This window comes from Orcinus orca, chromosome 13 (genome assembly GCF_937001465.1).
Source record: "Orcinus orca chromosome 13, mOrcOrc1.1, whole genome shotgun sequence".
NCBI classification, from domain to species: Eukaryota; Metazoa; Chordata; class Mammalia; order Artiodactyla; family Delphinidae; genus Orcinus; species Orcinus orca.
Genome location: NC_064571.1, coordinates 53,037,664 through 53,109,585, shown reverse-complemented (window position 1 = coordinate 53,109,585; position 71,922 = coordinate 53,037,664). Strand labels below are relative to the sequence as shown.

Sequence of the window (71,922 nt, the reverse complement as noted above, 5' to 3'; positions counted from 1 at the left end):
AAAGGGATCTCTGTTCCTAGAGCACCACAACACAGATGAGGAAGATGACATGACTCCATCCGTCCTGAATACAGAGGTGAAAGACCAGGGGAGGGGAGAAATGCTCTGCGTTTTCTCCGCTATTCCTTCCCTTCTAGGCTTCCTGAATTTGACAGTCTCCATTTTATTACCAATGGAGGGAAAAATGACAACTAGGATTTCTTTTGAATCTTGGCAACAGAGCTCAGGCTTTTATTAGCATGCAATAAAAATGGCATTGACCTCAGGAACAATCAAATTAAATCCTGGTTGGCTTGGAGTTTAACATCTTAGCCTTTGGAAGTTCACTTACCAAGTGATTTACTTCCTTAGCTCCTTTAACCCAATATACTCAGCAGCTGACCTTCCAGTGGTTGCCATTTATCTTACCTCAGTGATACAGATCACGGACAGACCTGAACATGGGTCTCAGAAATGATTCATAAAGATTAAACATGTTTTAGACATGCACACCATGGAGCAGTGAGAGGCAGCTTGGGGGATAAGAGTGCTGGGGTGGTCTCAGGAGTTTGGGAGGCCAGTCCTGACCGTGCTCTAAACTTCTTAAAGCCTCAGTTTTTCCATCTGTCAAAATGGGAATTGTGTCACATTAGCATGGAGGACTACTCCCTAAAAATAAAATTCCATACTAAAGTATTTAACTTGTCTCCATAAGAACGTACTGAGTACTTTCCATGAAGAGATTGAGATCCCCAGTGGATTATACAATGGAGTCCCTGTTCTCAAGACTCCCTGTCTACTAGGGGAGATAAGACACATATAGAACAGCAGCCAATAAAGGCAGGCAAGAGTAACAGAATGAATTGTAGAGGCAATAAATGCTGTGATCAGTAAAGGAGGCTGCATGGAGGAGGTGAGACTTGATGTGGGCCTTGAAGGTTAGGCAAAATGTAGGTGGACAGACAAGAGTCATATGGATTTAATGTACAGCAAAATCTGCAATACTTAGTTTATTATTACATAAACATTAGTATATTTACAGCCATAGCATATTCAAAATATGAAACTGCTATGTGGGTAGATTACTGTTTGTTTAAAAATATTTGCTACCACCCCTACACTGCCCCTTCCTGGTTCTCTTCCCTATAGGAAGAGTATACCTCCTGCCCCACTGATGTCAGCGTTGAATGTGACTTCATTTCCCAATGGAAGTGATGTACATCATAAAGCTTTGAGAGCCACTGAGTGGTTCCTCATTGTTCTTTTCCTCTCCCAGAAGGTAAACATGCCCCAGAGAGGTTCTGCCTCTATAACCCGAGTCTAAGAATGAAGACATGGAACAGAGTTGAATAATGAACAAGTAATATGAGCGAGAAATCACCCTTTGTGATTGGGATTGCCTGTTACACAGAATAATTTAGTCTAAGCTGACCAACGCAAGCTTCGTGCAGAAAAAGCTGACATCGTCAGTGTAAAATAAAACATGCGCTCCTCCTGCATGTCTCTTATACTCTCAATACTCCATTACAACACTGTTACACTTCTGACACCAGGTGTGTGGGTTTTCTGCACACCAAACTATCCGGATTTGCAGGGGAGGGATAAATTAGGAGTTTGGGATTAACATATACACACTACTATATATTAAATAGATAACCAACAATGACCTACTGCATAGTACAGGGAGCTATACTCCTATAAGGGAAAAGAATCTGAAAAAGAATATTATATATATATTATATATATATATATATATATATATATGCACACACAGACATATATATAAAACTGAATCACTGTGCTGTATACCTGAAACTAATACAACATTGTAAATCAACTATGCTTCAAAAAATGTATACATATATATATATATACATATTTATATAAAAGATTTTAAAAAACCAGTTCTGTGACACCAGCAGGGTATCCTTCAATTTAATTGAATTCTGACACCATTTACCTGGAGATAGTATCAGATCCCACAGGCTAAAGGCTCAGTCCCACAAGATTGTCCCCCATTCCTTTTTCAGATACCAGTTGCAAGTCCAGGTTGTCACTGTGCTTCTGAATGACCAGCTATATAGATCAGAGATTCCCACAACCCCCTCCTCAGGCTTGATTCATTTGCTAGAGAGGTTCACAGAACTCAGGCTCAGGAAAACATTTTACTTACTAGATCACTGGTTTATTATAAAAGGATATAACTCAGGAAGAGACAGATGGAAGAGATACACAGGGTAAGATACATGGGAAAGGATACAGAGCCTCCTTGCTCTCTGGGGGGGCCACTCTATCGAATCTCCACGTGCTCACCAACCTGAAGGGTCTCTGGACCCTGTCCTTTTGGGTCTTAAGGAGTTTTCATTACAGAGGCACGATTGATTAAATTATTGATCATTGGTGATTGAATTCAGTCTCCCCCAGAGGTGGAGGGGGAGCTAAAAGTTGCAACCCTCTAATCACATTGGTTCCCCTGGCAACCAGCCCCCATCATTAGGTTACCTATGGGCTTTCTAAAAGTCACCACATTAACATAAACTCAAAAGTGGTTGAAAGAGGCTTGTTATGAATAACAAAATGCACCTTCATCATTCCAATCACTTAGGAAATTAAGGTTTTTAAGGAGTTCTTAGCCCAGAAAAGGAAGAAGAAGAAAGATATATTTCTTATTATAAATTACAGTATCACGATTAGTTACTTATTGACCACCTACACTGTATGAAGCCCCTCAGGAGGAGCTGGAAATGATAATGATGATTTTTTTTTAAATCAGTAAAAGTATTCATAACTACCCTCAGTATTGAACTTCACAGTTCACAGAACACTAGCGTACATTATCTCAGCCAGACCCGAGGACAGCTGAAGTTCAAAGAGATTAAAGGCTCACCCCAGTTCACACAGCCCAAATGTAGACCAGCCCCAAGCCAAGCTGGATCTTTGGACACCCAATCCTATGCTTTAAAAGCACCTGTGATGGGACTTCCCTGGTGGCACCGTGGTTAAGGCTCTGCGCTCCCAATGCAGGGGCCCCAGGGTCCATCCCTGGTCAGAGAACTAGATTCCACATGCATGCCGCAACTAAGAGGTCTCATGCCACAACTAACGAGCCCGCATGCCACAACTAAGACCCAGTGAAACCAAATAAATATATATTAAAAAAAAAAGTAACAAACCTAGTTTAAAATGAAGAAAATATTTGATTCTAAAAACAAAACATAAAAAAAGCACTTATGATGTACACATTGCTACATTTAAAATAGATAACCAACAAGGACCTACAGTATAGCACAGGGAACTCTGCTCAATATTCTATAATAACTTAAATGGGAAAAGAATTTGAAAAAGAATAGATATATGTATAACCAAATCACTCTGCTGTATACCTGAAACACAACATTGTTTATCAACTATACTCCAATATAAAATAAAAATTAAAATGAAAGAAAAGAAAAGCACCTACGACCCAGTCCCTGGCCTGAGGGAGCTTAGAGCAAAGGTCAGAGTTGAGACCGCCTCACAGGTGCTCCAGCACCACCAGGAAGCTTGGGCTAAAAGCCAGCCTAGCTCTCAGGACAGAGTTGGATCTGTCTCCAGGGGCCCTAGAGCTCAGCCAACAGCTCTGGGGCTACAGGCTCCCCTGGAAGATCTCCTTCCTCTCCAGTCCACTTTACAAGCTAATTCTGAAGGATTTACTTACCTTGGTGAGGGGGTCAAACCACTTCCTTGAAATGGTCTCTGCAACTGCCCCCTCCCTTCAGTCTGATTTATTTTCTGTGATAAGCTCTGGGGTTGGGATGCAAGGAGTGAGGGACTTAACATCAGAGGAAGGCAGAAAATGAAGGAAAGGAGAGAAGGGGGAACAAAGAATAAAGGAAAAAATAAACAAAATGAGCTCCCTACATGTAACCTGGGAGGTTCCTATGGCTCTGAGGAAACAGAGGTCCTCTGCCCTCTTCCACTCCCATACTACACCTTTACCTTTTTGGGGTCCTATATCCTGAGTGAGGTTCCCCAGTTATGAAATGCAGAAGTTGCAGAACCAAACCTGGTAAGTGAGGCCAGCACCCAAGCTGGCTTGATATGAAAGTGTAAGTGCATCTCCCACTGCTTTCGCTCTCCACTCCCGCACCCCACAGCCTCAGGGCTGGGCTTCACCCTGTGGTTTGGTTTGACCAGAGCGGTGACTGGGAACTATTAGGGTACAGCTGTTCCTCTCCTGGCTTCTGGGACCACTGACGGATGAATGCTGGGGATCAGAGTGCCTTCCCCACTCAAATTTGACTCTTACTGGATTGCAGCCTCCTTTGGGCACAGCCTTTCATACATAATGAAAATGAGTTGAGTTCACATACACCCTGTTCTGAGCACTTATTATGTGCCACACACTGTTCTGAGTTCTTTACATGGAATTAACTCAATTAATAATCACCCTTCCTACTATTATCTCCGTATTACAGATGAGAAAACTGAAAAATTCTGGTACTCTCTGTAGTGAAATGATCAAAGGAGGTGTCCTTAAGACTCCTGAAGGAGCGTAGGAGATTGGAAGGACCAAACCTGACCAAGTGTTTGGCGATCTGGGAAATAAAGGGCAAGCTGGCTGGATGTCCTGAGCCAGCCCCTTTTTCTCCAGCGAAAAAGAAATTCACCTGAGGGAGACTTCCCTGATGGTCCAGCAGTTAAGACTCCACGTTTCAATGCAGGGGGTGTGGGTTTGATCCCCGGTCGGGGAGCTAAGATCTCACAGGCCTTGTGGCCAAAAAACCAAAACAGAAGCAATATTGTAACAAATTCAATAAAGACTTAAAAAAAAAATGGTCCACATCAAAAAAATCTTAAAAAAAAAAAAGAAATCGGGCTTCCTTGGTGGCACAGTGGTTGAGGGTCTGCCTGCCTATGCAGGGGACGCGGGTTCGTGTCCTGGTCCGGGAGGATCCCACATGCTGCGGAGCTGCTGGGCCCATGAGCCATGGCCGCTGAGCCTGCGTGTCCGGAGCCTGTGCTCCGCAACGGGAGAGGACACAGCAGTGAGAGACCCGCGTACCGTAAAAAAAAAAAAAAAAAAAAAGAAATCCACCTGAGTGATGGGCTATCCAGAAAGAGTTGAATTAGGAGTTGGGGGACCTAGGACCCAAGTCATGAACCTGTCCCTGATCAACAGAGTGACCTTGAACAAGTCATGTTACCTCTCTGAGCCCAGCTTCCCTACCAGTGAAGTGGGAGTTGGAGTTGGGGGGCCAGCTCACCTCCTTTGATCATCTCACTGCAGATAGTAATGGCCCCAGAATTGGTCAGTGTCCTCATCTGCAGTAGGGGTGGGAGTTATGACCTAAGGTTCAATGACGCCTCTAATTGCTGGCTCTGAGCTCCGCAGAGCAGCTGGCAGTGGCGTTCCTGGGAAATGAGCTGGAGGCTGCTACAGTCTGGCAATTTCCCTGAACAGCTGGTGTGGAGAGCAGGGAGGGCAGGACAACCTCTGAGACTCTGGCCAACTGCAGTGTATATTAAGGGCAACCCAGATGGCCGCTAGCCAACAACCCGTGCTGTGTAATTTGCAAGCCGTACTTTCTCCTTCTGAAGGTCTCTCTCTCCAGGATATGGGGAAGGAAGTCTGTCCCTTTCCACTTCTGCACCTGCGCACCTGAGCAAGGCCTCAGCCCGAGCCTCTATCGTCCCCTGGATCCCATGAGTCTCCTCCTTCCCCAAGGCCAATCTGTGGCCCCTCACGTGGGCTCCAGGACCACCATGCCTCCTTGAACAGGCTTTAGAGTAGGGGGTCGAAAGGAAAAGCACATTCTCCTGCCCCACCTTTGTTCCAAATGTGGATACGGGCTCTTATTTTTTTTTTTTAAGGCTGTAAGGTTAAGAAAACCGCTGAAGGCTTGGGGTTGACAAAAGAGAGTTAAAATTACACGATGAAAACAATTAAGTTGGAGATTGCCTACAGGCTCTCCTAGAGTCCACTGACCCATGGCCTGGGGTGCCCTGCGTGCCTCCCCTCAGCCCCACACTGCCTTCCGGCCACCATCAGACTGCAGAGCTAACCCAACTCTCACGGGCAGGAGGGCCACTGGCCAGATCTCCCCTGCCTGGAGTTCAGGCCCCAACTCTGTTTTCCCCAAGAGAGAAGAGGAAAGCCTCTCTTCCACCACGTGAAATTCTGCCATGAGTGGTGGTTCTGTCTGCCCACTAGAAAGAGAGACTTCTGTATTGGTATGCATAACCATTGCTTTCCTCTTGTCTCAACCTGTCCATGCCGGAATAACGCCAACCTTCCCTCTGCATAATCAAAAAGCCCAGTGTTTTTCCCAAAATAAAAAGCAGTCTATTCCCTTAGGTGGATTTCCTTTTGTCCTCTTGCTAAACAGAAAACAGCTGAGGCTTTGAAATGACTGTGTCCCCTGCTTCAAGCCTTCTAGATTGCAGAGTCTGATATGAGAGCACCCCATCACACAAGTCATAATCAGACATGAGGAACCACATTTGGACCAGTCATGGTTGAAGGCAGAAGGTGCCCCGTAGCCTTCAGAAGCAGGTCCTTCTAAGAGTCAAGGTTTTAAACTAAGCATAGAATTAGAATGGCCTGCAAGTCTGTAGCACATGGCTTCATCAGCCAGCAGGACCAAATTACCCGTGTTTATTTTTTATTTTTTTAAAAAGGCATTGACCTATGAATAAACAGCACTTGACATTGAAAATTGCCACTTAAATACCCAGCTCCTCTTCCCGATTACAGCAGCCTTAGGAGCTCTTCCAAATTGTCACCTAGCATGAATATGACAGCAAACAATGCTTTAAAGGTAAGTAATCTGCTCTATAATTATTTTAGCTGCTGCAACTGCCAACCAGCAGGATCACTTATGAGAAAGGCTGCAGTCCTCCCTTATTAAAGATGCATGAATATACAGTCTCTTGATTGTGGAAATAATCAGCAGACTATCTAATGCAACAAGACTTAGCCACAGAAGAATTAATTCGGGTGAAACTGATTAAGGAAAAGAGGGTAAAAATCTATCTGTGATGATTCAGGCGCCGATTAAACTTAAGCATTAATTCTCACCTTCTTTTCAAATTAAGAGCCTCATCTAAATACTCTGCATTAATATTCCAACATACTCCGCTCTCCCTTAACCAAAGAGAAACACAGGCGTTTCTAATGAAAGCTAAAGATCCTGCTCTTGTTACCCATCGAGCCACTGCATCAAGATTTCAGGAGCCTGGAGCTTTTATTATTTAAATAAAAGACAGCTGGGGACGGGGAGTGACCTCAAATTCTTTGTGGTCTTGAGCACTTAGGACTTTCGTTGGGAGATTCTTTTAAAAGCTAAAGGAAGCATACAACACAACTAATTATATGATAGCTGCCAGAATTCTCTTTGTCTTGCGGTAACCTGCTTTGGTACAGATAAGGGGGCCTTGAAGGGGGTCATATATTCCATCCCTCTCCCTGAGACGGAGCTGTGTCAAACCAGAGACCCGTCCGTAATTATCTGCCGTCTCGTGAGAGGCGGCCGGGCACTGGGGCTCCACAACTCCCTTGGTAACGCGATCAGGCAGCTAATACATTCCCAGATCCTGCGCGCCCTCCCCCTCTTCCCCCAGCAGCCGTTTGAAGGATGTGAGGAGGAGCTTCCCGCATCATTGATTTTTCTCTTTTCACCTTTCTTCCACTAGGAGCCCGCTCCGTGCTTCCTGGCTCTTCCTGTCTAAACCTCCAAACAGTGTTTCGGTTTCACAGGGTCACTGACCTTTCCGCGCTCCTCCAGCGACTTCTATCTTTGCAGCTCTGCTTCCACCTGCCGCCTTGCCTTTGGTCCCATGGGCGTTATGGTTGAGTACATCCTTTGTCCGAGCGGGAACTCGAGGCTGAGAAGCAACCCAGACGGCTCGGAGCAGTCCCTCTGCCTGGGATGCAAGCCCTCAGCACCATCCGGGGGACCCGCTGGTCCAGGTGCTCTGAGATGGAGGGCTCCCGGTTGCCAGCCTTATCGGAGACATGTGGGGAGACAGAAGTAAAGCAATTTCAAGCCCTTTGTTTGGCCTGAATAAGATCTGGTTTTCCTCTTTCGCAGCCCTGGGAGATAGTCATGGTTCCCATTTCACTCAGGAGACAGAGCTGCTTACAGAGGCCTTCAAGCAGAGTCTTCCTCCACCGTGGGGAATCCAGCCAGGTCCCCCCGGGGAGTTTACCAAGCATCACCCTGGGGAGAGGGCGGTCCAGACAGGGAGCAGCCTAAGGGGACCTGGGAGCAGCATGAATGTGGCAGGTTTCCCCTTCCTGGGCCTACAAGGGAGATCCCGTTTACATTTATGATAAAATGTCCACAGTGACCCTCTCCCCACACAGCCCTACTTGCTGGTCTCAACTGCTTCTAGCATAGCTGGGCAGACGTCGGTGGAGGAATCCCAGGTAGGTCACCAAGGAGCTACAGGACTGCTATTACTGAGAGCCTCAGGGAGAAGTCCAGTTACTCAGGGGAGCAGCCATACTATTCGGCAACCGGGCTCCACTGCCCACACCTCCAGGTCCAGGTTCACCACAGGTGACTTTGAACAACAAAGGAGGAAAATGGCAAGGTGGCCAGGCCCTGCCTCCTCTCAGAAAGCTCCTTCACATCTATGTAAATTCCTGGATGCAAATTGTTACGGGGGGGAGGGGCAGAGACCCCCCCCCCCAAAGCAGCCCAGCCCCAAATGCAAATAGTCATGGGGGAGGGGAGGGATGGTCACCCTAACAACATCCATCCACAGAGCTTGGAATCCCAGACTCAATGGAAGTGGCCATGCCCTGCATGAAAACTGCTACAGCCGGAGCCCATCTTCTCCCTCCCCTTTCTCCCCTACAGCCTCTCTTTCACACCGTTCTTCTCCCAAATTTCCTTCAATTCGATTATTAGCAGCCTGGTTCTGAGGACCTACCTGGGACTTTAACCTTGTCCTAGGAACTGAGGAGGATGCAAGAGATAAAGATGGGATCCCTGCCCTCGAGAATTTCACAGGGGCTTCCCTGGTGGCGCAGTGGTTGAGAGTCCGCGTGCCAATTCAGGGTACGCGGGTTCGTGCCCCGGTCCGGGAAGATCCCACATGCCGCGGAGCGGCTGGGCCCATGAGCCATGGCCGCTGAGCCTGCGCGTCCGGAGCCTGTGCTCCGCAACGGGAGAGGCCGCAACAGTGAGAGGCCTGCGTACCGCAAAAAAAAAAAAAAAAAAAGAAGAATTTCACAGGTTGGCAGGAGGATGACGTTAACTCAACCAAAGCAAGTGAAAACCGTAGTAGATAGTGTATCATAAAGTATTAAATCAGGTGCCACCAATTTCACATTGAATGAAATCAGAGAAAGGGAGCAACCCTTGGGACGTGGGCCGGGGTGATCATGGAAGCGGGAGTTGAAGCTGAATTGGCATCACATGGATTGAGGGGAGAGAGGAAGGATTCCAGGGAAGCGTGGGTCTGCGCAAAGGCCCAGGCTGGAGGGGAAAGTAATCCTGGGGAGTAAGAGAGCCAAGCTTTGCAGGCCTTGAATGCCAGCTTTAGAGGTTTGGGTTTTAGCCTAGACTGTTAGATCTCAAACTTTGGTGCACTGCAGTGTTGCCTGCGGTGCTGGTTAAAATAAGTTGCCCTGGCCCTGGCCCTTTATGTATGGGGCATTTTAAACAAGCATCCTAGGTGACTCTGATAGTGGCCCACAGGCGAGGTGGCTGCAGGTCCTCTCCTCGGCATTTCGTCCCTCCTGTGGGTAAAGATGGGCTTTGTTAGCACCATGGAAACCATGAGGCTACAGAGGATTCCCAGCTTCTGTTAGGATGTTGATCCTTGTCTCCTAGGAACCTGGAGGCTGGGGCAGTGGATGATTTTGACTACACAGTAGCCAAAGGGAAAGCAGTCCTGATGAAAAACAAAATAGAAGAGTTACACCTGTAGAACAGTGGAGAAGCTACCTTAGATCCTGGGACCCTGTGGGCCCCCTCTTAAGCTATCCCACTGAGTAAAAAGTGGAGCCAACAAAGAAGTTTGGTGGAGATATTTTTTATTTGATAAAGGTGTTCAGCTCTAGGTTTCTTTCAATAGCCATCACCGCTTATCGTCGTAACACGCATCGGGTCCCAGACCTGCCCTTTAATTCATGGATTTTAGGGTAAGTTACTGGCCCTCCCTATTAAACCTACCTGCTCAGCTTCTCGATTTCTACTGGGAAATTTTCAAACCTAGAGAAAACTTGAAAGGATAATGCGGGAAAACCTATAAATCTTTCGTCTAGACTTACCGAGTGTTAACATTGTCATTTGTTTTTTTTTCTGTCTTTATACAAGTATATAAATATTTATATAAATATGCACATATTTATATACTATATACATACACTTTCTTTTTACAAAAGCATTTAAAATTCACAGATATCCTGACATTTCATCCTAAACACTTAAGAACCATTCCTCCAATAATTCCTCCTATAAGCACAATATCCTTATCACACCTAAGAAATTTAACATTGATACAGTAATATTAGCTTATAGAACATATTTAAATTTCTTTGATTCTCCCAAAATATTCTTTATGGCTTTTTTTAAAAAAAATCCAGGATACAGTCAAGATTCACACAGTATATTTAATTGTCATGTCTCTTTAGTTTCCTTTAATCTAGAATAGTCTCCCTGCCTTTGTTGTTCTTGTTTATGACATTGGCATCTTTAAAGAGTCTTATAAAATGTCCCACAAACTGGATTTGTCTGATTTGATCCAGGCTAAATATTCCGAGGCAAGAATATACTACGAAAGTGAGGCAGTGGCCTTCCCGTGGCATGCCATGGTGTCAGGAGTCACGCCATGGCTGTTTGTCCCATTGGTGATGATGAGAAGTTGGATCACTTAGCGAAGGTGTGCACTGGACATTTTGACACCTGGTTTCATCTAAGCACTGCACAGATCTTATTGATCAGTTCTGCCGGATTATAAAGTGCTTGAGTCTGAGAAGAACTGAGTCTTCTCCTTTGGAAAAGAATGCTTTACAGTTTACCAGACTCTTTCATATAGATTATCCTATTTCCTCTTCAGACACACTGATGGAGAGATTTTTACTCCCATTTACAGGAGCGCAAAATTTCACAGTGCTTGGGAACCCTGACGTGGAATCCCAGACCTACCCTTTAGTTAATGGGTTTTATGGCAAGTTACTTAACCTCTCTTTTAATTCTCTGTTTGCTCAACTCTAAGATGGGGATAATAATACCTTCCTCCCAGAGTTGTTGTGGGGACTAAATGAGGATACCAAAAAGAAAGTGTTCGACATAGGTCTTAGCTCATAAAGAATGCTCAAAAAAATGAAAGTGTTGTATGGATAGAGCTAACCACATCACACACACAAACACTCAACATGCGTGTCTACACAAATACTCGGGGAGGTAAAGGTCTGCCTTGTGGTCACTCGGCTGAGCAAAGAGCAGAGCCTGGGTTCAAGCCCCATCCCCCTGACTCCAAATCCAAATTGTATCCCCATACTCCTCACGCCATCCTGCGGCAATGCGCTAGCCGGCACGGCCACCTAGGAGCCATAGGATCAAAATCATACGAGTAGGGCTTCCCTGGTGGCGCAGTGGTTGAGAGTCCGCCTACCGATGCAGGGGACACGGGTTCGTGCCCCGGTCCGGGAAGATCCCACATGCCGCGGAGTAACTAAGCCCGTGAGCCACGGCCGCTGAGCCTGCGTGTCCGGAGCCTGTGCTCCGCAACGGGAGAGGCCACAACGGTGAGAGGCCCGTGTACCGCAAAAAAACAAAACAAAGCAAAACAAATCATACGAGTAGTGTGTGAAAACTAGACTTGATTTCAAATGTCTTATTCACACCTAATTTCACGATGCATGCAGCCAGGCACTATTGCTCTGATCATCCAGGGTTGGCCAAGGGGCCCCTCACTGATGCCCCTTCTTCTGCCATGTATGGCCTTCAGCTCATCGCTGTGTCACTTGGCAATCTCATAACATCCCCAAACTCACCACATTGAACAGCAGTCACCGTGCTCCCGGATGCAGTGCATTGTGGCTGGAGATCACTGTGTGTTCAACCAAAAAGTTTCCCCTGCCCTGCCCCTGCAGAGCAATTGGTCTAGAGTAGGGGCAAGACTGGAGAATTGTCCTTGGTTAAAGTGGGGAGGCTTTAGGGTTCCAAGCCAGGCAGAGGTCCCTGAAAGTCCCCTATTGTTTTCACTGGAAGTTCCCCTTCCTTCTTTCTACCCCAGCCCCAATCCCAGTCTACAGAGGGGGAAGCCACAGCAGCAGCAAACCATCGTTTTGAGCCAAAGGTCTTTATCCCATATGAACTAGGATGCGTCCAGTTAAGAACTAATCCCACCTGGCTGGGATGGTGAAGTGTGTGTTTGCTGTTGAGATGTGTGTTTGGGGTCCAGGGGAGGGAAAGATCACTTCTAATGAAGATTTCACGGAGATGGTGGGCCTTGGGGAAGAGTGGGTTGGAGCTGGATAGGAAGGAGGAGAAGGAAGAAGGGTCGTCCTTATTTGGGGGGGTGACGCTTGGGGCACAGAGCATCAGTAAAGGCACGGAGGTAGGATAACAAAGGGCCTGGTCTGGGGATCGAGGGCAGGTGCGTGCTGGGCAAGAGTGGGAGACAGGCACTGAGCAGGCGCGAGCCCCTCCCTTTCAGGCGCAGAGCAGACCGTGGCTGTGGAGTGGCTGAATATTTCATTGATGGAAAATTGGATGTGGCTGTAGTACCTGGGATGCAGATTCTGATTTCATGGCCAGTGTACCCAGATGGCTGATTAGGCCATCTCCTAATGGAGGGGGAGACACCGCCACCCTCCTCCCCCAAATTTCCCAGCCCAGGAGGGCACAGATACTGACCTTCCTCCCCAACACCTCCAGACCCACCTTGGCTCCAGTTACTCAACAGACATTATTTAGCACCCATTGTGTGCCAAGCATGATGTTAAGCACAAAGGAGACACAGATGCCTCTGCCCTGGGTGGCAGCTTGGGGACACAGACCCCCTAACAGGTCTCTAACTGTGGGAAGAACAAAGCACTGTAGAGTTCTGGGGGTGATTCAATTCCCTGGGCCTGAGACTTCACAGAGGACTGGCCCCCTGTGCTGATGGGTTCCCTAGACAGACAGGAAGGGAAAGGATGCTAAGCAGCATTTAGCGAGGACTTCATTTTGGCAAAGCACTGTGCTAGGAGTTTGTCCTATACTACAGCCTTCAATCCTCACAATCATGGTAAAAATAGATATGCTAATTCCTAATTGTGTACACAAAAGGCATTTCTGGTGGGAACATGCACAGGAACACATGCGAAAGAACTTGGGAATATGGGGACCATTTAGCAATTTGGAGAGGCGGAAGCATTGGAGGCTTAAGGGGAGGCTGGCAAGAAATGAGCCTAGGAAGGCAGACTGGGGCTTTTCACGTCAGAATAACAAATCTGGACTTTATCCACTTGGCCGTGGAAAGCCTCTGAAGAGTAATGAAGAGGACGGTGCCAAACGTTCCACTAACTCTTTCTGCACTGATGGCCTCCCTGGTCCTGGTCTCCTCTCCAAATCCTAACCACTGCTCCTCATATCAACAGATACTGACTGTACACCTCGACTGTGGGCCAGGCGCTGTGCTGGGTGCTGGGCATGTGGCAGTGAGCAAGACAAGGCCTAATGGAAGAGGGGGCAGTAAAGGGAGACAGACAATAAGACAATACCTAGTAAACAAATACACAAATAAATAAAAGACCATGATAGGTGCTATGACAAAAATAAAACACATAAAGGGGACAGAGAGAGTTGGGGGCGGGGAGGGGAGGCTGCTTTTAGTTGTTTTCTCTCCTGTCCATGGAGCTCCGGTTGTTACGGGGAACAGGGGTCTTAGAACAGGGAACTGGGTGGGGGGTGGTCAATTTCCCCCATCGCAAATTCTCTTCTGAAAGGAAGTTAAGTTCTTAGAGAACCATGGTCCATGCTTCCAACATTCCTGGGCCACTGATGCTGCCTCTCCCCAAGACCCAGGCAAAGAGCAGCGAGAGGCGTGGGCTGGGGCAGCCAGGGCGAGCAGTGCCTGAATCCCAGAGCTGGAAAGGAGGACCGCAGAGACCACACAGAACAGATGGTAGATGTTTGGAACCCATTTCCGGAGATGGGTTTCTTTCCCTTCACCCATGAGCCGCTACAGGATTTCATCTTCTTGGCAGCCAACAGGGTTCTTCTTTCTCTGAACCGACCCCTCTGCTTCAGGGCCCAGTCTTGGCCATTCCTCACAGGCAGGGAGAAGACAGACTTAAACCCAGGCCAGTGGTCCTCAGAGAAACCAAGTCTGTCTGAGTCATCTCTTCACAAGCTCACAAAATCCTGAGCCCTTTCAACATCTCTGATTACCCGCCCTTGGTGGCCAGATCGATGTTTGTCCTGAGAGTGAGGGAGGAGTACGTGGGATACTGGCGGGGGGGTGGGAGGGGGAGCTTATCATGCCCCAGTTTCTGGAACATGGAGCTGGAAAAGCCAGGAGGGCTACGCTGTGGACCTAGAAAGCCCAAGGAGGGGCCCTCAAAAATGAGCCGAATGTCAGAACTGGAACAGACCTGATGGGACGGGGGTCTACATGCCTGAAGGGGATGGCGAGCAGGTCAGACTGGTGGGGCTGGATCCCAAGCAGGGCCATCCCGGAAGGAGATTGGGAAACCAGCAGATGCTAGGCGAGGCTTGGAACAAGAGCCTAGCTCATGACTGCATCAACCTGGAGGGAGGAGGGAACAGGTTGGGGAAGGGAAGGGTGAGGTTGGGCCCTGGACAGCCTGCGGGCCCGAGGCTGTGTCGGGGTCTGGGCTGAAGTTAAGACGTGCTCCTAAATACAGAGACGGAGGCAATCCGTGTTGGCCGTCAGTGTCTTTCATCCCTCAGAATAATCCCGCTGGGTCTGGTCTTATCACAGCATTTTTGCCCTCCTGCAAACATGGAAACAATCTGGGGCCCTGGAAAATAATTTGGTAGCCCCCTCACGTGCTTAGAGGACCTCTTTCCACCTTTCCACTCTCCCTGGGGGATTTCCTAAAGCCCAGCCTTCTGAGAGCTGACAAGAAAGGAGAGCGTTTTCTTGATTCCACAGAGCAGAGCATTACGCCTACCTACCAAAGCTCAAGATGATGCAGAATTTGAGGCCGTGTGTGTGAAAGAGTGCAAATCCATCCTCACAATTTTTCTGAGATTCCATCTCAAGCATCCTTAGGCTGAATAATGAGGAATTCAGCACTCTTCCCTACCCGCTTCTCACTCTCTCTCCACACACACACACACACCCTCCCCCGCACCCATCTCAGAATCTTCTCTTTTTTCTGCCGCAGTCTCTGCTTCCTTCTCCTCCTTCCCACCTCCCATCTCAGCAGGAACACACCAGGACCAGCAGCCTCCCAACCACAGGAACAGGTTTCTCAGAAGGAGTAGTTAATGCAGACCTGACCACAAAGTCAGTGCTGCCCTAAGCCCATGCCTCAGTCTCACCACGTCTAATGTAACCCAAGGAATGACGCAATTGCATCTTGCAGCTTTTACCCAAACAGGGCCTGGGGTTGCCCTGGAGAGCTGGCTCTGCTGCTGTTTTAGGAGCCGACCTCACTTCTTGTGGCAGGAGCCGCTTGGTCCCTTCCCAGGCATCAGCTGCTCCCATGGGCTTGGGAAGGGCACTTATAAAATGGGGATTCAGGCTGCAGAGGGTCCCCAAACTGAATGCACACGTGTGCGTATGTGCATTTTTCCTGGGGACGAAGATCTGTTAGTTCTGTCTGATTCTCAAAGGAATCAGAGACCCTCCAAATGGTTTTACTAGTCTGGGGCAATAGGTAAAACAAGGATTTGAAATTCGCCTCCTCTCATTTCGCTCCCCAGTGCGTGTGAGTTTTATGCAATTCCTCATCTAAAAGGGAAGCCTGAGCCCATGGAAGTCGGGGGTTTAACATCCTGAATATACAGTTCTTTGGATAGTCACCAAAAGAAGATCTGAGCAGGAGACATGAGGTCACCTTCAGGGAGGAGACTCTTGAGCTGTCTGGAGTGAGGGGACGAGGAATGAGGAGGATCGGCGGCCTTGAACCCCACAAGGAGAGGCCAGAGAAACTTTCTGGGATGCAGTCCAGGCTCTGCCTCGAAAATGCAGCTCCAAAAGAGACGCTGTGCAGATTCCAAGCTGCCAAATCCCGGAGGCCCTATTGGACAACCCAACCTCCATCAACCCAGATGGTACTGGGCATCCTGGGCCCTACCCCCCAAGATCAGGAGCCCAAAGTGCAGAGCCACTGCAGAGTCAGACCTGAGAAGCTCAACACCAAGCCCCAGCTTCCCTGACCTCCCACGGGAGGCGTAGAGAGAATGGGAGCCTCCACCCACCCACTCACCAGCCTCTGAATCTCTTTAGTCCTTGGCATTGGTAATTAACAGCCGGGAAGTTATGCATCAACCTCAGCGAGCTAATGTGGCAGGAGCTCCCTCCTGACAGCAGAGCTAATAAGAAATTTGCTAATGCAATTGATCACTTTAAACAGCCATATGTCAGCGGGGATGAGTGCTTCTTTGCAGCAGCTAGTCTAATTGTCAGAGCAGAGCAGCGAGCTGCTCTCCAAAGGGGGTGAGGATGATGTCTTCGCTGAATCAATGGTGCAATGCAGCAGGCAGGGCCTGGGAGGAGGGGGTGTGGTGCTGAGCACGAGGCCCCCAGCTCTTGCGGCTCCCAGGAAGCCAGTCTCTGCAGGCCTGTTCTAAGGACATATTAAGAGCCCTGAGCTGCAGCCCCTGCTGGAAGCTGCACTTGCAGTCTCTCAGTTTATGCCGCAGTATTAAAATAAGAAACAGCTCTGTCTGCAGTGACAGCTGATCTCAGCCTCAGCCCGTGAGTGTCAACACTCCAGACCCCACTCGGGCTTCTGCTGGGGGCAGGGCTGATACCTCTGGCGAATTTGCTTTTTCTCTCCCACACCCGCAGTGACTCCATCCACCAGTTCTGAGTCAGATGCAGGCAAAGAAGATTGAAAATCCACCTCAGGGGACTTCCCTGGTGGCGCAGTGGTTGAGAATCCGCCTGCCAATGCAGGGGACACAGGTTCGAGCCCTGGTCTGGGAAGATCCCACATGCCACAGAGCAACTAAGCCCGTGCACCACAACTACTGAGCTCGCGTGCCGCAACTACCAAAGCCCGCGCACCTAGAGCCCATGCTCCACAACAAGAGAAGCCACCGCAATGAGAAGCCCACGCACCGCAATGAAGAGCAGCCCCCACTCATTGCAGCTAGAGAAAGCCCGGTGCAGCTAGAGAAAGCCCGGTGCAGCAGCAAAGACCCATCGCAGGCAAAAATAAAAATAAATAAATAAATTTATTTATTTTAAAATAAAGAAATCCACCTCAGGCCCACCAAAGTCTGCTCCCAGTTGAGACAAAAGGCAACTTTCTCTGAATACCTGGTGTTTGACAAAAACAAAGTATGTTTTCCAGAAGGGGGAGAAACCTCTGCTGTGGGATTTTGCTCCAACACTCACTCCAAACCATTTGCCCTCCAAGCAAATCCATAGAGAAGCAAGAGAATCAACTGACCTCTGTGGGAATGGAGCTCATGGCTACCAGGAACACTGTTGGAGGGATTAAGGATGTCCACGTGTCTGGATCCCCATTGCTTTCTGGAATAGTCCTCACTCTCAGTTATCTGTGGGAATGAGGGGAGGGTGGGGAGAGGGATGAGGGAGGACAGGCCACCAACATGCAGAGAAATGTCATCCCCAGTCTCGATCAGTTCAGCTTTTCTCTGAACCACATGTTGATCCTGATTGTTCCCCATCCTTTACATTAACGCTTTGAATTTGGGGTGGAGACAAAGAAGACAAAACACAAGGACCCAGGTCATAACCAGTGTGTGTACCACACCCAATAACCCAGAGGAGCCTAGTTCCATGTGTCGGCAGTGCCTGACGCAGCAGGCTGCCTTCCTACTCAAGACCTTCCTTGGCCTGATGACTCCCCTAGCCTCTGGGGTGAGGGCGAGGCCAGGTACCAGGAACTGGTGCAAATTTCTTTATGAGTCTCATCTGTAGGAGAGGAGGTTTTGCAACAAGGCCCCCCAGTGAGTTGAAGCCACCTGTGTGTCTGTGAGCAACCTGAAGGCAGTGGGCAGTGGGCAACTCCTCTGGCTTCCCAGAATGCCCTGTCCAGCACCGGGGCAGAGCAGCCAGGGCGGCTTGGGGTCTGAGCAGCACAGCCTCCAAGCCCTGGTCCAGGGGCTTAGCGGCCAAGGATACAGGAACAAAGAGGACCATCCTCTGGACCCGCTCAAGCTAAGGGTCCCAGGGGCCCCTTTATGTGCCCTTGAAAATGTACTTTAATATCTAAAGTCCTATTCTCTTATTTAAAAAATTATTTTTTTAATTTCTCCTGGTTCTCCTCCCAACTTTATTTTTCCCAAATCAATTTTAATACTATTTTGGCCAAATTTAAAACATTGATTAGAATGACACTGAATTAGATTTATTTAGGGAAAGATTTTCCCTTTTACAAAATTGAGTCTTTCTATTCAAGAGTATGGGCATGTTTTGCCATTTAAATAAAGCCTTGCTATCCAAGGACTTTTAAAAACTCCACATTGGCTCTGTATTACCTCCCTTGAAGGCTCATTGCCAAAGGTCCCATAGACTGTTTCTCACCAAGGCGGTAATGGGTTACTTCATCCTTGGCACTGAGGTGAATTACACTCTAAAGAGAGCTTCCTGGGTGCCTTAACTGAAACCAAAGGCAATGGGACAAACGGCCACCTCAGGGTGTCTTGGCTCTGTGACCTCTAACAGAGATCCCCTCAGTTTGGATCCACTCGACACACAATCTCTACTCCAAGGCCAACAAAACTAAAACACCCCACACTTTCACCTGGTCAATGGTGAGCACCTCTGGGTCCCAGGAAGGAGACCTAAGGGAAAAAAGGCCCCTTCCTTTAAACCCAGGGTTGGTGGTTAACTTGTGAACAGGTGTTAGTACAGACTCTCCCCCCACTCACACTTTTCTTCAGTAACCCCTCTGTAGGGCCAGCTTCACGAGGGCGACCTTGTTGTTGCCCAGGGGCTGGTGGTTAGATGGACCCTGCGCTTGGCTTCAGGCTATCCTGTCACAATCTTGGAATTCTTAATCATTTTGAATAAGGGACCCCACATTTCCATGTTGCACTGGCCCCAGAAGTTACATAACTTGTCCTGCTCCTCTACAACACTTGCAGGCTCAGAGACGGTCAGGACCAGCCCAGATCACACTTGGAGGTGGCTGGCATTCGAGCACAGGCCAGTCCAGGTGCTAAGCTGGGCCCCCGGGGCCAGGCTCTGTGTCCGGTCGCAGGCAAGTCCTCACTCCCACCTGTATATAGGCCTGGCTGATGGACTTTTAAGGGACACATCACAGGGGACTCGATGCTTCCTTCCTGGGCTCCTCCTCCCTGCCCGCCTCCCAGGGTCCGGGCTCTAACAGCCCACTTAGATAATCCTCGGCAAAACTTGCTGGCTGTCATCTGGACTGCTTCAGGCATGGGCCTGCTCAGTAGTTCCAGAGTTTAGACCCCAGGAGCGAGTGAGCAGTCTGCGTTCTCTCTCCAGACTTCTGCCTCTCTCAAGACCTCCTGGGAGTCTGGGTCAGCAGGAGAGAGCACTTCCAGACCATTAGCAGGAGCACATCCGGTCTCCTGGGCCAGAGGAAGCCACCGCAGTGGGAAAGAGAAGGGCCAGGGACATAATCCATGAGGGTTACTCAGCCACCAGTCAGTGCAGCTGGGAAGGAGGATGAGGTGGGGCTCCAGCCTGGAAAGCTCGGGGTCACATGTGCCTGGGAACCCTAGGATCTCCCCTCCTTCAGATCCCTCAGCCAGGAGGATGGAGCTAGCTTGGGCAATGAAGGAGTCAGGGTACCACTGGGAGGGAAGAGGCTCAGGGAACTCCCCATGGACATGCACTTTTGAAGGAAGCCTTTCTTCCTGAGGCCCAACCATGAGGATTCTGGCAGCAAGAGAAGGATTCGATTGTAACCTCCCAAGTGGAGAGGTGGAAGGAAAATGTTTAAGTGTTTATTTAACTCCATCTATCCATTTACACATTCATCCCTTCATTAATTTAGCACTTACGTGAATGCTTATTTAGGGATCAGTTGTGCCAAGTGCTATGAGGACTATCGACTCACACGGTGGAAAGAAGGCAAGAGTACTCTCTGGGGTCCCTTTTATAAGAGCACGAATTCCATTCATGAGGGCTCTATACTCGTGACCTGCTTAATACCTCCCAAAGACCCCACCTCCTAATACCATCACATTGGGGGGTCAGGATGTCAACATATGAATTTGGGGGCAGACACAAACATTTCATAACAGATTATAAGCTCTGTGGGGTGGGGACCATGTCTGTCTTGCTCACTGTTGTATCCTCAGCCCTTGCCCAGAGGGTGGCACATAACTGGGGCTCAATAAATACTTCTGGAATGAATGGATGAGAGATCTGACTGCTATTTGGAAGCTCTATAAGAATTCAGAGAACATCTATGTGGGCTGGAAGAGCTGGTGCTGACTTCATCGATGAGACATAAACACAGAAAAAGTTAAATAACGACACAAGACAACAGTACAATAAAGACGACAAGGCAATATGTGACACACGTCAGGCAAACAGTGCAAATACTGTGTGTTAAAGCAAGGAGAGTGTATCAGCTATGTTTTTGTCAGCAAGTAACAAAAAACCTCAACTCAGACTGTCCTCAACTGCAAGGGGATGTATTACCCTTCATAGCGCAGGTTCAGAGGAAGGGCAGGTTCAGAGGAAGGGCAGGCTCAGAGTGTTGACACCGCAGCTCAAGGAGTCCTTTCCCTCCTGCTCTGCCATCCTCGAGTGGGCTTCATCCTCATGTTGGGTGGCAGGATGTCCACAGCAATTCTAGACATGGAAACATCCTACTGAAGCAGGACAAACTGTCTCTTCCCATGTCTCTTTCCCAGGAGCTTTCCAGAAATTTCTCCCTTCATCTCACTGGCCAGAGCTGGGCCACATGCCCAATCCCAGGCTGACTATTGGTGAGGGGAGTAGGATTCTGTGACGAGCACAGACCAGCCACAATCCACTCTTGGAGCTGGGATGGGATAACTGTCCACTGAGTTTAAATGGAGGAGTAAATATCCCATAGAAATTAGAATCTGTTAGACATGAATAAATGGGAAGATGAATGTCGGCTAAAAATCAACAGTAACCATTGCAGCCCACCCCTTTGTATATCTAACGTCTACTCGCACCATACAAAGAGGTCCCCCTGTGCCGAAATTGTCTAAAAAAGGCTTGATGGAGGAAATAAGATTAAGTTACGTCCTTACAAAAAAAGGTAGGACTTGTACAGGTGGAGAACGGGCAACAAGAAATGCGAACCTGGAGGTGGGAATTAGCCAAGATTGCACCCAGAAAATGCTCCCCCAAGAGACCAAGAGCTCAAGAGCTACTTAAACCCAGGCAATTCTGTGTAATGGAAAGAGCTGGACTTTGGTGGCAGAAAGGCTTAGGTTCACATTTTGGCTCTGCTACTTGAGTTTCTTAAAGTCTTGGAATCTCCATTTGCCCCAGTGACGTAGGACTGGAGGGTCTGCCTCCCTGGAATGTGATCAGGATCACACCAGACTGTTCAGGACAGAATCTTGCACACAGAAAGTGCCCACCACATGTTTTTCTCCTACCTTCTCCTTCCTTGGAAAGGAAGGCTGTTCTAGAGAACACTGAGTTGCCAACACAAACTTCAGCCCTACTGTGAAACAGAGGCACCAGCCTGTGCTCTGATGCCGAGAATTGAAGCATGAGTTTTCACTTCTCACTTTAGTCTTAGATGAATGTTGGGCCTCTTCTCGCCTTCTTTATTTCTAACCCTTGAGCCCTTGTGGTATAAAATTTGACTGCAAAAATCCAGATGAGAAGCAGAGGACCTTATCTAGAGCCACGGAGGCAGAGATGGAAAGAAGGGTCCATCTAAGTGCCTCGGTTAACAAAGGATCTGGCTAAGGGCCTGACTGCCCAAGGAGGTTAGAGCTGTGCTTCAGGACCATTGGGGCCATCACACACCCACGAGAGAATCAGAGAATGTTGTAGATGCTCTTATCAGAGAAATGTACATATGTAAAAAGATTATTGTACATATATTATTACATATTATTGCATATAATTTCCACAGGTTCTGGGACACTCTAAAGTATCTCTTTAAACCCCAGAATGAGAAGTCCTGCATTAGTGAGTTTGTTTGGGATGGTCCAGGCCTGGTTTCTGCAAGCAAATGGGAGAAGAACTGGCTTTGCACCAGTATAACCCCACAGAGTGACCTGCAGCTTCAGGATGGGGACGCCGCTGCCGGCTCCTTTGTTCCTGGCTCCACACTCACACTGGCCTGAGCACAGTCTGGGGGATGGACTGTGCACCCGCCGACCCTTAGGGAGGGTTCGGGTGATGCTGACACTCTTGCTGACTTAAGAGAAACCAGCTCAATGTGTTTTGGATGACGGGTTCTTTGTCCTGAGAGTGATGATTACCTCCCTAAGAGCTCTTAAGAATACAGGGACAAAGAGGCAAAGCCGAAAAGACAAAGACGCAGATAGATCAAAAATGGCACGGAGATTTCAGAACAAAAGCAAAAAACCATCGGGAGAGCTGCCTCGGAACTTGTCATTGTGGCGGCGGGGGAGGGGTAGCTAATCAGAGCCGGGGTCCGGGAAGGGGCAGGTGCGGGGTTTAGGGCTGCGGATCTGGACACCGTGAGCAGCACTTACGTAAGACTGAGAAAACATCGGTTGTCCGGATCAGAGAATGGGGGAGGGGTGCCTTCCGGAGTTTAAGAGGAGGCTGAAGCCGTCCCCGGCCTCCCACCATTGGCGCCGCCTCTGCGGCTCCAGCTCTGCAGCCCCGCGGTCTACAGAGGCCCAAGGACGCCGGCCGCCCTGGCTGAGGGTTAGCTGCTGCGAAGATGGCAGCCGGGCCCCTAAATGGAGCTCCCCAGGAGCCCAACTCGATCGGCTGCCTGCATTATTAATGCATTATGTCATCCTTCCTTGCACTCGCTCTCAGCTGCGGAAATTTTATAGAGCAGTATTATTAATTGAAGCAATTAGTGCAGGGGATATCAGCACAGCTACGTCAGAGGGCTGCGGACGTGCAAGGCCAGGATCTCTCCCTCCCTCTCTTTGTGCCCCGCTCTCCCTCTCTCCCACCTCCTCCCTGTGCCTCCCCAGCCCCTCCTCCCTTGTTTCTACCCGCCCCCACTTTCTTCTCTCCTGCTCTTCCAGTTCTCTCTCAATATCCCTCTGGGGAGACTCAGGGTACCCACCACCCTTCCCAGGCTGCAATCATTCCATCTCCAACCAGCACAGGCAGGCAGACAATGACAGCATCACCGTGGCTGACTCCTGGCCTAGTTGAATTAGGATGGAAGACCATCCCTCATGGTTCTTATCTTGGCTCAGAGCCCCTAGTGGGGGTGGCGGGTGGCAGGTAGAAAAAGGAGGGGCTCACTACCTGTCAGACCCATTCATTCATTCATTCATTCATTCATTTTTCCTCTGTGGGTACCCAGCCTTATAGTAGGTGCTGTGGGAAATAAAGAGGAGATAACAGAGCTTAGGCCCCGGAACTGAGGTTGTAACCAGAGAGACCAGACTGGCCACTGAAACAGAGCAAAATAGGGTGCAGCAGAGGGTCTCAAGGGAGTGATCCCCGACGGGTTGATTGCCCAGCCCCGTGAAACACCCGCTGTGGCCCAGGAAGTGAGAAGTAAGGCCTAGGAAAGCAAAGGAGCCCTGAGAGGTGAGGAAAGCGAGCTACCAGCAGGCTGCAGGAGGGTGGGAGCAGATGCAACTGCAGCGGAAGGAAGGAAGGAAGGAAGGAAGGAAGGTGCAGGCTGAGCAGGTTCAGGGCAGAGCTTGGGAGGGACTCCAAGCTGTGCTCCCTGCCCCCCCCCGCCCCCCCCACCCCATGATACTGAAGCTCTCACCAGCAGAGGCCGAGACCTAGAAGCAACTGGAAAACCTGGCCAGGGGCCAGGACACCAGGATACCAGGGCCCACACCCCAGATCCTTTCATCAGGAATCAGAGACACCTGAGAGGCCACAGGCTCAGGTTCCCTGTAAAATAAACAGATACCAGGATGGAAACATACAGGATGAACATTCACCCTCTGCCCCTCCCCACTCTCCCTGCTCCCCTCCAGGCTCATGGGAACAGGTGCACCTTGTGTTACAGAGAGAGACCTCCTTGGAAATCTGGGGGCAAGTGGTCTGCTTGGATATATTAAGTTTTAGTGGGAGAATGCTCTTAGCTTTTAAACTTGTTTTCTTATGGAAATTTTCAAGCATACACAGTGAGAGAAGAGACTAATGAACCTTCATATTAATATAGCTCAGCTTCAAAAATGATCACCTCATGGTTGGTCTTCTATCCACCTTCCCCCAACTTTTGCGGGGCAAGAGCACGCGCTTTAAGGTAACATGCTCTTGTAAAAAACGGTCTGCTCATTTTTTTTCTTTATTAAAAACAAATGCATGCACACCCCCTCTGACAGATTTTCATATACAGTGCTTATTTAAATGTGAGAAAAGGATCTATCATGGGTTAAACTCTCCCAATGTGCCTGGGCAGGGGTAGGGTGTTAATTGTTTACTCCTCCCAACAGCTGGAGAAGTAGAGATAATTAAACGGTGAGAGGAAGTTCACACACAGTAAATTACAGAGGACCACAGGGTCCAAGACCCCTGCTGCTACCCTCTACTGCCCCCTATCTCCTTACTCTCCAAGGGCACCCCTGGAGAGGCTAAGGCCAAAATGGGGGGAAAAAAAGAAAGATGTTGGGGAGTGAGGATATTGATGGCTACCCCTGTGATCTGACCTCAGTTCCCTGAGCTCTGTTTACTCCTTTTCCTGGCCTGGTGGTGCCCACTCCCCACCTTCCAGGACCCTCGTGCTGACCACTTTTACCCCATACCTCTACTGAGACCTATTCCAAGGAAAGGGGCTCAGATTAGTGAGTGAACTATAGTATCACCTACATCAGGGCTGCCCAACAGACTTTCTATGACGATGGAAATGTTCTATTCTGTGCTGTCCAATATGGCAACCACAAGCTACATGTGGTTGTTAAGCACTTGAAATGTGGCCCTACAGGGAAGGTCTTGAAGAAGGCAGGATTTTGTCCTCGGGGTGGTAGGGAATTTTAGGAGGTATCTGAGCAAAGGAATGTTTTATGGGAACAGGAAGGCTTTATGGTTTTATGTGCTTACTGGTTTGATTGCTACCGTTGACCGATCACGGCCTTCCAGGTGATGGACCCTGGTCTAAGCTCATGCACAATCTCATTTAATTCTCACATACAGCCCTCTGAGGTTGATGTTTTACAGATGGAGAAACTGAAGCTCAGTTATGGTAAGTGTCATGCGATTACTGAGTGGCAGAAGAAATGAACCCAAGTCTGTCTGATTCTGAAGCCTCAGAGCACTGTGCAGCGCTGACTTTAAGAAAATTCAGCTGCTGTCAGGACGTGGAAATGGACCGGAATAGGAGAGAGATGAAGTGCTCAGAAACAGCACCGGCACTCAGAGCGGCTAAGTAAATCCTTGCTCACTTAAATTGAATTGAGTGAAGGTTCTGGAAAGTCTTTAATCCCAACCAGGCTGCCAGGAACTAAATACGGCCCAGGCCTCTAAGAAACCAGTTTTCACCTGGCAAGCAGGGGCTCCACAGCCCTTATAGGCTCTCACACAATTACTGTCCATTAGAGAGGCTAACAAGAGAAGCCACTTGGCAGGCCTGTTCCTGGGGGCTGTGGCCAAGCCTAGGACCGCCTGAAGGGGACAGGTGTGAAGACTTGCTGTGTGAAGGTGGCATTTCAGCTGGCCCTATCCTAGGGCCCTGCCAGTCCCCAGGTCCTTTCCAGGGATATCTGAGCTAACCTCCCCAGCTGGGAAGAGGGGCCTGGACCAGGGGCCTGTAAGGCCCAAAGGCAAGGTCAAACGCAGAGATTCAGAGTTCAGGGAAGCAGGATCAAGAGGCTCTGATCTCCAGAAAATCACTTTAAGTGAAATTTGTCTTCACACCCTGGTTCAGCCCTGAGTCCTCTCCCAACCTGCCCTCAACCAGAACTTCAGTTTCTCATACCCCCGAGGTCCTCTTGTCAGAAAACTTTCTGCAAAACACATTTATCCTAAGATGTTAGGACATTATAATCATCTATTCCCCTTACAGGAAAGTTGTTCCATGGTGGAGTTCCAGGTCCTCAGTTTGGGAGGATGGAATTTGAGTTAAGGTCTAACCTGTTTGTAGACAAGACCAGTCTGGCTGATATGGAAGCAACTGGGAGAGAGTTTCTGAGAAAACAAGTAGGCATAACTAGGCACATCAAATTAGATGAGGTAACTCCTTCAGTCTGCAAGTATTTCCTGAACGCCCCATCATATTCCAGGAGCTGAGAGGCAAACAGAACAGTGAAAGAGACAGCAGGTGAAAGAGCTTTGGACTTGGTGACAGAAGACATACCTGAGTTTTGAATTCGAGCTCTACCACTGATGAGCTGTGTGATCTTAAACAAATGATTGGCTTCTCTGAGTCTCATTTCCAGTTTTCTTTGATTTGGTAGACAGAGCCGAGAGGTTAAGAGCTTAAGCTTTGGCAATAGACAGACCTAGGTTTGAATCCTAGTGTTGTCACTCACTGGTGGTGGGCCTTGGGAAAATTCCTTGATCTCTCTATGCCTCAGTTTCCTCATCTGGAAAATGGGGACAGCAGTTATACATTTCCTGGTTGTTGTAAGAATTAAATATAATAATAAATGTACAGTGCTTCATACACTGTCTCAGATAGAATCTCAATATGTTAATTATTATTATATTCATTGCGTGTTGCCCCAGGATTAGGTGTCAGACGAGGAGGAACAGGTAATGCTGGGAAACTGGGGGATGGATATCAGAAATGAAGCTGGGTCAGTGGGAGGATGAAGCCAAACAGAGATGGCCCAGGCTCAGGACCCAGGCAAACTTACTCAGAGCTGTGCGATCATGCACAAAGGTGATGGCTGAAGGAGGGGGGGGCTGAAATCCCACCTAAACCCCACTCCCTAAACAAGCTTTGCCTGTGCTGGCAGCATCCTGCACAGGGCCAGGCAGGCAATAGGACAAGACCTGCTCTAAGGGGTGGGAGCAGGCCAGCCTCTGGGAAAGGCAGAGGCAGAAGGAAGGCAGTCTCACAGCTGAAGGAGTCTGGTGGCAGCAGCTGGTGTTCCAGGGACAGGACTCAGCTGCAAAGACCTTGCATGAGAGGGAAGGGCACAACTCAGTTCCCAGAGCCTTTCAGGGCTGGTAGGAAACCAAGGCAGGTATTCACGCAAGGGGCTACACAAACATGATGGTCAGCAGGCACAAAGCAAATGGCCCTGATGATGGAACAGACTGCAAGGTTAGGCCGGGCCTGGGCACAAGGTTGACTCTCTCCTGGGTCACAGAGGATGAGCGACTGGGGCCTGAGTTTGCTGCTACTGATGATGCAACGGGCAGCTGTTGATGCTGGAGGGGGCAGGCTGTGGGGACAGGGAGCTGGGCAGATCTATACAAATTTTTTTCCAAACCCTTTGGCAATCGAATGCTCTTCACGATCTGTGAGGCTGTGTGGTAGGATTTACCTCTTTCAGGAAGGGTGGCCTCCCTAATGAAATGGTGTTAGGAGCAGGGGGATATTCCTCTGCTCAGGAATATTGCCCTTATGGTTCTCTGTGCCAGTGTAATCTCTTTGGATAAAGTCAAAAGTCACAAGCTCAGATGCTACAGGAGCCAGGCAGTGGCATAAATGGGAGAAGGAGATCAGACATAACGATAGGGAGCAGTAGGGAGTGGTAGGGACTGTGGCAAACCAGCAAGCGGATGTTTTAGTGAAGGTTTAAGGAAAGTAGCAGATGCTCAGCACAACCAACTCTTGCCCAGTGGGAATATATGACCAGCACTTTCAGTTCTTCCAATTTTCCAAAAGAAGCCAGAAACCTAAATTTTTATGTAAAAAAATTCTTTTAAATACCTGTTTTTTAATACCAGCAATGAATTATTATTTATTTTTTTTTTACAAAACTCTTGATGTTATCATGATCTGACCAAACCCACAAGCATTTGTGGGTCACATGTGGCCTCTGGTTTGGGAATTCCTCTCTCTAGGATCCCCTGGAGATGCAGCCCCCTCTGAGAGAGGTCTCACATTGGGTCCCTAATCTCTCCAGGAGGGAGTGCTACTCCAATGTACTCTTTCTTTCTCACCCCTAGGGTGCTCCTTCTTCCTTTCCCCCTGTCAGAGATCACGGGGTAGTAAAGGAGGCGGGACTCGCCCCCTGAGCTTTGGCATTTGTTTTATTATACATTACGGTCAGGGTTACAGGCTCTGTCTCCCAGAGGTCCTTCCCCCAACTTCTACCCCCTACCCCAACTTCCAGTTAGGAAGAGGGTTTGAGACCAGACTGCAGGCCTGTGCCGGGAGCTCTCTGGAGAATGCAAGAGAAATGCAAGATGAAGTCTTTCGGTCTGGCTGCTAAGAGGAGACACACGTGGAACACCACAGAAAGTCTCCATTGTTCCTTCCTTCCTTCCTTCCACGGGCATTGACTGGGCCCCAACTGTGTGGCCTGTAACCCACTGGGGAGAAAAGACTTTGACTCCACCATGCTAAAGCTGTAAGCATCTTTTTGGATCATCTACTTATGGTTAATCTGGAGTTTTCGATCTCTCTCCCTCTCTCTTTCTCTTTCAGCAGCATTTTAGAAGCCTGGTCCATTAATCAGGTTAAGGTGGGTTCTCTGATCAAAGCGGGTAGGGGAAATCCTGAAGTTCCTGTCCACTTGGTTTTCCTCCCCACCACCCAACCTCCCACCCCCAACCCCCAACTTCCAGCCTTCTGTGAAGTCTCTGAAAAACCCTCCTGAGAAAAACAGTTTGAAAAACCATTAATCCAGTCCAAGCCCTGAAAATCCCAGTTTTGGAAACTGAGACTCTGAGAGGTTAAATTACTTGCCCAAGGTCATACAACTGCACCTCCTGATTGCACGCAGGTCTCTTTCTTTGGCCACCGTCCCATAGTAGTGTAAACTCAAAGTCTCCAGAAAGGGAAGGTAATTGGTGGGAAAGCTGGAAGGCAGACAGCTCAGCATGGGCCCGCTCCCCTGTCAGGGAGGCAGGAAACTTGAGTGGAGGCCCTGCTGGGTGGTTGAGGGGGCAGAGGGTCAAGCAGGTGTTAAATTCCAGAAGCCTAGAGATAAGCAGTGTGAGGCCAGTGGAAAACTGGGATGGGGCTAGGATCAGGTTTGATGTAGAGGAAAGGCCTAGGGGGCAGGCTTTGGGTGGAGGTAGAGTTGGAAGATTGGGTTTTTTTCCCTCTCAGTTCACCCAGTTGAACCTGCTGATGGACCCCAAGCGTTTTCAACTTTGAAAGCACAACAGAAGGCTGCAAAGCCCAGGCAGACAGGCAGGCACACAGTCAAGTGAAAGTGGTGTATTAAGTAAGCCTTGGGGCGGCAGCTGGGTTGCATTAAAAATGAATCAAGAGGGCCTTCCCTGGTGGCGCAGTGGTTGAGAGTCCACCTGCCGATGCAGGCGACGTGGGTTCCCGGTCCGGGAAGATCCCACATGCCGCGGAGCGGCTGGGCCCGTGAGCCATGGCGGCTGAGCCTAAGCGTCCGGGGCCTGTGCTCCGTGGCGGGAGGGGCCACGGCAGTGAGAGGCCCGCGTAACGCAAAAAAAAAAAAAAAAAAGAATCAAGATAATGTTTGAATGAAAACAAGAATGGAGTGCTGGGGAAAATGTGCTCTGAGGGCTCCCTATGGCCAGGGCTGGGCAAGGTTCCAAAGCAGGGCCAGGTCAGCCCCAGAAGCCAACTGGTGGCTCCCAGTGTCTATGCAAACGAGACAGGAAAGGTGGAGGTAGGCTTGGAGAATGCCCCTTCCTGGGAGCTTCTGGGGACTTTCATTCTCTTACCCACAAAATGGACACAACCATCTCAACTCAGCCTTCATATTGGAGGCTGTTGTGAGAAGCAAATGACATCAAGTTGAGACCCACTGAAGGCTTTTACCAAGGCTAGGGTCGCGACTATACATGCCATCAGAGGTGGCGAAATGTGTGCAGTGACCCTGGAGTAAAATTAGCGGGGGTAGAGACTGGAGAGTGCTTGCCCTGCCCGAAGGCTTTCAGATGAAAGATTCTAAAGCCACATTCTGGCCAAATGAAATGCATCTGCCCCGCACCCTGTCCCCGGCACGCACTCCCTGAACTAAGGCTTTAACAGATGATTGCTTAAGGTCTGAGCCTCCCAGCGGGACATATATTCTAGAGAGTCCTCAAGAACTGCCCTGTCCCTGATAATAGCCACTAGCCCCATGTGGCAATTTACATTTAGATTCCAATTAATTAACATAAAAAATTTGGTCAGTCACGCTAGCCAAATTTCAAGTGCTCCATAGCTACATGGAGCTAGTGGCTACTGAACTGGACAGCGCAGATATAGAACATTTTCATCAGCACAGCAAGTTCTGTGGGTCAGGGCTGCTCTAGGACTATAATCGGTGGAATGATAGGTATTGCAGAGGGAGGTTTCTTCCCTGGGGCTTCTCAATATAATACATCACATATTGGCTTCTTACTCAGCCTAAATTCAAGGTTAATCCTGGAGCCCTTCACTGCTTTCCCACTTCCTTTAAGCCCCAGGCTTTGTTAACTCACTAAGAGTGAAATCTTCATGCTCATTTTGCATCCGCTTAGGACGCAAGGTCTACTGGGAGAGGGCAAGGGTGACAACTGCTGTTTTCCTCTTCTAGCCAGAGATCTTCTGAGGTTACCATGTCTTCCACTACATTAATGATTAAGAGCAGGAGTTTCTGAACCCTAAGGGAGATGGCAAGAATGACAGAACTGAGGGAGACATTCTGGGCCAGTTAGGACTGAATGGTACCCAAACAGCCTGGTGGAGGTGGCCACCTGCTCTCCTACCAGGGAGGTAGGATAGCAAAGTCGTGACGAGCACATCCCAGCTCCTCCACTTACTAGCTGTGTGACTTGGCCTTTATATACGCTCTGAGTCTGGTTTTTCATGGATAAAATAGAAATGGTACTTACCTCAGAGGGCATTTTAAGGATTAAATGAGTTAATGGAAGGAAGGCACTTAGAACAGTATCTGGCCTGGAGTAAGCATTAGTAGTAGTAGTATTTGATTATTTGTATCATGGCCTTGATTGAGGTTGTGAATAAGGCAAGTTCACATACTCAGTGCACTGGTGCCCTCCCAACCCTCCCCACACACCTGCTAGATTTTTCCATCATGGCGCCTGTTGAATGCTTAATTACTTGTTTCTTCAATTTTAAGAGCCACTGCTGGGCCCCATCACCAAGGACTTACCCTGCCTTTGCCCCATGTAGAGCTCCCTTGGTTTTTCCAACACTGCCTCTCCAGCACTCTGACTACTGCCCAGGCCAAGCAGTAGGCTGCCTCCCAGGCCCCAGGGCTCCTTTGGGAGAGCAGCACAGGCTTGTCCTTATGCATGGCAGTCGAGGGTTGGTCCTGAAGGTCCACGTGATCCAAAACCAGTGCATCCAGACACGGGTACCTCAAAAGGAGAGCAAGTGAAGCCAAAGACAGGTTGAGTCAATCAGATTCCTTCTCTCCAGAATTTGAATAAAGGAAGACCCAAAGACTGCACAGCTTGTTAGCAAGAAAGGCTGATGTTGGGGACTTCCCTGGTGGCACAGTGGTTAGAATCCGCCTGCCAATGCAGGGGACACGGGTTCGAGTCCTGGTCCGGGAAGATCCCACATGCCGTGGAGCAACTAAGCCCGTGAGCCACAACTACTGAGCCAGTGTGCCACAGCTACTGAAACCTGTGCGCCTAGAGCCCGTGCTCCGCAACAAGAGAAGCCATCGCGATGAGAAGCGTGTGCCGCGATGAGAAGCCTGCGCACCACAACGAAGAGTAGCCCCCCACTCAACGCAACTAGAGAAAGCCCATGCACAGCAAAGAAGACCCAACGTAACCAAAATAAATAAATAAATAATTTTTTAAAAAGGCTGAAAAATGAGGGGACCACAGAAGTCCACGATGGTCAAATGAGATCTGAGGGGAAGGGGCAACAAAAATTCCGTATGCAGGAAGAGAACCACACGGGACTCTGGGCTGGGAAAAGAAGATCTCTGGCTAGAAGAGGAAAACAGCAGTTGTCACCCTGTGCTCCACATGTGCTTCCTTGGCACTTGTCCAGAAATGTTGCTTCTTTTGCCTTCTTCTTCCCTAGAAGCCTGGAAGGGACATGGAGTAACTATTAGCACAAAGGCTCCGTAAGCACCTTTAGGATGTGCTAGAACCACTAATAGAAAAAAGCAGCCACCATCAAAATAAACAATTTCTGGGTCAAAAATGTCAGCGCAAACACAGCACAGAGCACCCTCAACTGCCCGGCAGCTCCTTTCTGGTGGGCAGATGAGTGTCTGGACCCAGGGCCCATCAGAGTGATGACTGCTTTCTCCTCCTGGCTCCAGGGTGTCCCTCCATCCAAGAGAATTGGCTTCCTAGGTAAAGAGGCCACGCTTCAGTCAAGGGTCTGCCAATGTGATTTTTTTTGTAATATCCTCTGTATCTTTATTTTTTTATTGTTTTGTTGCCAATGTGATTTGATGAACTCACAGTAGAGCAGTTCTCACCCAAAAAGACTCTTTGGATGAAAAGAGATGAGTCAGGGCTTCCCTGGTGGCGCAGTGGTTGAGAGTCCGCCTGCCGATGCAAGGGACAGGGGTTCGTGCCCCTGTCCGGGAAGATCCCACATGCCGCAGAGCGGCTGGGCCCGTGAGCCATGGCCGCTGAGCCTGCGCGTCCGGAGCCTGTGCTCCGCAACGGGAGGGGCCACAGCAGTGAGAGGCCTGTGTACCACAAAAAAAGAAAAAAAAAAGAGAGAGATGCGTCAACCCAGGTGGCAATGTTAACTCCTTGAGCAAGTCCATTTACCTTTCCGGGACGCAGGGAACTTGTCCGCAGAAGAGGAGGAGAGAATATGGAGTAGATGCATATCTGGGGCTCCTTGCATTTTATTCATTGATCCCAGGGACCCTCAAAAGACACATCTCCTACTTTAGCTTATCAGCCCTTGGCCTTCCTAGCAAGCTAATCACCTATTAAACAAACCACAGAAATCCTGCTCTTTCTTGTTTGTCTCCCCCTTTCCTTCCTCTGTCATAAGAAAGGTCTGTGTTGGGGATCCTCAGCTGGGCTGTAGGGTAAGAACAGTTAATGGGTAGAAGCGGTGACAGGGTCCCACTGAGCAGTGAGGCCTGGCGTCAGCCTTAGTTGTTATGTTGACACCCCACTTACATGGAAAACTGGGTGAGGCAGCCTGGCATGTTGTAGGTACCTCTGGGAAAACTGCGAAAGGAAAATTTTAAACACACACCCATAACAACCACCACTTCCTAGGCAGTCAGCGCCTCCTCTGCTTGTGAAAAGGAGCCTGGCCCTGTTTTGGGGGTGGAGGGGTGTGGGGAGAGTGTTAGGCCCTACCTACCTGGGCCCTGAGGCTCTGGGAACGCAGAGGCCATTTTCATCCAGCCTTCAGAAGTTTCCTTTTGTGGCATCGCGGGGATAAAAATATTCCTCCCTGAAGGTGCAACCGCGGCACAGCAGATGTCCCTGACTGAGCACTTGGGAAGGAGCTATTAAAAGGAATGTAATTAGGTTGTCATCCTGGGGCCTCCGAGCCAGGCTTCCGAACGCCATCTTTGTTGAAAGTTTTCCAGACGTCAAATATTTGCGGAACCCGATTTACCAAGAAGGTTGTCCTACACAATAGGACTGAGCGCAGCAAAAGCAAAATGACACGTCCGGTCAACGTTGGCCTCAGGCCCTAAGACTCCTTTGTCTGTGTCTTTTGCCCATTTTGGGTCCTGGCCTCTCTCCCTAATTTCCTCTCCCTTCCTCCACACACATAGCCTCCCATCACAATTTGCTCTTAGGAAAGGCTCTCTCAGTCATTTACCCCTTAGCATGAATGAGGGTAACCCTCTGAGCACTTCTTCCCTCTCCAGGAACTTGAGATTCATGCCTGAGCTCTGTACACTTCAGGGAACAGAAGGCTTTGTCTCCTTTTGTAAAAGGGATGTGAGGCACTGGAGCCACGGTGGGGGGAGTGCCTTCCTAGTGACCCTGCAATTGTGTCACAGGCAGCTACCTACTAGTCTGTGTCTGGAGCCAGTCCTGATTCCAAGCTCCTTTCTTCCTTGGAGTCTGTTGTAATCACTCCCCTCCGTTCTGCTTTTTTATCCTGCAGGTTCATCTCCCCATCCGTCTTCTCGGCCATTCATCTATCTATGCATCCGACAGTTATTGAGAGGAGCTGTGCTGGGTGGGAAAGAGAGGGGTGAGCACAGCACCCACGAGCCTTGTCATCATGGAGGGAGACAGCATAGAATCAGAAAGACATTCATCAGATAATTCCAGAAATAAGTGGAAACAAAGGAGAAGGAAGTCCATGGTGCTGTGAGGATGTGTTAGAGAGGAAACTGACCTGTCAGGGACAGCGTGTGTGTGTGTGTGTGTGTGTGTGTGTGTGTGTGTGTGTGTGTGTGTGTGTGTGTGTGTGTGTGTGTGTGTGTGTGTGTTGAGGGGGATATGTGTTATGTGCTTGGTAATTGGTTCCTTCAATTGGAACAGCTTGTGCAAAGGCCCTGGCCGAGCCTGAGAGGAAATAACACAATTTTCATGAGATCTTTCTCCTACTGGACTTCAGGAAACATCAAGGATTGTAGCTATAAAATTTTAAAAGCAGGGAGAAGGAAGGAGAATCTGAAACCGGTTTCTGAAATCCTCTGCCGTAAACAAATTTCTTATAGGCAGTTGAGAGATGGCTCTACAAACAAACAGATTTTCTTTGGTGGCAAAGAGAGCTGGCCCTGGCCTCCTCCTCCTCCCAGAGGCCTTCCCTGATATTTCAGCCAGCTTTTTACCCTTTAGCAATATATCACGGTATTTCCCCAGGTCAAGAAATACTATTTTACAATAGAATTGTTAATGGCCACCTAATACTCCAGAGTAGAGAAAGCCACAGTTTGACTCGATGAAGCCCCTGTTGTTGGACATTTAGCTTGTTTCTAATGCTTTGCAACCCTAAGTAACTCTTCCATGAATGAACATGCTTGTATATCAACTTTGCCCATTCCTTGGACTTTTGCTCAGGATAAATTTTGCTACATAGTAACAAATAAGGGCCAGTTTTACTAAACACAAGTTTTCTTAACTGCTGAGCCTGTATACCTGATATACAGGTATACATATACGTAGTGCTCTTCCCACTCTGCAGGGATCCTGCTGGGTCCTCATCCATCCACTAAATTTGCAAGAAGGGATGGGAGGAGTCTCAGCAGGAAAGAACCTGAGTGGACAGTGGCTAAGGGCTGTGTGTGGGTGGGGATGATCAGGGGCTCAATCACCACTTACCTCTTTCTCCACCTGTTCTTCCCCAACGTAATGGACCCGGTCTGTCTATGCTGGTGGAGGGTTCTGCCCTGATGCTCTGCACTCCACCTGCGTAGACAGAGCCTGAGAGTGGGAGGGGCTAGGACCTCTAGCAGGGAGCTCTCTGCAGGAACTTTCTCCAGAAAGCTCACAGCCCCGAGAAGAATTGTGGGGCTACATGGAACATATGCCAAAAGAGAGAGTCCCTGGCGGAGACAAGGCTGAGAAACAGGATACCAATCTGTGGTTTAGAGTTCGTTACAGATGTGTTGTGTAAATCACCTAATCTCTCTAGGCCTCTGTTTCTCCATCCATCACATGGAAGTAATCCTCTTTTATCCCTACTTGACCAGGATGATGCAAAGATGAAGTCAATGAATATATATCTACTTAAAATGAGCTACTGATCATGAGAGTATATGGAAATACACAGGCAGAAAAGAAACCAAGATTGAATAAAGCCATAGAGTATAAGTGGGCTTTGTGTTTTATCCCCAGGGCCTAGAACTGTGCCTGGCATATAATAGGCACTCAGTACATATTTGTAAAATGAACGAAGAAACACATAAACATCTACTCCATCCTAGACACATGCTAAGTGCTTCATAGGCATTACCCCACTTAGCCCTCACAAACAGCTCTTTACCATGGAGGTATAATATACTCCCATTTTGCAGATATAAAAGCTGAGGCTCAGACTGGTTAAGTAACTGCCAAGCATCATACAGCTAGTGTTTGACAGGATTTAAATTTAAATGTAAGTTCTTCTGATGCCATTCTCCCAACTCTTCCCACCTCTGTTATATGTTGCAGGAGAAAACTTGCTGTGATGTGTGCTCATGTCACTGTGCATTAAATGAGATAGTACTTGTTGAAAGCTGCAGCACCTGGCATGCAGTTAGTGCTCTACGAATATATTATAATACTCTACTCATTAATTTCTATTTTTTATCACTGCATTGTAAGCACCTCAAAGGCGGGGGTTATTCCTCTCCACAAGCAGGACAGAGTAGTTGCCTAACATACCAATTAACTAAAGCATTATTTTTGAATATCATAACGTGGAAGCAGGATTGTTTCCGTTAAGGCAGGGCTTTGTGGACAAAGCTAATCTGACCATGACTTTAATGGGAAGCCAGAGCAGGCCATGACTGTCCAGTGGCTTGGAAACCTGGTGGTCAATAAGGAAATGGGTAGAATCAGACACCAAGGAAAAGAACAGTAACCGTCAAATGGAACTCCCGCTCTGCCCCTCCATTGACACCAGGCGACCATTCTAACAGCCTCTGGCCCCACCCCCAGGGCCTGCAATCTGATAGGCTCAGCAAAGCAGAGGTGGGTGGGGCCTTGGAGAGACTCTGACCCAATCATCTGGCTCCACACTTGCTGCCTGGGACTAGGTGGTACAGGAGGTGACTGGACCCCGCAAGAGAAGTCAGGGCTCCTGGAAAACTTCCCTCCCCCCCCCACCCAGAGACAATGTAGGAAAAGAGACTTAGTCTTTCAGTCTTTGGCTTTGCACTTTACTAGCACTGAGCCTCAGTGTCTTCATCTACAAAATGGAATAGTAATTCCTTTTCCATAGGGTTGTAACAATTAAAATATAACATGGAAAATTGCTTAACATAGGTACCTAATTCATTTCAAGTGCTCAAAAAAATCAGTTGCCTCTGGATACCAATGTGCCTGAGGGCAGGAACTATATCTGAATCACGGCTTGCCTGGGTGCCCTAGTACTTTTAATTGTTCGTACAATGTTGAAGAATGAATGCCTGAATGGCTGGAATCCTCCATTCATGCTTCATCCCATCTGGTTAGCTTTGCCTGTTTTTAGTCTCTCAAAAAATCTCTAGAAGATTTAACATGTTAATCGTTTCCCCCACTCCCAGGAGGGCCTGGGTACAACATGAAGGCCTGGGTACCTGGGGAGGAAAAGGGGCACTTTCATAACAAAGACAACTTCATGGTGTGACTAGCCCCTTCCTGGCTGCCTGCACCCTCATTTTGGACCTTCTTGCTCCAGGATGCTAGGACAGTGGCTTTGACCCACTGCGGGCTATATGAAGGCTATTAAAGATACATCAGGCTGACAGTGAGGATTTCAGAGGGGCTGAGTTGCCCTTAGGGGTGGAGTGCTGTGTTCCAGTTAGAATTAAGGAATGAACAATTTAGATGAGTGGTTAGAATTGGGGCATTAAGATTAGAGTTTGGAAGTCAACTGGAGTTAGGGTTTGGTTATTAGTTACCATTGAATTTCTGAATGAGAAATGGAGAGTTGCTAGTAGCCAGATATGGTGGGGGCCATCTCTTTGTTCTAAAATTTAAAATGTTCTATTCCAAGGACCTGCCTCCTTCATTATGGGGAGCCAGAAATTTCTCTCTTCTGACTGGCTCCTCAACAGGCCTGAGTGTACCTGCAGACTGAGCAGGTTAAGCATCTACTGCATCTCAGGTGTGTCGTCTAGCATATATGGTCCCCAAAGTGTCCAGGACACAGACCCCTATAATGAAGCTGAGGAGACCAGGATGTGAATGATCTGGTCTAGACCCACCGCTGCCATAGCCCAGTGACTTTGGAGGAAACGTAAATCTCCTAGCCTCAGTTTTTCCATCTGGCAAATGGATGTAACCTCAGAGGTCTGTTTGGAAAACCTCAAGTGATCGTGGAGGAAGAACTTTGAAGTGAACATGCTCTCTGGCAGAGTAAGCTGTTCCAAAATGAACTATAAAGCAAAGTCTGGGTAACTTACCCTCAGGAAAGGCTGAAGATCCTCCTTCCCTCCATGAAATTCCAGGTTTTCCAGCCCTTGCCACACTCAACCAGTCTTTCCCAAGACCATTTCTGGCAGGGACTTATGCCTCTGAACAGGAACTGACAAAGAAGCAACTCACACCAAAAACTTCCCAGGCTCGTAGTCCTCCCCAACACACACATGCACGCACACACGCACACACGCACACACGCACACCAGCCAGCTCTGGGGCTGCAGTATGTATGACGAATCCTATGAGACACATGGATAAAGTGAGGACTCGACAAATATTTATCACATGAATGAATGAATGAATGAATGAGGGTGTGGGTGAGTAAGTGGCTGCATGAATGAGCAGACACACCCTTAGAGAATGAGATGGCTTCCTAATCCAGGATACTGAGTGCGCTCAAAGAATGTCATTTGGGGTTTTCCTAGTGAGCGCTCCATGACGGAGCCATACCCTCTTCTTTTCCTCGAGCCCCATATGTCTTATTTTCTCCCCAACTTCATTGTGGGGGACTATGTCCTAGACTCCTTTGGGACCAAATATGCTAGACTCAATATTTGGTATATAGTAGTTGTCCAATAAATGTGTGATGAACTGAAGTGGAAGATAAATAAGACTTGGACCCTTACACTTACACCCTCTCTCACTTACAATTTAGTGTGAGAGAAAACATAGGCATATAAGTACTATATGACAAAGCATCACAGGTAACTGGTACCAAAAAAGAGCCAAGGAATATATGCTATAGGTCAGAGCTGAGAAAAGTTACTATGGGTTGAAAAAGCAAGGGAATGCTTCATGAAGGAAGGGAATGAGGTTTAAAGGCTACACCCTGAAGGAAGAGAAAGATTCGGAGGCAAGGGAGAAGGTGATGCTGATAGGGGCAAAGCGCTGTGCCCAGGAGGAAGGCCAGTTCAGAAAACCTGAGTAGATTTAGTGTAGCTGGACAGCAGATTCAAGCAGAAGAGTGCGGCATGTGCCACAAGTAGGTGGCGGCGACTGTAGGAGAAGGGATTTGGATCCGGAAGCTAGTGAGGGCGTTTGAGCAGTGGAAGGAAGTGCAAGGAATGCTGTGAGGCGTGGAAAGATGATCTGGAGGAGACAGACAGGTAAGCAGCAAGGTGAGCGGCAAACCCTGCTGGGAGGTAATGTGCCAGCACAGGACTGGCCAGAGCCGAGTCTTGGGCAGAGAGACCACTTTCCATTTCTTTCTTTCTCTCTCTTTCTTTCATTCATTCAGATATTGATTGCCCCCTAGCAGGCCCCGCACAGGTAAACAGAGCAGATGCCTTCCCGCCTTTCCCGGGCCTGGGTCTCTACTCTCGGCCCCCACCCGTGTGCCCAGCCCCAAGGCTTGGGGCCATACGGGCCAAGGGCGAGGGCTGGGTGTGGAGGTGCAATTGGCTCTGACCTCTCACCTGCAGCTTCTTTCCACGAAACCTCTAATCCCCACGGTCCGGGGTCCCAGGCCCACGTCCTCCTGATCATGCCCCACCCTGACCACCGCCGTCCCCCACCGGTCACACCTGAAAGGGAAGGAATTGCGGGAACGGGGGTTGCCCTGTGGACGGGGCGGCGCCAACAGAATACGGGCTGAGGCCGCGGGCCGGGGCAGGGGGCTGAGGGACGGCCTAGGAAGGCGCTTCCCGCAAACGGCCACACACGCCCAGAGGCTGGGTGGGGCCGTGAGGAGGTGGGGCGCGCAGCCGGCCGGGCGGGAGGAGGGGCGGGGACGGGGAGCGGGGCTCCGGACGCGCCGAGCGGGTCCTCTGCGCCCCCTGCCGAGCGCCGGCCTCCACTGCACGTGCCGCCGCCGCCGCCGCCGCCCCTGCGCGCCAGGAGCGGGACCCGGCGGCGGGCACGCCCCGGGAACCCCGCCGCCGACTCCTGACCCCTCCCTACCGGTCCGCGGTCTCCGCGTTCTTCCCTGGGAGAAGGGAGGTGGGAATTGGAGGCTTTTTTGTAATGGAAATACAGGCGCTCGCGGAAGTCCCCTGGCCTAAAGCACTTTAGGAGCCGGCCTTACCAGGTGCTTGAAATTCCACCATTAGAGATACCATTCTTTGGAGGGGTGGAGTGGTGACGTCTTCAACTTTTATTGGCTATTTTAACGGTGAGGACTTACCAGATATGCCTGGGAAGGGGCCTGGAAGGAGTAGGTAGGCAAAGTCGTTCATTCCTTCTCTCAGTCAAGCTTTTATTAGAGATCATTTGCCAGGGCCATCCTGAAGGTGACTCAGAGCCAACAGTCATTCTGTGGCAGTGCTGGGTTGTGAAAGGCTAGTTTCTCCTGTCACGTTTTGCCTTTTATTAATCACTGGATAATTGAGCCCCCCTACTCCGGGAAGTCTGCCTTGACTTTTTGGGCGTATGGTTACAGGCAAAGTCAGTATCTGTCAGTTTAGCAGGCCAGGTTCTCTGTTTATCTCCCACGAGTTCTGTCTGGTCTCTCCAGGCTCATTCGGTGACCAGGGACAGAAAATCCTCGTCAGCTGGGGCACTTCTCTAAGGGACAAGAATCAAAATATAGAGTACAAGGAGCCAACGCTCCCATTTCCTGTCCAATCAGGGATAAGCCCATGCTCTCCTCAAGAGCCATTTGCATCTGGTCCCACATTCCATATGACCTTCGTGAGCACCCAGCCTGGACAGTCTGTTCTCCAAAGAGAGCCAGGAAGTCACATAAGATCATGAATGCTCCTAAATTTAAGTTAGATCGTCTCTCTTCTCAAATCCCTGCCATGGCTACCCGGCTCACTTGGAGTAAAAACTGAAGCTTCTACCTTGGCATGAAGGGTCAAAGTGCTCTGGCCCCTCTCCCACTGCTCTCCTATCACTCACTCCTGTGACCATATCAGTCCCCTAACTGCTGTCCCTTGAATTCAACAGAGACACTTCCACCTCGGACTCTGGCACTTGCTGTTCCCTCTACCTGGAATGCTGTTTCCCCAGGTGCCCACGTGACCCACTCCCTCCCCTCCTTCAGGTCTATATTTAAATGCCACCTTATGGAGAGGGGCTTTCCCTGACCGTCCTGTCTGAAATAACACCATCATCCTCTGTGCCCTTAGCCCCCTCGATTTTTCTTCTAGCACTTACCACAACCTGACATGTTACTTATGTCTGCTTATTTGTATGTTGTCTGTCTTCCCAACAAGAATGTAAGCTCCAACGAGAACAGAGAACTTTATCCGTTTGTTCCTCATCCAGCACCTAGAAAACAGCCTGGCACACAGTCAGTGCTCAATAAATTTGTGAAATGACTGAATGAGTGTGTCAGGCACTAAGCCAAGTACGGGTACAGGCCATGAATAAGCCTGGGCTCTTGCCCTTGAAGAACAGATGGGCAGACAGGCAAATAATTACAAACCAGAGTGATGAGTATTCTATCCAAGTACAGATGTATGTAAAGTACACTCGAAGGCTCAAGGAAGGAAATAATTCACTCTGCCTGGAAATCAGAGGAAAGCACAAGGATGACATCATCGGGTGGAGGAGAAAGGGAAAAGGCATTCCAAGCCGAGAGAAGAGCGAGAGCAAAGGCAGAGGTGTGAAAATACGAGCTAGAGCAAAGGCAGAGGTGTGAAAATATTTGACTAGTTTGCGGAGGCGTAGCAAGTAGGCTGGCCTGGCTGGAATGCAGGATGCAAGGCAGGTGTGGCAGGGGATAAGTTTGGAAAGACAGATTGAGGATGTATTATTAAGGGCTTGTTAGAATGATGATTGACTCTCTAAATTTCAGAACCGTGCCAGGCCTGTGGGGACATTTCAGGGCAAAGAGCTTACTTCTAACCTCAGACAGGGCACCACAGGAACAGCCACGTCCTGCTTCTGGGAAAGGCCTGGGAACACAGTGGGGGTCTCCCCGGGGCCTCAGGCTAGGCTCTGAGGATCCATGGGAGCGATCTGGCAGCACTGCTTGCCTTCCTGTTTCTGATCTAAACAGGACCCTCAGTAAGGACTGTGCCCAGCTCCATGGAGCCCAAGAGTCCTGGGCTACATCATCAAGAGTCCAAGTTTCAAAATGTCCTTATTTTCCAATCTGACTCAAAAGGGTGGGGAGTGGAAAAATTATAGACAGCAGCCATCAAGGGACATTGGCTTAATATAACTGGTGACCTGGGAAACGAGAGAGGCAGAAAATAATTTCCCTCTCAGACTGAGGAGCAGAGAGGGCCTCTTACAGCTCACTCAAAATAAAGACTTTTCCATCAAGCAGAGGGAGAGCATTTGTGTGTTTGCAGGACAAGAAGATTCTTTTCTTTGGCTTCCTCCTTGGTTATGTTGTTCCTCCCCCACCCACCCATCCCCTTCTCCTGCCGTCTCCGCCCTCAATCCTTCTCTCCTGACTTTTCCTTTCTTTTTCTCTTTTCCCGTGTCCTTCCACCCTGCCCACTTCCCTGCTCTCCTCTCCTCCCCTCCCTCCCTATTCCTTTAACTTAAGCAGGAGACAGCTATTTAAAACTGTTGAGGGATAATTATTTTAAATGGAAAACCATGACTCTTATGCAAATATAAAATGAACACGTGGCTTCTACTTCATTTAACTAATTAATTAATGAGGGAACCAGTAAGATGTTACAGTCAGTTCACAGAATCCAAAACACAGACCCATTTATATAGACAATCAAGGATGGGGGAGGGAACTTGCTAACTGATGCGGAGCTGGCATCTTCGTTTGCATTCCTATGAACAGGATCTTGTGCCTCTGCTGCAGCCCTCCATAAGTTAACATCCATCTCTACAGGGATGCAACATCATGAATGACAAAAAAAGGCGCAGATCCCCATAGAATCAGACAACTCAGGAAGGGTCCTCTAGTCTAGACAACAGTCTAGACAACCCCTGACATTCCATTGAAAGGATGCCCAAGGACCTTTGCCCATTTCAAAGTCTTTCACCATTTTTCTTGACAAGACCTCAGAAGAGTACAGGAAAGAGAGGTGGGAGCTGGTTAATTTTCACAAGACTCCAAACTGGTCTCTGTTTAAGGGTGGAAATTGATTCTGGCCCTGAGGCTCAGGCCCAGGGCAGAGGGGGGATGAGAAGAATGGTTGCCTGGCCCTGAGAAAAGCTGTGGGTGATGGGGCAGGTGACTGTTGGCCAACACTCCATAAACCTTCATTCCCTTCCTCCTGCCATCAACCTCAAACCTTGGAGACACAGGGAAGTTAAGGGCAAGGGTGGGGCAAATCCACCCCACATGAGGCCAGACCAGTGGAAGTAGTACTGGGCATGAAGGTGGCCATGGGCCTCCTCCGAGTCAGTCCCACTAATGTCCCTGCCATTTGGGTCTTCCCCTAGATGACAGCTTTCAGGACCACCTCACCAGGCTTTCGGGTGCATCTCCTGGGGTCTGTAGCAGTCGCTACACGGCTCATACCTTTGCACTGATCCTATTGCCCACTCCCAGACCTCACCCAAGTTCCCCCTGTCTCTTCCCAGATGTGGCCTTCCTGGACCTCTCTGTCATTATGCAGAGAACGACCAGGGACATGTCCAAGATGCACCTTCTAATGAGATATGTGAGCTTGGGAGCATGAAGCCGCCAGCGAACGTTCCCTGGAGGCCACTGGGTGAGCTGCTTGGCAGATGCTGGGGTGACGGTTGAGGAGGGGATGAGAGAGGGTGGCATTTGCAAAGAAGATGTGATCCCTGCTCTCAGAGAATTTCTAATCTAGCTTGGGAGGCCAAGTACCAAAGAAGCCCCAACAGCTGGTAGCCAGGGGCAGTGTGTGTGGAGAGAGGGATGTTGGGGGCAGGGAGGGAGGCTAGGGAAGCTCTGACCACAGAACCATCCCTAGAGCAGGACAAGGAGACCATCCCTCACCAGCAGAGTTCCTGCAGAATCCCTCATCCCCATGAAAGAAAGGCAGCTACCTTGCTTACCTGTACCCGGAACGGGTGTCTTCACAGCCATATACATAGGGCCTCATCCCCATCCCCCATTTCTTCTTTCCCACCCTTCCAGAAGAAAGAACTGTTTGGCCTGAAGGTAGAAACACCAGGTGGGTAATCAAATGATTAAAAGCATTTCTAGGATACAGAGGTAAGGCAGGTGATGAAACCTGTTCCACCAAACTCAGGGCCTTGAGGCAGGCTTTGAACCAGGTGGAAGACACCCAGGTTTAGTTCTTCTGGCTACTCAGGTAGCAGTGTGATTCAGAGCCAATAATTTCTCAGCTCATCTATCACCAAGGGGGTTGGACCCCCTAATTGATTGATTGACAATTAAATATTTTTATTGTGGCAAAATATTCATACTATAAAAATTTCCATTTTAACCTTTTTTTTGTGTGTGTGGTATGCGGGCCTCTCACTGTTGTGGCCTCTCCCGTTGTGGAGCACAGGCTCCAGACGCGCAGGCTCAGCGGCCATGGCTGACGGGCCCAGCCGCTCCGCAGCATGTGGGATCTTCCCGGACCGGGGCACGAACCCGTGTCCCCTGCATCGGCAGGCGGACTCTCAACCACTGCGCCACCAGGGAAGCCCAATTTTAACCATTTTTAAGTGTACAGTTCAGTAGCATTAAGTACTTCTACATTGCTGTGCAACCATCACCACAATCCATCTCTAGAATTTTTTCATCATCCCAAACGGAAATTCCATAACCATTTAAACAGTAACTCCCTGTTACTCCCCTCCCCCGACTCCCTAATAACCACTTCTCTACTCCGTCACTACATATTTGACTACTCTGGGGACTTCATCTAAGTGAAATCATACAATATTTGTCCCTTTGTGTTTGGCTTATTTCACACAACATAATGTTTTCAAGGTTCATCCATGTTGTAGCATGTGTCAGCGTTTCATTCCTTTGTAAGGCTGAATACAATTCCATTGCATGTATATACCACATCTTCTTTATCCATTCATCTATAAGTGGACACTTGGGTTGCTTCCAAATTCTGGCTATTGTGAATAATGCTACTATGAACATGGGTGTACAAATATCTCTTCCAGTTCCTGCTCTCGATTTTTATATATATATATATATATATATATACCCCAAAGTGGAATTGCTGGTTGATAATTCTGTGTTTGATTTTTTTGAGGACCCACCGTAGTGTTTTCCATAGTGGCTGCTCCATTGCTACATTCCCAAAGGTTCCAATTTTTCCACATCTGCACCAAAACTTGTTTTCTGTTTTTTTCTGACAATAGCCATCCTAAAGGGTGTGAAGTAGTATCTCATTGTAGTTTTGATTTGCATTTCCCTAATGATTAGTGATGTTAAATATCTTTTCATGTGCTTATTGGCCATTTGTATATCTTCTTTGGAGAAATATCTATTCTGGTCCTTTGCCCATTTTTGCATTGGGTTGTTTTGGTTTTGGTTATTACGGTTTAGGAGTTCTTTCTATATTCTGGATATTAATAACTTATTAAATATATGATGTGCAAATATTTTCTCCCATTCTGTGGGTTGCTTTTTAGTACTCTGTTGATGGTTTCCTTTGGTCCACAAAAGTTTTTAATTTTGATGAAGTCCAAATTGTCTATTTTTTATTTTGTTGCCTATGTCTTTGCTGTCCTATTCAAGAAATCATTGCCAAATCCAGTCTTAAAGCTTTTCACTTATGTTTTCTTCTAAGAGTTTTATAGTTCTAGCTCTTATGTTTACATTTAATCCATTTTGAGTTAATTTCATTTATGGTCTTAGATAAAGGCCCAACTTCATTCTTTTGCATGTGGAATCCAGTTTCCCTAGCACCATTTGCTCAATCCCTGATGTCTAAGATCCTGTATCAGTTAGGAATTTTGTTTAGCTTCAAGAAATAGAAGCTGCAGTAGCTTAAACACAGACATTTTTATTATTTCACATAGGAGAAGTCCATGGGTAGGCTGTGCTCAGCTACTGAGAAGGTTCCATGGGGATCTAGGCTTCTTCTATCTTTCTATTCCACCATGCATGACTCCCATTCTAGGTCCACTATGGCTGCTGGAACTCCAGCCAATATCTGAGAGTTCCAAGCAGCAGGAAGGAGGAAGAGGGAGGGATAAAAGAGTACCACTTCCTTTAAGGAGCCTAAGTCCTGAACAATTCCTTAAAATCTCATTGGCCAGGTCTTTTTTTTTCCCCCCAAAAGAGCAAAGTTTATTTCTCTGATCACATTCCTTATAATGATGTACATTGCTACGAACTTCATTTCTTTGTTCTTTCTGTCTGTGTTCATTATAACAATGTGCCTATATTGCTTATTATGTTTCAGGCATTCATCTTGACATTTATGAATATTCTGCTTAATCGTCATAATAATTCTATAAGGGTAGGTACTATTATTTTTCCACTGTGTCGTTGGCCAGATCTTAATCACGCAGCTGCAAAGGAGTCTGGGAAATACAGACTTTTCTCTGGGTACAGTGCCATCTCAAATAAAATCAGGACACTCTTACCAAGGAGAAAAGGGAGAAGGAATGCTGGCTTAAATATTCAGAAGCCTCTGCTTTGGGCACCTCATCCATCTGTAATTCTGTGGCAATTTGTCTCTTGGAGAAGAAAATGAGAAAATGGTTGCAAAGTGCTCAACAAAATGCTTTGCTCAGGCTGTGTACTCAAAACATGCTAGCTGGGGCTTCCCTGATGGTGCAGTGGTTAAGAATCCACCTGCCAATGCAGGGGACACAGGTTCGATCCCTGGTCGGGGGAGATCCCACCTGCTGCAGAGCAACTAAGCCCGTGCTCCACAACCACTGAGCCTGTGCTCTAGAGCCCGCAAGCCACAACTACTGAGCCCACGAGCCACAACCACTGAAGCCCGCGTGCCTAGAGCCCATGCTCTGCAACAAGAGAAGCCACCGCAATGAGAAGCCCGTGCACCGCAACAAAGAGTAGCCTCCACGGGCTGCAACTAGAGAAAGCCCGCGTGCAGCAACAAAGACCCAACGCAGACAAAAATAAATAAGTAAATTTATTTTATTTATTTTATTTTATTTTATTTTATTTTTATTTTTTTTTAATGCTAACTATTATTTCATTTTATTATTCTCTGATCTCAGGCCTTTCAAATATCTGTGCAGAACAGACAGTTCTCTGCTTTGGAGGTGAAAACTGCCCCCCAGGTATCTTCCACACCAATGCCTTGAATATACCATTAGTGCTCTAAGTCTCTGTTTCTCTATTTAGGCCTTATTTTCAATCGAAAGGGGGTGAAGTAGGAGGGGCACAGGTAGCCTAAGGAATGACACACTCAGCCACTCTCAGCCTCTGTCTGTCTGATGCTTTTTTGCCAGGCTGCTGGCTGGGATCTTGGCTCCAGGGGAATTTGAGTCAGGAGGGGAGGGTCGTACACAGCCCAGAGGATACCAGATGAGTGTGACACTGTGGTGAGGATGAAAAGTGTAGGAAAGGGGCTGGATGGCTGCCTTTATATATGTGCAGAGGTGAGGGCATTTAAAGGTGGTGGAGGACGTGCTTTGCCCCTCTCTGCTGCTCCTGGGCTTATGTGGACACACTGTCAGGCACAGCCCGGTTAATCCCAGTGAAACAGGACAGGATGGGAAGGCCTGGAATCTGAACCAAAACCACCCTTCAGGCGTGTGGAGGTGCTGCAGAACCCAGAGAGAGTGCCAGAAGATGTAGCCAAGCCCAGACAGGGGTCGGCAGTATGGTTACAGAGACCTGAGTTCATTCAGGCCGTCTCCAGAGTGATTGGTCAGAGAGAGGAGGCCGCAGACAGCGCCATGCTGGGCTGCAAAAGTCCTTCCTGGGAAGACTGTTCAGACCTCTATCCTTGGGGCAAGGTGTCAGCAGGTACACACCGCCAGGGAGAGGAGTGCAGCTGGAGCTGGCCACGTCAGAAACTGGGCCACACGGGGCCCATTTAGTAGCAGAAGAGGGGACCAAAGTCAACTCCAGGAGCTGTGATATTCAGAGCATTGAATCACAGTATGGCCAGACTCCCACCAGTCAGGGCAGACACAGGCCTCAGAACTGGGGCAGGGTCCTGGAAGCCTCCTACCGGGCCAAGGGCCAACCCTTTACCTTGTGGATCATGGGAAGGTCCCGGGGGCTGTGGCACAGGGGCTGGGGGCTGGGTTGGCAGAGGGCACTCAGGGGATGTGTGGCTGCAGTTCGTTACTCATTGATATTAACATATTTCAGTAGTTTAACCACTGGTACAACTGAAACCATTTATTAATCAGCCTTGACCCCAAGGGGACAATAAGTATTGACTTTCCTACAGTTTAGGGTCAGCAGGATGGACTTGTTCAGAGCTGAAAGAACAGTGGGCTCCTTACACACACTCAGGCACACACTCACCCCATTTTATTGGACCCCTCCGTGTAGGGGTCCTGGGTGGACCTTTGGATTTCTGTCTTGGCTGAATCAGCGCTCTGACTTGGGCCCAGGGACAGGTGTGCAGGTACCTGGGGTTGGTATTTGCTGGAGATACGTGAGCCAGAGGCAAGCAAAGGTCAGATTCTGAGGTAAGGTCAGCCTGCAGGGTCAGCTTCCGGGGAGAAGACAGAGAGCACGAACAGGAACTGGGACAGAGCCAATAGCAGGGGACAGGCACCAGGGCCCAGGGACCTCCTGGTGGTGTGCAGGGGGCGACGCCTATGGCCACGTCTGGGGTGAGGGAGCTGTTTAGGCCTGACCTCCTGTTGGTGCTGCCAGACGCCAGGGGAGAGCTAGGAAGAGGCCACAAGAGTCCGTGCCGGCCAAGTCAAAGGCAACCCGTTCCGCTCAGTGGTGAGCAAACACGGCACTCCCCAGTTAGAAGCATAAATAGCTGTCAGACAGGGCCAATGGCAGCATGTTCTAGACGGATGATTTGGTGACCGTCAGGAATAACTTCAGGAAGACTTAGATTCAAGGGGACATGGTGGAAAGAGAATCTACATGGGACACAGGGGCTCCAGTTTCCTCTCTAAGCTCTGCCATTAACAGGCTGTGTGACCTCAGGTGAGTCACTGCCCAGCTCAGGGCCACATTTCCTCTACCCACAAAATGAGGGCTCTGGCTTTGACCTCGCAAGGATCTCAGGGGGAGAGATCATGATCAGAGGAAGAGCCAACCCTGAGTGAGTTGAGGACCAGCCAGGGACTGCTCAGAGTATATCACAGTGGGATTTAGCTTCGACATCTGGGAAGACTCCTGAAATTCCCAATCCAGAAAATGCAGGGGGGGGCAAATGTTTTTCGAAACTTGGCCTGCTTCCAGTGATGCTCAGATCTCAGACACACATCAAGTCCAGAAGCAAGAGGCAGGGCTTCCCTGGTGGTGCAGTGGTTGAGAGTCCGCCTGCCGATGCAGGGGACACGGGTTCGTGCCCCGGTCTGGGAACATCCCACATGCCGCGGAGCGGCTGGGCCCGTGAGCCATGGCCGCTGAGCCTGCGCGTCCGGAGCCTGTGCTCCGCAACGGGAGAGGCCACAACAGTGAGAGCCCCGCGTACCGCAAAAAAAAACAAAAACAGAAGGAAGAGGCAGAATTATCTTGAAACCAAAGAAGCTTCAGCCTCCTCCACTTGCAAGGGCCCCTTTCAAGATCTTGGAGAGGCCCAGGCCATATGTTCACATTTTTTCCCTTACGGAGCGTATCCCCAAATTGTATAAGGTTTAAGCCCCACAAAACCTGGCCCCAGCCCTGTCAGTTGCCCTGGGATTTGGAGCCATTATTATGGCAGGTGGAGCACGCTGACAAGCACCCATTCTAATCAGATGGGCAAGGCTCAGCAGCAGACAGCAGGCGGCCACACCTGTGGTGGCTTGACATGACTTATTCACCTGTGTCTGACAAAAAAAAAAAAAAAACATACACACCTATCCCACTTTCACCTTCATTATCACATTCAATCTTCCCCACAAGCCTGACCAGTCTTTTCACCTGTGATTTAGATGATGAAACTGAGGCTCAGAGAAGCTAAGTTTGCAAGGCTGGCTGGAGACAGAAGCAGGATGCAAACCCAGGACTTTCTTAGGACCAGTCCAGGGCTCTTCAGTTTTCCGATTCAGGACCAGACACAGTCATCCTAAAGCACAGCATAAAGACATTCACCCCAAATCTGCCTGGAGAGTCTGCCAGTGGCACAGACATCTCCACCTTGGTTCTGGGGACAAAGGAGGCACACGTGGGGATAAAGCACATAACATGACTTAGAATCATAGGACCACAACCATTCAAGAACTTTGGGAAGGAGAGGGTTTTTCGATTTTCCCCTTATTCTCTTCCTGAACTTTGCATTCCTACTCAAAACACAAGTCATTTGGATCAGCTATATTTATACTAAATATAAACACAAATGTTCAAACATGGCAGTAATTCAGTTGGCAATAGTTTCTCTACAATATCAAGCCTGAAAACAACTAGAGTTTTACGGGCCCAACATAAACACACACACACACAAGCACACACATGCCTCCCTGTGACAACTCTAGTCTCTCAAAGCCACACACCACATCAATAAAAGACAAAAACCACATGATCATCTCAATAGATGCAGAAAAAGCATTTGATAAAATTCAACATCCATCATGATAAAAACCCTTACAAAAGTGGATATAGAGGGAATATATCTCAACATAATGAAAGCTATTTATGACAAACTCACAGCCAATATAATACTCAATAGTGAAAAGCTGAAAGCCTTCCCGCTAAAGTCTGGAACAAGATAAGGATGCCCACTCTCACCACTTATATTCAACATAGTATTGGAAGACATAGCCACAGCAATCAGACAAGAAAAAGAAATAAAAGATATTCAAATTGGTACGGAAGAGGTAAAATTGTCATTATACGCAGATGACATGATACTATATATAGAAAACCCTAAAGACTCCACACCAAAACTACTAGAACTGATAGATGAATTCAGCAAGGGAGCAGGACAAGATTAACATACAGAACTCAGTTGCATTTCTTTACACTAACAATGAAATATCAGAAAGGGAATGTAAACGAACAATCCCTTTTAAAATCACATTTAAAAAAAGGAAAATACTTATGAATAAATCTCACCAAGAAGATGAAAGACTTTTATCCTGAGAACTACAAAACGTTAGTAAAGGAAACTGAAGATGATTCAAAGAAATGGAAAGATATCTCCTCCTCAAACCACAACTTTGTGGGAAAGGGAGGTCCAGCCTCCACCCCACATGTGAGCCAGATCTTTAGACTTGGTTTGGTCTAGTGCAACATCCCCACCCAGGAAACCTCATGACAAAACCCACCAACCAAAACAGCTGGCAAGGAAAACAGCTGCAGAGTGAGCTGCCCAGATCCCTCCAGTTGCTTTATTCTAATGAGGCCACCTGGGACCCCAGCCTAAATAGGGCCCAGTCTCAGGGGCACTTGAGAAACTATGCGTGTGACCCCTCTAGGGCAGGATTCCAAACCTAGGGAGCTTGCCCAGGAGCAGTTTGTAGGAACCTTGCTGACCTTTTTGACCTCACCTCAGAAGGTGGTGTCTACGTTCTCAACCCAGAGCACCCCAGCAGACTGGGATTCATTGGAAGGCAGCTTTGAATGTTCCTACAACTTTCTGGCTTTAAAAAAGGAACCCCTCTCCATTCTCCTGTAATTTGGCAAAATGGGATCTCTTCCAGCCCCTTTATATATTCCAATCCAGTTCTTTCCTTTTTTCTGATGGGTGAGTCTAAACCCTTCCTACACTATTCCTCAGTGGATTTTCCTCCCTCTGTCTAATCCCTGCTCATTCCTCTGGCTCTTCTGCCAACAGGTGCAATCTGCTCTTTTGAGGTGTCACAGCCAGGATTTAGGGTTTGTGTTGAGAGACATAGAGGGAAATTCCCAGCTAATTCCATTGAAATGGCCCTTTATCTTATGGCTTATGTAGCAGTCAGCCTCCAAGGTGACCATACAATGGCTCTGCCCCTGACAGTCACACCCTCATATAGTCCCTTCCCACCATGGGCTGACCTGTGTGATCAATAGGGCATTGTGGACATGATGGAATGTAACTTCAGAAGCTAGGTCATAAAAGACGTTGCAGCCTTCACCTAGAATAACTACTAGCATAATGTGGCAGAGTTCCAAACAGTTCTCTGTCCTCTGGGATCGCTTGCTCTGGCAGAAGCCAGCTGCTGTGTTGTGAGGACACTCAAGCTGCCCTATGGAGAAGTCCATGTGGTAATGAATTGAGGCTTTCTGCTAACAGCCAGCATGAACTTGCCACCCATGTGAGAGAGCCAGCGTGGAAGTGGATCCTGTAGCCCCAATCATGGCTTCAGACGACTGCAGCCCTGACTGACATCTTGATCCTGCAACCTTATGAGAGACCCAGAGACAGAACTACCCAGCTACGCTACTCCCAAATTCCTGGCCAACAGAAAATGTGAGATAATAAGTGTTTACTGTTTCATTATTATTATTATTATTATTAGTGTTTACTGTGTTAAATCAGTAAGTTTGGGGGTAATCTGTTACACAACATTAGATAACTAATACAATTAATAATATTATACACCAAAGCAAAAGGGGACAGAGTACAGAGGACTGCTTGGAACTCTGCCAAATTATGCTCATTCTGGTGGGATGCCCAGGCCTCCGTGGTCCCAGTGATGGGCACGTGATCCCTGCTTGGCACATCGTACTCTGTCTCCTTGGCTCCTTTCTAACTGAAGCTTCTGGAAGTCTGAGTTGAACTTCTTTCTCTTGCAAATGAAAGAGTCCTGAGATAAGAGGATCTCACATGGAGAAAAGCGGCACAAAGTAGAAAGATGAGGAGAACGTTCAAGGGCTCTGTACTTCAGCTCAATCAAAGAGTAACAAGGAAAAAGTTCCTAGTAACTGGAATGTGCATTTCCTTAACTATTTTTGGTATGAATTCCCATGCCTTACTCTTTTGAAGGGAGAGGGTGACACTGTTTGCTTCCACCTATTTAATTAAATGGATCAAACTCAGTATTGGATTTTACGGAGCTGCATTTTTTTCTCCTACAGTTAAGGAAAAGAGGAAAAAGTTTGTCTCCATGTTCTGCGTATGGAAATAGATAGCTAAGGGGGACGGGGGCGCAAGAGTTGGAGAAAGTATGGTCCCTCTCTTTTAATAACTTACATCTAAATAGACAATCACCTCTACTGGGAAGAAATGCTACAATTGCTAGGGCACAAGGCACATGCCGTCACAGCTTCTGAAGTCAGCTGGCCAGACCTTCCAATCTGAGTCTGAAATAAACTCTGGCTGTAAACTTCTAGGGGAGGAACGCTGTAAAACCCACGTTTGCCAGCAGCTTCTTAAATCAGTTGCCATTGCCATGTTATTGAATGTTGAAAACCATGGTAGCATTCGAATATTTAGAAAACTGCAGCAGGAAACTCATGGTACTAGTGAATGGTTTTGATTTTTTTTTTTTACAGTATTTCTTTTTCCTTTTAGAAAAAATTGAGGTATAATTTACATACTATAAAACTCACCATTTAAAGTATACAATTCAGTGGTTTTTAGTACAACGTTGTGCGACCATCACCACTATCTAATTCCAGAACATTTTCATCACCCCCCAAAAAGCCCAGTAGCTCAAACTATTAGGTATAAAATAAGCTAGGATATATTGTACAACACAGGGAATACAGCCAATATTTTATAATAACTATAAATGAAGTATAACCTTTTAAAAATTGTGTATCAATATATTGTGCACCTGTAACTTATATAATATTGTAATCAACTATACTTCAATTAAAAAAGAAGACAAATATAGTTATCTTACCTTTAACGTCGCATTTGTCCTAAATATTGGACTAAACCCAAAGAAGAGGTAGAAGACATCAAACAGCGTTACTGATGCGATATCCAACTGTTGGAAGAATGCATTCACAATTATGTTGTGTTTCCATGCTTTTTTGGATGTGAATTAATTTATACCAATGTATGTATGTAAAACCTGACCAGTCACCATAAATTATTTGTTGTTTAATACAAAATTACATTCAGTTAAATATGCACGGTGTCACTGAAAGTTGTATTAGCACCATGAAAACAAGTATACTATTTCGTAGCCTACTTCCAATGAATTTCATTTCCAACCACATGCATCTGATCTCTCCTTAGGCACTGCATTTTCTGGGATTTTTGTTGAGCTGTCACATATATTTCAGAGATGGCATGGTTGCTAATGTTAAAATACATTTTAAACTTGGGGCTCTTGGACTGAAAATCAAATCCATTTTTTATTTTATTTGAAACCATTGGACATTCATTGCAGTGATATATTCTATGTTTCAGCCAATTCTCCAGTGTTCAGGGCTGATTATATTGTTGGAGGTTCATCTAAGACACCTCAGTTCTTTCTACTGCTGTCTACTTTGGACCATATTGCTAACGATAAACTGCTGTGAACGTGTCTGTCAGAGACTGTGCAGGCTAAGAGAGAGAAGAGGAAAGAAATCAGTCCCATTTACAATTAATCAGCAGCTCCAATGGGAGAAGGTATTAAAAGTACTATTATAGGGCTTCCCTGGTGGTGCAGTGGTTGAGAGTCGGCCTGCCGATGCAGGGGACACGGGTTCGTGCCCCGGTCTGGGAAGATCCCACATGCCGCGGAGCGGCTGGGCCCGTGGGCCATGGCCGCTGAGCCTGCGTGTCCGGAGCCTGTGCTCCGCAAGGGGAGAGGCCACAACAGTGAGAGGCCCGCGTACCGCAAAAAAAAAAAAAAAGTACTATAATTTGTCATGTATTTAAATTATTCTGGCCTTCTATTACCCTGGTAATTGTGAAATGACAATGACACACTTGCATACTTTCCCAACTGCAATGATAACAATAAAAAATTCTTTTATGTAAAGAAAACAAAACCAAAAACCTGTACCTGCTAGAAGTCACTTCCATCCCTCCCTCCCTCCCCTCAGCCCCTGGCAACTGTTAATCTACCTTCTGTCTCTACAGATTTTTCTATTCTGGACATTTCATATAAATGGAATCATACAATATGTGGTGTTTTCTGACTGGCTCCTTTCATAGAACATGTTTTCAAGGTCCATCCATGTTGTAGGAGGGATTAGTACTTCGTTTCTTTTTGTTGCTGAGCAAGATTTCCGTTACACGGATATACTACCTCGTGTTATCCATTCATCAGCTGATGGACACTTGGGTTGTTTGCAGTGAACAGTTGAGGGAAGCCTGATCTACATTGAGTTCAAAATGATTATAAATGCTATTCCCTGTCCCCTCTCTCCTTGCCATAGAACTCCCCCAGGAAGTGGTATACTCTGTTGCTGCAGTGCAGTGTTCAACACGTATATTGTGTTCTGTAAGCATGAAATCAGCTACATAGCTCTGCATTGATCACAGGAAGCCCCACGTCATGAAATTCCCCCATTGGGCATTTTTCTTGGTGTTCAGCCAGTGTAGCTATTACTGCAAGCCTACCCCAGTGAGCTTGTGAGAATTCCCTCCCAGCCCTGGGTCCTGCAGAGAAAGCCCTTGGCAACCTCGCGTTTCCAAACTTATTGATAGCAGATGTTTTGAACCCAGTTTTGAAAGCAAATGTTTTGAAAGCAAATGATTGCCCTGCCCCAGCACAGAGATGAAGTAGATGACCATCCTTGATTGGCTACATGTGGAGAGGAAGCAGAGTTGTGCGTGAGAAGGAGAGCAAAGATGATGACCAGGAAGGAGTTCTTTTAAGAAGCCACATTACTCATTCAGTCTGTAAGTATTCAGCCCTTCTGTGGTCCTGTCCCTGCACGAGGCACTGTTGGGGAGAGCACGTATCACTTCCTTTGAAAGACTTTATGACCTGGATAGGGAGGCTATGAAATATCGCAGTAAAAGATGACCAAGGGCTTCCCTGGTGGCGCAGTGGTTGAGAGTCTGCCTGCTAATGCAGGGGACACGGGTTCGAGCCCTGGTCTGGGAGGATCTCGCATGCCGCGGAGAAACTAGGCCCGTGAGCCACAGCTGCTGAGCCTGCGCGTCTGGAGCCCGTGCTCCGCAACAACAGAGGCCGCGATAGTGAGAGGCCCGCGCACCGCGATGAGTGGCCGCCGCTTGCCACAACTAGAGAAAGCCCTTGCACAGAAACAAAGACCCAACACAGCCATAAATAAATAAATTAATTAATTTAAAAAATATATATATGACCAAAAAGCCGCAGCTTCTATAATATAGACAGGAAAACTGCTTTGCACACACACAGAAAAGAAGTGAATATTATGCCAGCGAACCAAAAGTCTGAACCTTTGAAAGGGAAGATAACTGCTAATAAGAGAAGTATAAAGAAACTACAACTCTGCTTCATTTACTAGGTGATTATTAAGAAACTAGAAAAAGCTGGGTATGCCATTTATTAAGCTACTACCTCTCAGCTCCCCACCCAGCCTTTATACTCCACCTGTGATGCTGGCTGGGCTGTATACAAGCACTCTTCTTCTTAGCCATCTGCTCCTGATCGCCTCTACTAGTAGCGGGTAATTGCAGGCACCTGCAAGGCTGGAGCAGGGACATGGGATTTGCTCCTTCCTGTTTGCTACCTGTTCCTGACAGCGTCACCCCAGCAATGCATCTTCACCTGGCAGTGGCAGTTCCTTCCAAGGAGCAGCAGAGTCACCTTCATTGCACTCCCCTCAGAGGCACTGGCAGGGTTCAGACTGCAGCCCCTCCTCAGAGGCTAAGTTCCAGCTCCACAGAACCCCTCCTCCATGTTGTACGTTTTAGTAATCCCAACCTCTTTGCTCTGTCCCCTCAGCCCAGCGGTGGCAGGAGCTCCCCACAGTTCTTACATCTGTGATTAGTTGGTATTTTCTTTTTGCCTTGTCAGTTACCTTTTTACAACTAGTCAACAATGATTTATTCTGAACTCTGTTGAAATAAATGGGATGGTTTCCATCTCCCAATGACCTCTGAACCCTGACTGACAGAGTGGAACCAGAGAAGCTGAGACAGATGCTTTTGACCAGGGATGATAATTTGTCTAATCCATATAACCAGTATCAAAAAATTAGAAAGTCCAAATTAATTCGGCTTTCCAAAGAAAACAAAAAAAATAACCCCAAATCTTACCTAAAATGAGATGTACATTTACGTTACACTCCACATTGCGATAAAATCAGGATGAAGCATACAGCTGTTTTTAAACCAAATCAGTCTTATCTGTTCAAGGATTCACCTCTATTAAGGGTATTGGCGGGCTTCCCTGGTGGCGCAGTGGTTGAGAGTCCGCCTGCCGATGCAGGGGACATGGGTTCGTGCCCCGGTCCGGGAAGATCCCACATGCCGCGGAGCGGCTGGGCCCGTGAGCCATGGCCGCTGAGCCTGCGCATCCGGAGCCTGTGCTCCTCCCACAGCAGTGGGAGGCCCATGTACCACAAAAAAAGAAAAAAAAAAGAGTATTGGTGAATGTGGATCCAGATATAATTCTGCATTCATGCATCAAATATTTAAAATACTTCATAGAAGTTTTCCTTAGTACTTTTTAAATGACTGTGTATTGACTATATTTTCTAATTTTCTGTATTAATATTCAAAATGCTTTGGCACTTGAGGCCTTGATCCTAGACAGACTGCCTCTCCCAGGACTAGCTAATTCCTAGAGAGCAAACACCCCCTCCTGCATTCACACCTTTGATATACAAATCAACCAGTCCAGAGCCCACACCCCCAACCATCTCTTTTATTCAATTGTCACACACCTAGTCAATATTCCCCTGGCACTAAGTCACCTCAGGGTTAGATACCAGGCAACTAGGGACCACCTCTACAACCCAGAGCCCACCTAAGTTGTTTATCTAATACTAAGCTTACTCAACATACCTACCCTGTTTCGCCCATTCCTTCCCATGAAAACCCCAATGAAGGCTCTGGGTCATGCTTCGTCCCTTCTGTCTCCTAATGGAGCCTGGGGCTTCCCCACATGGCCCTGCATGTCATGCCCTGCCTCTAGCTTCTGCCTCTAACTTCTGCCCATGACAATCATTGCCATGTTTGCCCGTCTTACCATACTTGATTGAAACAAAACCTCAGTGCATTTTTAGAACAGACTGCTAATTATTAGCTTGATACCTATTTGCATTTCTTTTCCTTCTCTTGAGATCCCTATAATGAGTACAAATGACAGATTCCTATCATCTGTTATCCCAGCTGCCCCTAATGAAGCCAACTACAGATAGACAGGGCTACAATTACAAACAGATGGTCATAAATGGTCAATTCCTTTCCCTCTGTGGGGAGGGGCAAAGGTTTTTCTCATTTACAGATACACAAACAAGAACCACAAGTGTCAGTACTACAACTTCAGCCACGGGTCAAACACAAATACCAACACTGACACATATGCATTCAGGAAAAAACAAACAAAAATAAACTGCAGGTAAACAACCCTGAGAGTGCAGAGCTGGACAAAAAGAAAGCTGTAGGCTACTACCTTCTCCCCATCCACTCTGGGGATCTTTCATGGTTCCATCCCACAAAATTCCTTAAGCAAAGAAATGTTGACAGAAGCCTGCAAGCCCAGGTCTCTACTTCACCTTTCGAAGCTTCCACAGACTTTCCAGCACAAGCCATGGTACCACAGACCCTAACCCAGGCTTCTGTTAAGGAACCATTGGCTGAAACCGCCTGCCTTGGCCAGGCACGATGGTAACCACTTGCCTGAGTTGTCTCACACAGGAGGTCCTGATAAAGACCACGATGCTGCCACAGAAAACTAACCAGGAGAATTCTGGAGGGGCCAAAAGGAAGGAGGACATGTCAGCCCATAGTATGTCTTGTAAAACTAACCTGGAAGCATTCGGGAGGGGCCAAAAGGAGGAGGGAGAAGACCATATGTCCTGCCAACCTCCCAGAAACCCTCAGGAATCCAACTTGGCTGAGAGATGAACATGCCACCAGGAAGAACCGTGAGTCAGATGGCCAGAGACAACCCAGAAACTTACCCCATTACCATAAAGTCTGAGGCTGCGAGCCACGTGGCAGAGCAGGTCTCCTGGATTCCCTTACCCTGCTGCTCTCCGCCCGGTACCCCTTCCCGATAAAGTCTTTTGCTTTGTCAGTACATGTCTCCTTGGACAATTCATTTCTGAGTGTTAGACAAGAGCCCATTTATGGGCCCTGGAAGGGGTCCCCCTTCCTGTAACACTTCCAGTCTCTAAGCTGGAAGATAGGCGTTCAACGTCCAACCTCGTCTACCAGGCCTTTTCTCTGGTCAGCACTTCTGGGGCCCAGACCTTTCAGATTCTCCTCTGAGAGCCAATAACTAGGTCCTACAAGTTTCCAGTGGGCAGATACACATGACTTTGCAAACCACATTTTCTGTTTCTAATTTTTGAAAGACAGACATCTTAACCACAACAGACAGATAGGTACGATCATCAGACTTGGATGCATAAGAGCTATGAAAATGAGTCAAATACGCCTTATCCTGGCAAAAATTCACGGGTTGGTTAAAGCAACTCTGACGCAAGAATGCTGGGGAGGAACAAAGGATCTCAAAATTATATTTTCTGTGGGTTCTTCATCTAGGGGCTGCTCTCTACTTTAGGGAGTTCTTGGGAGGCAATAGGACCTCCCAAAACTGTGAAATTGTTAAAATAACAATAACAATCAATTGTTCGTCAAATGCAGTTATATTTCTTCAGAGAATCTGCTGACCCTCAGCTGGGCCTATTAGGGCATATTCTCATATGATAGTAAAGGTCACACAAATATCTCTCTGCTTTATTTCCAAGTTTTGTATTATTTTTTTCCTGAACAAAACTTCCTTTCTGGAGGGTAGAAGCAGCAACCACAAGGAAAAGCAAGTTCAAGTGCTGGATTTTCTGGTTCCTCAGAAATGAGAAAATATTAGCAGAAACATTAATAACATAGATGCTAAAAGTGTTCACAGGCTCTGAGTTCAAAATTCCACCTCTAAGAGCTTATTCTATGGAAGTATTCAGAGCTTCTTGTGCCTGAAGCTTCATGCCCAAAGATGTTTATCTCAGTGCCTTTGACCATAAAGAAAAACTGGGGACAGCCTAAAGGGTTCACTGATGATGTGTAGCAGAAGGCTTTGACTCCTTCAACAGGTTCAATTTTATCCTGACCCCACTCCTTACCGACTGACTACGTGCCCTCAACTCCTAGCATTTACTTCCTGGTCTATAAAGTCAGGACTAACAATGGTCAGGCTTGGATTACCCAATATACAGATATGTTCAGGCACTGGTAAAGCAGGGGCACCAGAGACAATGCTTTCGAAAAAATGTCATGTTTGATAGAAAGGGAAAAAAAACACTCAAATACTCAGAATAGGAAACGTACACTTTCGTACACTGATTTTGTGTTTTGTTTTTTAGTTTATGAATAATCTTTAGTTAGGTTATTTTAGGCTCAGATTTTGGGGGTCTGCGAATTAAACTGACAAAAGATAGATTAGCAAGAGAAAAGATGGATTTTAATCACGTTTGAATGGGAGTTCACAAAGAAGTGGGGTTCAAAGAAGCAATTAGAATTTGGGGCTTATATACCATCTGTCAACGAAAAAATTAATCAGTCGATCTAAGAAAGAAATGGAAAATTTTGTTTGAGCCAAACTGAGAATTATAACCCAGGTACAGCCTCTCAGAAAGCTCTGAGAACTGCTCCACCCATTAGAGGTCAAAGCACAGTTATATACTTTTTTGAGATAGAGGACCGTGCCCTAAATGACATATTATTGACAGTTTATACAATCCAGATCTACATGTCCAAGAGTAGTGGGTCATGGGTCATGTGGCCCCTTACAAGATTAAGAAGGTTATCTCCTAAAAAATATTGACTCTTTATGAGATTAAGAAGGGATGTTATACATACACTACCAAATGTAAAATAGATAGCTAGCAGGAAACAGCCGCATAGCACAGGGAGATCAGCTCGGTGCTTTGTGACCACCTAGAGGGGTGGGGTAGGGAGGGTGGGAGGGAGGGAGATGCAAGAGGGAGGGAATGTGGGGATATATGTATACGTATAGTTGATTCACTTTGTTATACAGCAGAAACTAACACAACAATGTAAAGCAATTATACTCCAATAAAGATGTTAAAAAAAAAACACTTTTAGGGCTTCCCTGGTGGCGCAGTGGTTGAGAATCTGCCTGCCAATGCAGGGGACACGGGTTCGAGCCCTGGTCTGGGAAGATCCCACATGCCGTGGAGCGGCTGGGTCCGTGAGCCATGGCCGCTGAGCCTGCGCGTCCGGAGCCTGCGCGTCCGGAGCCTGTGCTCCGCAACAAGAGAGGCCGCGATGGTGAGAGGCCGGTGCACCGCGATGAAGAGTGGCCCCTGCTTGCCGCAACTAGAGAAAGCCCTCGCACAGAAACGAAGACCCAACACAGCCAAACATTTTAAAAAATTAAAAAATAAAACACTTTTATACAGTAAAAAAATAAAAAATTTAAAAAATAAGAAGGAATGCTATTTCCTAAGGAGGTCTGGTTAATGCAGATGCACAGTATATACTACAGGGAAGGGAGGAGGCCCAAACGGGCAAAGAAAAATTGTATATTTAAATTTTTCTCATCTTTATGAATTTTATTTCATCACATCTTAAGAGATGAAGGGGAGAGGAAGAAGGGCACCATATAAGAAAGATAAGTGGGCCCTTAAGGGTGGATGAGAGATACAATAGTTTTGTGACCATGTCTGTTTGGGCGTGGTGCTGACTTCTCTCAGATTAGAGCTGCTCCTAGAAAGGGGATTTATGACAATTGAGTTCTTTACAGTTCTTCTGGGAGGCTCTGCTTTTAGGCAGATAAGGGATTCAAGAACTCAAAATATTCCCCTTCTAACTCCAAAAAAATTTTTATAACTTAGTTACAGAGGTTTAAAAGAAGACCCCATCCATCTTCTCATAGGCAGGCCTCCAGAGTCAGTGATTGGGTGTTACAGGGAAAATCTACTTCAGAATTTGGGAATGAGGAAACAAAGACTGTTCCAGATGTCGAACTGAAAACGCTGTGACTAATGGATCAGAGAACAGATGTCACCGAAAAGAGGCTCAGCTGGCCGGCAGGACTGGACTGCAACCTGATTAAGTATATTAACATATGGAAAGAAAGAGTCACTTGGAAGGAGGGCTGAGCTACTCCCCTACTGCTTGCCTTTAAAGAAGACTGCCCACAAATGTTTATGAATTTGAATTGGAACGGAAATACAATTTACCTCCGTGTATTATCCATCAGATACCAGACATCGTGCTAAAAGTCTTTAGTACATTATCTTATTTGAGTCTCATGATAGCTGAAGCCAAGATTATTAACCCATTTAACAACTGTAGAGAGAGGCGAGTGTTGCCCAAGTGATACCTCCAAGCTGTCAGGTGGCAGAGCTAAGACCAGACCTCAGAATCCAAGCACCTGTCTTCCACGCTGCCCTCGTCCAGTCTCCATCCCAGGTATCCTTCGCCTGGACCTCGAGTGGTTTGCTTGGATCCCCCCACCCAAACTTCTGCTCATTTTGACAGTGAACCAAAGAAGTGGGAAGTAAATTCAGCTTTCCTGCCCCCCTTTGGGTGACCCACAAGAACATAAATCTTGTAGGGTTTTTAACATCCAAGCTGCCTAAAACCTCAGACATGTCAAACCCAAGCATCGCTGTGGAAGAGAACCAGAAGGTCCCTGTCTGAGCCCTGATTCTGTAAACGATTACCTGGGTGATATGAGACAAGTCGCTAAGCCTCTCTGGTCCTAATTTTCTCATTTTAAAATGAGAGCAGTAGACGTGCTCACGTCTGACCAGATCAGTATTATCATCCTGGGATTCTGTAGTTTGATAAAAGGGGTAAAAGTCTCCATAGAGGTAGAGGTTGCAAGGTGAGAGTCAGAATCCTCACTAAAGTGTTTCCAGTTCCAGTGATGGAGCTATTTTTAGATTTGATCTGGTTCTCTCATGCATGATACATGTCGTAGGATGGTTTTCTGGGTCAACCTTTCTCAAATAAACTGTCATGTAATCCATGACCGGGACAGTTGCCACGATACAGTAACAACTTTTCCCCACATTAGCACTGGCTGTTTTAAAATTGCTTTACCCCACTTACAGACCAGACTTCAAAGAACTGTGATGTAGGGGATCCAGTGTCTTGGTTTTGAAAGGGGTATCCTGGAGGGAGTGGTTCTAGTCTGTCATATGTGGAGTTTCTCCTCCAACCTTTATTCGTGCATTCATTCAATAGTTTGTTTTTCTTGTGTGCCTACTTTGTGCCAGGAACTTAGAAAAGGATGGTGAGCAGAAATAGACAGAACCCCTACCACCAAGAAGCTTACACTGGGGGAGAAGACATTAATCAGATAATCATACAAATTTTAATTGTGACGGTAACATGTGCTACAAAGGAAAAGCACAGGATGCCCCGGAGGGCCTAAAACTGGGAGGTCAGAGAAGGCTTCCTCTGGGAGGTGCTGTTTGAACTGAGTTCTAAGGATGAGGAGTAGTTAATAGGTGGCAAGAGAAGGGAAAAGCATTCCTGGAAAAGGAAAGAGGTCTTTAGAAAGAGGAATTATGAGACTAAAAGGAAGCCTGTATAGTGGAGTACAGAGAACAAGAGAGTGTCAGGGAGGAAAGACTCTTTGTCTACGCTCTTAGGATCTGTCATGGGGGGCTTATGAACTAAACTAACAACCAGACAAAGAACAAGTTAGCAGGAGAAAAGAAACCACTCATATGCATGATGGAGATTACAAAAGAAATAGGTCAATAAATGGTTAAAGTTAGAGGCTTATGTTCCTAACTTAGTAGGGAAAAGGGAAGGGGAGAAAAGACCTCTATGGGAAATGGGTTTCTTTAGAAAAGACAAGGGTTTCTAGAAGAACAAATGGGATATAAAAAATGTTGTGATACCATACACAAAAATAAGCTCAAAATGGATTAAAGACCTAAATGTAAGGCCAGAAACTATCAAACTCTTAGAGGAAAACATAGGCAGGACACTCTATGACATAAATCACAGAAAGATCCTTATTGACCCACCTCCTAGAGAAATGGAAATAAAAACAAAAATAAACAAATGGGACCTAATGAAACTTCAAAGCTTTTGCACAGCAAAGGAAACCATAAACAAGACCAAAAGACAATCCTCAGAATGGGAGAAAATATTTGCAGATGAAGCAACTGACAAAGGATTAATCTCCAAAATTTACAAGCAGCTCATGCAGCTCAATAACAAAAAACCAAACAACCCAATCCAAAAATGGGCAGAAGACCTAAAGAGACATTTCTCCAAAGAAGATATACAGACTGCCAACAAATAAATGAAAGAATGCTCAACATCATTGAACACTAGAGTAATGCAAATCAAAACTACAATGAGATATCATCTCACACCGGTCAGAATGGCCATCATCAAAAAATCTAGAAACAATAAATGCTGGAGAGGGTGTGGAGAAAAGGGAACACTCTTGCACTGCTGGTGGGAATGTGAATTGGTACAGCCACTATGGAGAACAGTATGGAGGTTCCTTAAACAACTACAAATAGAACTACCATATGACCCAGCAATCCCACTACTGGGCATATACCCTGAGAAAACCATAATTCAAAAAGAGTCATGTACCAAAATGTTCATTGCAGCTCTATTTACAATAGCCAGGAGATGGAAGCAACCCAAGTGTCCATCATCGGATGAATGGATAAAGAAGATGTGGCAGATATATACAATGGAATAGTACTCAGCCATAAAAAGAAACGAAATTGAGTTATTTGTAGTGAGGTGGATGGACCTAGAGTCTGTCATACAGAGTGAAGTAAGTCAGAAAGAGAAAGACAAATACCATATGCTAACACATATATATGGAATCTAAGCAAATAAAAAAAAAATGTCATGAAGAACCTAGGGGTAAGATGGGAATAAAGACACAGACCTACTAAAGAATGGACTTGAGGACATGAGGAGGGGGAAGGGTAAGCTGTGACAGAGTGAGAGAGTGGCATGGAAATATATACACTACCAAACGCAAAATAGATAGCTAGTGGGAAGCAGCCGCATAGCACAGGGAGATCAGCTCAGTGCTTTGTGACCACCTAGAGGGGTGGGATAGGGAGGGTGGGAGGGAGGGAGACGCAAGAGGGAAGAGATATGGGAACATATGTATATGTATAACTGATTCACTTTGTTATAAAGCAGAAACTAACACACCATTGTAAGGCAATTATACTCCAATAAAGATGTTAAAAAAAAAAAGAGGTTGTGATAACGGTTGTTCATTCAGGTACAAGTGGTCTAACTTCATGGTCATAAAACTCCCCCAGAGAGGGGATTATAGTAGGTTTACTCTTGGTCTCCTTCTTGGGAGTAAAGCCACCCTGAAGAAGGAATATGGGGCAGACTTATTTCCCAGAAGTTTCTGCTTTTAGTCAGAAAAGGGAAGCTCCGAGAAAGCTTCTTTCTACATCTGTTGAATCCCTAATGTCTTCACCTTAAAATAATCTTCATACCAACTCTGGGGTCCAAGCTGGGTCCCCACAGGAGACTGCTGCAAGGTTATGCCAGAGAGGTAGCAGGGGCTAGATAACACACAACAGGGTAGGCTATGTTAATTTCATCCTTTTCCTTGGAGCAGTGGGAAGAATTGAAGGATTATAAGCAGAGAAAACTACAGGATTAGATTTGCATTTGTTGAACTTGGGGTGCATTTAAGAACTCCAAGAATTGATGATGAATAGGCAGCTAGCTGTATGTACCAATTTGGAGCTCAGAGGAGAGCTCTAAAGACCTTTGTATGAGTCATCTACGTATAGATGGTAATTACAGACCAGTGTGTGGAGGAGATCACCTAAGGACAGAATGTATAGGAACATAATGTTCCTTCCCACCCACCTGTAAACGAAAGAAAGAAAAAAGGTTAGGGGCGGGGGAAGGAGAGTGAGAGGAAGGAAGGAAGGAAAGGAAGAAGGAAGGAAGGAAGGAAGGAAAGAAAGAAAGAAAAGAAAGGGAAAGGAAAGGGAAGAAAAGAAAAAGGAAAAGTTGTAGGGAAAGAAGGCTAGGATGCAGGAAAGCAACCCATTTCTAGGTTTGCAGATAAGACCTCTGTGAAATTGTAACTAAATTATTACTATTACTTCATTGCAGCTTGGACCTTGGAGTTGTCTCTTTATCTGACAAATGGAATTAAAAATCTTTACTTCAGCTACTTTTAAATTTTTTTATTTTTATTTTTTTTATTTTTTTGCGGTACGCGGGCCTCTCACTGTTGTGGCCTCTCCCATTGCAGAGCACAGGCTCCGGACGCGCAGGCTCAGCGGCCATGGCTCACGAGCCCAGCCGCTCCGCGGCATGTGGGATCCTCCCGGACTGGGGCACGAACCCGCGTCCCCTGCATCGGCAGGCAGACTCTCAACCACCGCGCCACCAGGGAAGCCCTACTTCAGCTACTTTTAAAGGGGCTGCTGGAACTCAGATGAATATGAAAATTCTTCAAAGATACAAAGTATTATAATATTGCTATTGTTGCTGTTTTTCCTAATATTATTATCATATCATTGTTGGCTGAGAAGGGAAAAAAAGTGAAGCAGAGGAAAACAATTTATTGTAAGTTTACTTATATACTACACTGGGCCAGCCAATCTGCATTATTTTTTTAAATTTATTTATTTTATTTATTTATTATTTTTGGCTGCGCGCGGGCTTTCTCTAGTTGCAGCGAGCAGGGGCTACTCTTCGTTGCGGCGTGTGGAATTCTCACTGCAGTGGCTTCTCTTGTTGCGGAGCACCGGCTCTAGGCACACGGGCTTCAGTAGTTGTGGCTCGTGGGCTCTAGAGCACAGGCTCAGTAGTTGTGGCGCACGGGCTTAGTTGCTCTGCGGCATGCAGGATCTTCCTGGACCAGGGCTCGAACCTGTGTCCCCTGAATTGGCAGATGGATTGTTAACCACTGCGCCACCAGGGAAGCCCTCAATCTGCATTATTAATCCTCACTACAACCATAGCAAGGTAAGTACAATACCCCTTTTTATGGATGAGAAACTAAACTGAGGCTCAGCAAGGTAAAGAGATTGCCTAAAATTTCATAGCTAGGACATAACAGAACTAAGATTCACACTCATATCTGACACCATTACCCATGCTTTTCCTTTTTAAAAATTTTTTCTCCCCTAGTTTGCAAACCATCCCCTCACTCCCAAACACCCCTACCCCCACCACCCGGGACACACACACACAGATTTTTCAGCTCAAACAGTGTAATACAATCAAAGTAAATATCGAATGTCACAGGGTCATAAGGTCCGGCCTGGGCCACTCCCCCAGCCTCCTCCAGAGGGGTAAAGCTGTTATTCTGACACTGAGGAAATGAAGAACAGGGTCACCCTGGGTCCCAGCTGCCTGCCATACAGTTTGACAAACAGTGTTACATTGTTTATCAACATATATATCATCACAGACTTTTTATATGAAGGATTGGCAGTTGTTTATCTAATCTAAAAGAGCTAGAAATTTATAAAATTCCCATCTCAGTGCCATGCTGATCAAATCCTATTACATCAAAGGTATTCCCAAACCTCAGCCAACCGTTTTTCCTTTAGTATAAGAACAACTCTCAATGGAACAGCAAGGAAAAATTTTGGACCGTATAGGTGGATAGTTATTCAACAAATATGCACTGAAAACCTTAAACACTATGGAGGATATATATATATATATATATATATATATATATCTCCTGCCCTCAAAGAGCTTACACTCTATATATCATATAGCAGCCATCCTACTGGTCATTGCAAGTGAGAAACAGCTGCTCTCGCTTTAGTGACTAGGGAGGCTGAGGACAAATTCACAGGAGCAGAGCTGCTTGAGTTTTGAAGAAAAGGCAGGGTCCAGATGGGTGCATAGGGGAGCATTCCAGGCGGGGGGACCACACCAACAAGGTACAAGGTTGGAACTAAGAAAGGGAGGGTTAGGGGGACTTCCCTCATGGTCCAGTAGTTAAGAATCTACCTTCCAGTGCAGGGGACGCAGGTTTGATCCCTGGTCGGGGAACTAAGATCCCACATTCCGCAGGGTAACTAAGCCCGCACGCAGCAACTACTGAGCCCTCACACTCTGAGCCCACGGCCCACAACTAGAGAGAAGCCAGTGTGCTGCAATGAAGATTCCATGTGCCGCAACTAAGACCCAACACAGCCACATAAATAAATAGATAAATAAATAAATAAATAAATATTTTTAAAAAAAGAAAGAAAGAAAAGGCAGTTAGGAATGGGGACAGGACCACCTGAGGGGAGCAGGAGTGCGTGGTGGGAGCCATGTCTGGACATGGGGGTGAGGGGCACACCACCACAGATGCATTGACTACTGAGTCAGCTTAACCCAGGGTTCCTCAGCCTTGGCACTGTTGATATTTTGGACCAGATTTTTCTTTCTGTGTAGGAGGTGAAGTTGGGGAGGATGGGAGCCTCCTGTGCATTGTAGGATGGTTAGCAGCACCTCTGGTTTCTACCCATTAGATACCAGTAGTACCCTCACCCCCCGTTGTCCCCTCCACTCACTTGTGACACACAAAAAATGTCTTCAGACATTGCCATATGTCCCTGGGGAACAAATCATTCACTAGGTTGAGAACTACTGAGTTAAGGCATTGTGATGGTGCACGTGAGCTGTGTGTGGTATTTCTCAGGGTCAACACATTCTTCCATTCACCATCAGGGCTCCTGTCCTCAAGGTCATGTGACGGCAACCTGCAGCCCATAGAGAATCTATCCCCCTGTTCGACTCTGGGATCCAGTTGTGGATGGTATCCTTGTTCACCAGCCCCTACTTCAACATGCCTAGAGAATGCCTCTAGGGGAGAAAGGACGGGTAAAAGGCAGAAAGCCAAGGTTAATAAGGGTGGCCTGGTATCCCAATGGAAATGAAACACCTAAAACAAAGATACTAGACAAAAACACATGAAAAGCTCTGAAGCAATTTAATATTAAGATCAAACCTCACACTCATCAGGGTGACTACTATCAAAAAAAAAAGAAAGAAAAGAAAACAAGTGCTGGCAAGGATGTGGAGAAATTGGAACCCTTGTGCTGTTGGTAGGAATGCATAATGGTGCAGCCACTGTGGGAAACAGTATGGAGGCTCCTCGGAAAATTTAAACAAGAGCTACCGTATCATCCAGCAATCCCACTAATGGGTATACACCCAAAAGCATTGAAAGCAGGGTCCTAAAGAGATATCTGTACACATGTGCTCATAACAGCATTATTCACATTAGCTAAAACATGGAAGCAGGGCTTCCCTGGTGGCGCAGTGGTTGAGAGTCCGCCTGCCGATGCAGGGGACACGGGTTCGTGCCCCGGTCCGGGAAGATCCCACATGCCACGGAGCGGCTGGGCCCGTGAACCATGGCCGCTGAGCCTGAGCGTCCGGAGCCTGTGCTCTGCAACGGGAGAGGCCACAACAATGAGAGGCCCGAGTACCGCAAAAAAAACAAAAACAAAACGAACAAAAACCATGGAAGCAACCCAAGTGTTGATTGACCAATGAATGGATAAGGAAAATATGGTATATACCTACAATGGAATATTATTCAACCTTAAAAAGAAGGAAATTCTGCAGTATGCTACAACCTGGATGAACCTTGAGGACATTATGCTAAGTGAAATGAGACAGCCACAAAAAGATAGATACTGTATGACTTCACTTACATGAGGTATTTAGCGTAGTCAAAATCATAGAGACAGAAAGTAGAATGGTGGCTGCCAGGGGCTGGGGGGAGAGGGAAATGGGAAGTTATTTTTCAATGAGTATAGAGTTTCAGTTCTGTAAGATGGAAGAGTTATGGTGATGGACGGTGGTGATGGTTGCAAAACAATGTGAATAAATTTAATACCACTTAACTGTACACTTAAACATGGTAAAGATGGTACATATAATAGATAAGCAGCAAGGATTTACTGTATAGCGCAAGGAACTATATTCAATATCAATTTCCTATAATGGAAAATAATCTGAAATATATATATACTGTACACCTGAAACTAACCCAATATTGTAAATCAACTATACTTCAATTTCTAAAAGATGGTGGAGATGATCAATTTTATGCTATGTGTATTTTACCACAATAAAAAAAAGTGGAAAAAACTAACATCAAGAATGATGGGAAAATGTTCAATTTCCTTCTGAACACTGAGCTCTTTAGCAATAAAAGGACACATTGTGATTGTCCCAGAGTTGGGCAGTGAAATGCCATCCAATTAGACCTGGCATCAAGCCAACTAGAGCCCCTGATTAATGCCAGCTGGTTGCTTAGAGGTGGGTGTATTGTTTTCTTGCCCTCTGTGACAGGCAGGTTGTTGATAGGAGAACTCTGTGAAAATGTTTACCATTATTCTGCCTTTTCCAAATCAGAGTTTCTAGAACTCAAACTTTCCTCAGGGACTCTGACATGGGGAATGGAATGTCAAGGGCAGTGTAGGAACAGAGCTGGAGTGCCGCTGAGTGACCTCAGGGGGCCGAGCTCTCCATCTCCCACAGCCTTTCTGCAACTTGTTCCCTTCTGGTTTTGTTGGGAAAGAAAAGCTTGTAAAACAACGGTGGTGGAGCCCAGGGAAAATTTAGCAATTTCATTCTAGTACTCTTAGAATGAATATTTGAGAGACTAACTCTCCATTAAAATGATAGCTAGTATTTACTGAGTACAGGCACACCTCGCTTTTTGGAGCTTCGCAGATAATGCATTTTTTACAAATTGAAGGTTTGTGGCAACCCTGAGTCGAGCAAGTCTATCAGTGCCATTCTTCCAACAGCATTTGCTCACCTCATGTCTATGTGTCACATTTTGGTAGTTCTCACAATATTTCAAACTTTCTCGTTATTCTTATATTTGTCATGGTGACCTGTGATCAGTGATCTTTTTTGTTTTTGTTTTTGTTTTGTTTATTTTTGGTTGTGTTGGGTCTTCGTTTCTGTGTGAGGGCTTTCTCTAGCTGCGGCAAGCCACTCTTCATCGCGGTGCGCGGGCCTCTCACTATCGCGGCCTCTCTTCTTGTGGAGCACAGGCTCCAGACGCGCAGGCCCAGTAGTTGTGGCTCACGGGCCTAGTTGCTCCGCGGCATGTGGAATCTTCCCAGACCAGGGCTCGAACCTGTCTCCCCTGCATCGGCAGGCAGATTCTCAACCACTGCGCCACCAGGGAAGCCCAATCAGTGATCTTTGATGTTACTAGTGCAAAACGATTTGACTCACTGAAGTCTCAAATGATGGTTAGTATTTTTTTCCTCTTGGGCATGAAATTTTTAAAAAATTTATTTTATTGAAGTATAGTTGATTTACAACGTTGTGTTAATTTCTGCCGTGTGGCAAAATGACTCACTTATACATATATACGTTCTTTTTCATATCCTTTTCTATTATGGTTTATCACAGGATATTGAATATAGTTCCCTGTGCTATACAGTAGTACCTTGTTGTTTATCCATTCTATATACAATAGCTTGCATCTACTAATCCCAAACTCCCAATCCATCCCTCCCCACCCCACCCCCATTGGCAAGATGGTTAGCATTTTTTACCAATTATGTATCTTTTTAATTGACATACAGTTGATATACAATATTATATTAGTTTCAGGTGTACAGCATAAGGATTCGATATTTTTATCGATTATACTACACTTAAAGTTATCACAAAATACTGGCTATATTTTCCTGTACTGTACAATATATCCTTATTGCTTATCTATTTTATATATAGTAGTTTGTACCTCTTAATCCCATACCCCTAAGTATTTTTAAATTAAGGTATGTATGTT

General features: G+C 47.1%; 3 long non-coding RNA genes across 4 annotated transcripts; 1 reads left to right on the top strand and 2 right to left on the bottom strand.

The window, feature by feature from the left end:
• Positions 1-15,748: 15,748 nt before the first annotated feature.
• Positions 15,749-32,655, bottom strand: LOC117199459 (uncharacterized). Its single transcript, XR_007470772.1, has 4 exons — positions 26,522-32,655; positions 23,987-24,117; positions 20,755-20,907; positions 15,749-17,663 (listed from the first exon to the last, which is right to left on the bottom strand). It is a non-coding gene; the product is annotated as an uncharacterized LOC117199459 (long non-coding RNA).
• A 94-nt stretch (positions 32,656-32,749) lies between these two features.
• LOC117199458 (uncharacterized) lies at positions 32,750-40,071 on the bottom strand. Its single transcript, XR_004480699.2, has 3 exons — positions 39,684-40,071; positions 38,253-38,374; positions 32,750-34,389 (listed from the first exon to the last, which is right to left on the bottom strand). It is a non-coding gene; the product is annotated as an uncharacterized LOC117199458 (long non-coding RNA).
• On the top strand, positions 39,150-47,189 carry LOC117199457 (uncharacterized). Of its 2 annotated transcripts, XR_004480698.2 has the most exons (3): positions 39,180-39,374; positions 43,711-43,841; positions 46,479-47,189. It is a non-coding gene; the product is annotated as an uncharacterized LOC117199457 (long non-coding RNA). The 2 variants fall into 2 exon arrangements; XR_007470771.1 differs by having other exon boundaries at positions 39,150-39,386; positions 43,711-47,189.
• The last annotated feature ends 24,733 nt before the right edge of the window (positions 47,190-71,922 follow it).